A 72,089-nucleotide genomic window follows, 5' to 3' on the forward strand; every position below is an offset into this window, starting at 1 on the left:
ATTTAGATGTAACAAGATTGCTGAGAATAGTTCTAAAGATAGCAGGTTCGGATGAGAGAGTAATTAAATTAAAACTGCGATATGAATGAATCGATAATTTTTGTAATTATTGCAGACAGGTGGGACACGAGGTACGCAGCTGTCATGAGCAATTGAAGGATGTTGTGAATGGAGAAGTGAAGGAAGAGTTGCCGGGGGAGGATAGCTGCGAGCTAAACAGAGCGGAAGGAAGATAGGTATGGAGAAGCAAAGCACCAACTGCTATAACAGTAGGGAGGAGACAGAAGTAGTACCCCAAAACCAGAACCCTACACTAGTTAACCTGCTTAAAGGCCTATCATACTTATCTATGAGGGAAGAGGCTAATAGAGAGTGTAAGGAGAATAAGGAGATCCAAAGCCAGCTAAAGATACAAGGGGGGAGAGCAAAAATACAGGTGCCGAAGGAAATTGTTGTAAATGAGAATGTTTCAGATAACTTTCTATTGGAAAATGCGACAGAGGTGCAGGAGAATTAGATGTTATAGCAGCAAAATCAATTATATTTTTCTAGCAGAAAAAATAAAGAGAATGTTGGAACTGGAGGGTGGCAGAAATTGAAACAAATGGCGAGGAAAAATAAAAAACAAAGTTCCTTTGCCGATCTGAAAGAAGCATGGAGGATATGAAGGGGAGGAAAATAGTAGCTGAAAATAAAAAGTTCTATCAATCAGGAGAACAATCTATGGAGATGGAAGAGGGTGCCACCTGCTAAGAGACACCCACCAGTCTATGAAGATCATCATGTGGAATTGTTGGGGCTTGGAAAAATCCTTAACAATTCACATCATGAAAGGATTTTGTAAGACCCTTTCTCCCGAGGTGTTGTTTTTGAGTGAGACTAAAAATAACACCTTGAATGTGGAAAGGACTGTTTGAGGAGTTAGATTTACTAATCTATTATGTGTTGAACCAAGAGGACAGGCGAAAAGTTTGGTGGTGGCTTAGAAGGAGGAGTCGTGGTGCGGATTTGCTAACATGAGAACTTCTACATTCACTACAAATGGAAAGATCCTAAATTGTAGAAGGTGTGGGATGTGATTAGGGTATATTTGAGCATGGATGACAGGTTAAGAAGTGAGCAGTTTATCAGATTACTAGAGATGTTAGAATTGTGTGGTGATCTTAAGCTAGTAATTGGGGCTTTGAATGCAATAGTGGTACAACATGAGAAAGAAGGTGGAAGAGTTAAGCTAGTAACTTCAGTACAGAACTTCATAGACTTTATTAATGAAGGAAACCTATGTGATCTTGGATATGAGGGCCCAAAGTACACCCGGTCTAATAGACAGTTCGGTAGTGCACTGGTCAAGGAGAGACTAGATCGGGGATTAGTCTCTAATTAGTGGAGAAATTCCTATCTGAGGGCCTTAATATCACATCTAAGTGAAGTCGGATCAGACCATTATCCTTTGCTCCTAAATTATGAGGCAACACTAATTAAAACCAAGAGGATATTCAGGCTTCAAGAGCAATCGTGCGAGAAGGAAGAAGTGATTAGCTTAGTAAAGGCAGTCTGGGCAGTGAAAGTTGAAGGGTTTCTAATGTATTAGTTGTTCTAGAAATTAAAACAATGCAGGAATGCTATCATCAATTGGTAGAAGACGACGACCTCAAACTCACAAACTCATATTGCTCTATTATTGGATAAGCTAGAAGAGGAGAAAAGTAAGGGTATAGGGACAAATGGACTGGTTATACATCAATTGGAAAAGGAACTGGAGGAGGCCTACATGATGGAGGAAAGGTACTAGAAGAAAAAAATCCAAGAAAGGTGATGGATGAGGTCAGAAGTAGAAAGGCGAGTCTAGGATGTGAGAGAGGAGAGAGCAATGCCGTTTGGGGGTGAGGGTTTCTGGGTTAGAATTTTTTGAAATCTGAAACTATACTGTTTGTATTTTCTAATTATAAATTTATTTATTTATTAAAGGTGTGGATTTGCGGATCGGATCCACGAATATCAATGCAATATCCGCTATTCGATCCTATCATAGTGCAGATCGGATCTTATCCGATCCAGTAACTCTGCGGATTAGATAATATCCGCAAAATGCAAATCAGATGCAGATAATTATCACGGATATTATCCGATTCTTGTGTAGTCCTAGATGAAAGATCTCAAAATCTTATCAGTTTGGCTAGTTCCAAAACCACTGATGAACGGAAGTGGAGAGGATAAAGTCCTTCAAAAAACTAATTAGAAAGGGACAAATTGGGAGAAAAATACTAGAAGTTGAACAGAGAACAAATGACTATATGAAAGGTACCGAAACAAAGGAGATTTGTCAACTTGAGATAATTATTGCTAGACTGGGAGAGGGTACCACCCAAGAGGCATCCAAGGATCCATAAAGATGTTAATGTGGAACTGTCAAAGTTTGGAAAAACTCTTGATAGTTCACAGCATGCAAGGTCTTTGTAAAGCCTATTCCCATGAGCTAGTGTTTCTATGTGAAACCAAAAACACTATCCCGATGGTGAAGAATACAATGGAGGATGTTGGTTTTAAAAATAGCTACTGTGTTGAACCAAGAGGTTGAGCGGGAGGTTTGGTGGTTGCTTAGAAGGAAGGTATTGCGGTCCAAGTCGTGGGGCATGAGGATTTTATAATTCACTTTAAAGTGGAGGACTCTATGATGATGAGGACGTGGAAGGTGCTAGGAGTTTATCTAAGCACGGAAGAAGAAACGAGGGAGAATCAATTACGCTACATACTTGATATTATAGGTGATGGGAGGAGACATAAATTAGTGCTTAGAGACTTTAATATGATAAAAGCATATCACGAGAAGGACGGGGGGCGAATGAAATATGCAGTATCAATCCAAAGATTTAATAATTTTATATATGCTGGAGGCTTGATGGATTTGATTTATGAAGGACCAAAGTTTACTTAGTCAAACAGACAGTATGGCGAGAATCTTATAAAGGAGAGACTTCATAGAGTTCTGGGATTAGGTGATTGGAGGTCAAATTACACATAGATAGTAGTGGTTCATTTAGAGGATGTTGTCTCAGATCATTGCCCATTACTACTCGTGTCTGACACAGAGAGGACTAAGCCTAAAAGGAAATTTAGATTTTAGAGAGATGGGGTGATACGGAAGAGATAGTAAATATAGAGGAAGAAGTGTAGAAGACAGAAGTAGAAGGCCACCAATGTTCCAATTATTTCAAAAACTTAAGAGAGGCAGGCATGTGTTAGTTAACTGGCAGAAAACGCACAACACCAACCCACATGCCCAAATTTCTCATATGCACTCTTTGCTGGCTGAAGAAAAGAAAAAAAGGGAGGGAAGCTAGAGATGAGGTGATTCGGCAGATTGAAGAAGAATTGGATGAAGCATACACTATAGAAGAGAGATACTAGTTGAAAAAGTCCCGGATTTACTAGCTCAAGTGGGGAGACAACTATACAAGATTTTTTCATTCAAAATTTCAATCAAGAAATAGGAAAAATCATATCTCTAGCTTGAAAAGTAATGCAGACGAGATTAAAACAGATGCTACAAGTATTGCTGAAATTGTACAATCTTATTACGAAAATATATTTTGTTCTTCTAATCCTATGAACTCGACAGATTTGCTTGTGAAAGTTGATGAGGCTGTTAATAGAAGGCTGATTTGCCCGGTGATAGAATAGGAGGTGAAAGATGCAGTATTCTCCATTAACTTATTCTCGACTCTAGGTGAGGATGGCTTTACTGCAAAATTCTTTCATTTTTTAGGAGGTTATTAAAGGAGATGTATTTCGGACAGTGAAAATTTTTTTCACATGAGGATGCATGTTACGGGCATTTAATCATATGCACATATGCTTAATCCCCAAAGTGGATAACACTAGCTTAATAAAATAGATATGATCAATTAGCTTGAGTAGTATTTTCTATAAGATAGTTGCAAAAATATTGATTCATAGAGTACAGATGATTATGGATAAAGTTATCAGTGTGAATCACAGTGCCTTCATCAAAGAAAAACTAATAAGTGATAACGTCCTTATAGCTCATGAGCTTATGCATTTCTTGAAAAATAAGAGATTCGGGAAATAGGAGATGGCCCTCAAGTTACACATGAGTAAGATATACGACAGTGCGGAATGGAGTTTTGTATAGGTAATTATGAAGAAAATATATTTTTGCAAGAAATGGGTGGACTAGTTAATGGAGTGTGTGATGACGGTCTCACATTCTATTATTGAGAAAGGACAACCTTATGGCTATTTTAGACCATGTGAAGGGCTGGGACAAGGCAACCCTCTCTCTCTCTCTATCTTTTTTTTTTTTTTTTGCGTAGAGGTTTTTTCATCTACTACACAGAGGAGAATAGAGATAAAAAAATTGTTGGTTTAAGGTTGAATCATAGATATCTTACTATTAGTCACCTATTTTTTACAGATGATTTTATTCTATTTAGCAGGACTTCAAAAAAAGCATGTGGTAATTTGTTGAACATCCTACAGACATACTCCTTTTTAAGGGGACAAGTTATTAACTTAGACAAGTCATCAATGTTTTTCAGTCTTAACACTCTAACCGAGATTAGAAAATACCTAGCGGCTATCCTACAAGTGCCACATGTGGGGAGACAAGATAAATACCTGGGACTTCTTTCAGTCATTCAGAGGTCTAAAAAGTTTACCTTCACTTATATTAAAGACAAAGATTTTGCAAAACTTCAACAATGAAAATGACCTCTATTATCAATAAGTGGTAGAGAAGTGCTTATTAAATCGGTGGCTACTGCAGTTTCGTTATACATATTGAGTTATTTTAAGCTTTCAGAAATACTAACAGAGGAAATACACAAGATGATGATGCAATTTTGGTGGGGTCATAGAGATGAAAAAAGAAGAATGCATTGGGTAAATTGGAATGTAATGTGCAGACAAAAGTCTCAAGAAGGGATGAATTTTAGAGATATCAAAATATTCAACTTGGCTATATTAAAAAATCAAAGATGAAAATTGCTTACAAAATCCTCACTTCTCATTTTCAAAGTCTGTAAAAATAAATATTTTAGATATGCAAATTTTTTTATAGATAGAAACTAACAATAATCCCTCATGGACTGGAGAAGCTTACTAGAAGGCATAAAAATCTTAGAACAATGGGTTAAATGGAAGATTAGGAGAGGAAGCTCAGTAAGAATTTAGGAGGATTTTTGGATCAAAAATCAACTCTCCACTATCTACTCTAATGATACCTAGTGAAGGAGTTCAAATACAATGGGTAAACCAGCTTATGATGAAAAACAATCAATAGAACCAACAATTGATAATAATACTTTTTAGTATAGAGATATTTTGGGCTATCTTACAAATGAAGATTACAGCAGGTGAGGACTATATTACCTAATCAAGAGAAAGAAGGAGTTGCTATAAATTACATCTGGATACCAGCTAGCACATCAATTTTATCACCCTTCAACTTCTACTCCCCCAGTGTCAACAGAAAAGATTATGAAATTTACTATGGGACCTGAAATGCCAACCCATAGTTAAAAACTTCTTGTTGAAAGTTCTACATGATGAAATTCTAGTAAACAAAAATTTAAATGGAAGAATTTAAAGAATTTTCCTTTGTGCCGAAGATGTAAAGTGAAAGACTAGCAAGTACTACATTATTTGGTAACGTGTGAACAGTCTTGAAATGCATGGCAAAGCTCTGATATTTAAGTACTTAGACCAAATTCAAACACAAGAACATGAAAATGATGGCTAAAAGTGGACGAAAATTTCACAAGGAGAAGAAATGGAAAGCAAAAGTTGAAAGAAGCTGCTAACTTGTTTTGGAAAGTGTGAAAAGCTGGAAACAAGGTTATTTTTAAAGGAGAAAACTTAGAGCCGCTTCAAGTTTTAGCGTCAACAAAAAAGATTGGATGTGATTATGCTCTAACAATAGTGTCTGCAAGTTAGAGAAAGAAGACACCGAACCACTCGTCTCTTTTTTATTTCTTCTAGATGAATCTATTTTTTTTATATTTCTTATGGTTATTGATTACTTTTCTAGTCTTTTTGGTTTTGAATATCCCTTTTATGATATTGTTTGAGATTCAACGTGAACCCACTTTTTTTTGTTCAATAAGTGAAGCCTAACTTTGACACACACACAAAAAAAATTCAAAACCAAATTAATAATTAATCCAAATAAAGTATAAGTCACTGAGTAATTAGTTTAATTATAAAATAATTGATCGAATTATAATTAAATAATTATCTAAAATTATATTTTATCTTTTATAATAAATACTTTTATGTAATTAATTAATTTTAAAAGTAATAACCCTTTTAAAATGGAAAAATCTCCATTTCACTGCAAAAGTTTTATTAAAAAATTTAAGCCTCAAAATTATTCCTATTATGATTATATAAATGCATAATGGTTCACTCTATATCTATCTCCAAGTCCACATTCATGGTTTATATAGTTCTACACAAGAAAATTTTTTTTTACAGTTTCTTAAGTAGTTCAAAATATAGTTTCAAGAATTTAGACCACTGCAAGCCTTTTTCTCGAAGGGTGTGAGTCTGACATATGAATATTTGAAAAATAAGACTTTATTTTTAGCCGACTACAAGCTATTTCTTTCATAGTTACCATGAAAATCAGCTGGACAATGATATGGGAATATGATTCTACAAAATATAAGACACTCCTAGTGTTTAATATTTGATTCAAAGTGTAAAGATAAAATGGTAGAATAAATTTGATTCAACTTAATCAGTAGAAGAGTCATTGATAACTGAATAACTTTGTCCTAGAAAAATCAAACCCTCCTGGTCATAACACAAGTTTTGATAAAATATCTTATAAAAAAGAGACTCAATTCTTTGCACAGAAAAAATAGATCATGACAGCCCTAACAACAGCTACTTCTGAAGAAGATATTCAAACTTCTTTAAAAGCAATAAAATTAATTCCGTTAGGAGAAGATGAAAAAGTCCAGTCCAACTCAAAATTATACATACAAGACATTCAAGACCCATTTAAATTGTAAAATAAAAACAATGTCTAAATTAATGAGAGACATCTAACAATAAAAACATAGGTGTTAAAAGGCATGAAATAAAAATAAATGATTCCTAATATGACAAAAGAATTCACCCACAACAAAAGCCAACAAATTTATAAAATCAGGACAAGATTTTTGAATATAAACTACTAGATTTATAAAATTAGAATAGATTTTTTGAATACAAGTCACAAGGTTTATAAAAATCAGGAAAGAGCATCTGAATTCGCCCACAAAAAGAACAATCAGATTCATAGAAACTAGGAACATATTTATAAAAAAATGTTGTAACTAGAAAAGTAATTGCCATATAAAAAAAGAGGAGAGAGTTTAGAAAAAACATTCAAATTTTACACATAATATCTCATATTCTCTTCTGTTTTTAAGCTTTGTTTGCAATCCTTGTATTCTCAACAAGTTCAGTTAATTCAATACAAGTTCATATTACATTTAAATTCGTAAATATTATTACTCTAAAAGTTAACATTATTAATACTTTTTGGTGATTTAAAAGAAAATAAACAACAACTAAGAAAGAAAAAATAAACAAAAAACTGCTTAAGAAAGACAGTCCTGCTTAATACTACTCTCAAATTCCTTCCAAGGCAACGGAAGCTCCACTTGGGGAGAAAAGGGTCCTCATTGCAGTCTTTACTATGATGTCTGCTACTGTATTTGCATCTCTCAAGATCAACCGAAGATCAGCACGCCATTTCCAAGACATGATATCTCGGATTTTTAACACCAAATGATCAATAAACCCAGAGCAATCCTATAAATTATTGACAATAGTAAAAGCCTCCACACAGTCTGTCTCACATATAATGTCTCTTTGTCCCGAGTCCCATGCTAAAAGAAAGCCTCTCCAAATAGCAAACAACTCTCCTTGCAAAATGCTACGACTCTCAATTATTCCCAGACAGCCTCGTTGCCACCTTCCTTTCCAATCTCTGCTAACACAAGCAAAACCAACTCGAGCATCATTGCCAGGATAACTAGCATCACAATTAATCTTAAAGGTACCCACTGAGGAGGGAATCCAAGAGCCACTAATGGTGGAGGGGATAGACAGTCGTTGCAACTCAAAAATATTTCGGAGCTCCTTTTCCAAGGACAAATCCATACCAATTACCTTGTCTGTGGTCCAATGCTCGTGAAGATGAAAGATCTCGTTATTCCTCGAACGCCAAATCCACCAAAGATCAGAAAAGAATCTAAAGGGATGATGTTTGCTGTTATGTAAGAACCAATTCATCAAATCCATTGGTTGATCGGAGATCCCTAAAGCTTGCCAAACTAGTTGGGCTTTTGGACAATTTCAAATACAATGTAAAATCGATTTTTGACTTGAGAAACATCGTGGACAACTATCCGTGTGCGAAATACCCCTCATAAAACGAAATGCAGCAGTAGGAAGAGCCTCTCGAAGACCTAGCCAGGCCAAAAATTTGTGTTTTTCCAAAACATGTTGACGCTAAAGCCAAAGCCAATTACCCCTATCCTCCCAACTAAACATCTTCTTACTGAGCCACAAATAACCACTGCGAGTATCATAAACCTTTGAAGCCGCACCAGTCCAACACCAACTGACCTTTAAACCAGCTTGAACATCCAGGTTGTAAGAGTTAATGTTGCTTTGCAGAGACTGATTCAGAGAAGAATAGATATTCTCAAGGCTCCACTGTCCAGATGACCAAAGGTCCAAGATCCTAAGATCCAAATCAGAAATGTGAACATAATCCATCTCCTGACACAGTCGCCCCTCTGTTCTCCATTTAGAAAACCAAAAGTTCTGTTCCAAATCCCAAATGCACCAAATAAAACCTTCCTTCAGGATATCCCACTATCCCAGGTTCGACATATACTCTTCTAAACATAAGATCTCCTTCCTCGAGACTGACTGAAACAATCATCCTTAGAAGAATAGTATTTCTCCGTCAACAGTTGAACCCATAGCTTTTCTGGATGGTAAAAAAGTTCCCAAACCAGCTTTTCAAGAAGAGAAATATTAGCACAAAAAGGGTCTCTAATTCCCAGACCTCCAAACTTCTTAAGGGTGACCAACACTTTTCAGTTAACTAGATTCAGGCCTCTACCATCAGCTTGACCCTTCCATAAAAAGTTTCGCATAAAAGAAGGTACTATAATATATATTATTATTTTGTTATTAAATCTACGTTGAAAATATCAAAAGATTTTTAAGAATAATCCAAAAATTTTATTAAAGACTGTATAGTGGTGAGAATCATTTATATGTTGGTTTAATAACAAAATAATAATATATATTATAGTATTTTTTATCTATTTTAAAAGGTTCTTCTTTCATTATTACGCCTAAAATCTGAGAAGTTGTAGGTGAATAATTAGTTTCTGGGCTATATATAGGAGTTGCTAAGTTCAGTCTGATATTATTTATTCTTACTACTTCTTCGGCTATAACATAATTATTTACAGCATGTCTAGAAATAGTTATATTTTTGGCTTAATTTTATGGAAATGGACCCTATATGTGTGCTATTCTTCGATATGGAATCAAGGGGAACTAGACATATATGTGGGACAGATTTTTGGCAGCGTGTGGGAGAAGAACTCGAACCGTCCGAGTTCTTCGTTACTAAAGTTTTCTCCATCAAATCGCATGGTCCGATTTGGGAGGTGAGAGGAATTAAATTTGGGTTGCTATAAATCGGACCCTCCGTGTTGCTTGAGTTGGGTTTTAACGTTAAAAAATGGAACATCAACTCGCATGGTCTGAGTTGCATGTTGAGAGAGTGAATTCACGAAGACTGAAATCAGACCCTCTGGCAATCTTTTTTATGAACCGGAAAATGAAAACGCATGGTCCGATTTGGTTTTTTAATATTTTTTTGAATCAAGTTAACCTAGTCGAAGGGTCCAAGTTGAATATACAGGGCTATATAAAAGTATGTAGTGAGTTGGTGGTAGCTTACTCGCGTCTTCTTCCCCTTCTTCAACGGCTGCTTCCTCTGTTTCTTTTTTTAGGTTTCTTTCATACTTGTTTTGAACAAGAGAAGTTAGTAGCTAAGGTTATGCTCTTTTTTTGATGATTGAGAGAAATGAGTGACAGAGTGTTACTAAAAGTGTATTATTTTGGTCAGATTTTGTTACAAACGTCTGAAGGAGTAAAGTTTATTTGTGAAAATCCACTAGATGTTGTTATTCCTTTTATCATCTCATTTGAAGAGCTCAAAGGTGTGATCTGTGAAAAGATTGACTCTGAGAAGGCAAGAAAAATATCATGTATTATATACAGATATTCCATACCGGTGTTTGGTGGGTTCGTCTAATTTCAAACCAGATATGTAATGGACGAAGCGAGCATGCAAGAGATGTTTTTAATGTATATTGAAAACCGGGCTCAGATCTCGTTCATCGAGTTGTATATTGAGTTTGAACAATCTGAGGCCGACCGGAATATTCTACGGGAAGATTATAATAGTGACAGTAAAGAAAAGTTCAAAAGCAACTACGAATGTGTTGGTTCAGATGGAGATGAAGATCAAGGAGACGAAACTATAGATCCAGATGTGACAGAGGTGGCAAATACACTTGCAAACGATATGCCGTTTGGGGAGCCATCATTCATGCGAGTTTTGGACTTGGAAGCCATGCATGTTCCGGAGTTTCCGGAATACATGACTGCAGGTACGTAATTCGTCGTATTAGTTTTTTTTAGTTAGTTATTGAATTATTTATGAGTGAATTAGTATTTATTAACCATTATTTAATCATGCGTTGATGTCAGATATGTGTTAGAGGTTGAAGCGGTTGATCCGATCCTATGTAAATAAAAAATAAAAAATACTAAGAAGTTTAAAAAATAAAAGTCAAAATATATGTGTTTACTAACATTTGAAAAATATCAAGTTATTTTAAACTAATATGGAACATGAACAGTAAATATTTTATTATTTTTTTATGTTATACACTACAAGTATTTGTTAGAAAATAATAATAAAATTCTCTACATTATGAATATGAAAAAGTACATGAGTTTGTAAATATCATTTAGAGAACCAGACCGGTTAGTATTCGGTTCATCGGGGGTGACGATCGAACCGGCCAGTCCGGTCCGATTTTTTACATCTGATGTTCATGTCCTTATTTTGTTTAAAGTGACACAATAACATGATGTAAGGTTTGGATTTATATCATACTTGATGCAGTGAATATTGATTTACCTTTATTCTCGGTTTTGAAATATGTATGTATTAATTTAAATTTTTCCCATGCTGGTTGTCCCGACAGAAATTTCTAATGTCGCAGATGGTGAATTTGCCGTTGGGATGGAGTTCAGTTCCCGGGAAGCTGTTATTAAGGCGATAAAAGAGTATACCATACGACGAAGCGTAGACAACCGGGTGTATGAGTCTGAGCCGTTGACATTTTATGCCAAGTGTACACAGTATGGGTCAGGGTGTGATTGGCTTATCAGGGTTAGTCTAATCAGCAGGAAGTACTGTTGGATTATAAGGAGGTATAATGGTAGTCACACCTGTACCAAAGCCACCATTTCACAGGATCATTCGAAGCTGGATTCCATCACAATTGCAGAAGCAATAAAGCCATTGGTTGAGGCTGACCCCTCCTTAAAGGTAAAATCGATTATAGCAGAAGTACAATCGAAGTTCAACTACACCGTTAGTTATCAGAAAGCATGGTTGGATAAGCAAAGGGTAGTAGAAAAAATATTTGGAGGTTGGGAAGCATCGTATGAAGCGTTGCCTATATGGTTTGAGGCCATGTGTCATAAGGAGCCATCAGCTATTGTCCATTTTGAGACTATGCCTGCATATCAAGGCGGTGACTTGGTCGGTGATATTCAGGTACTGCATAGAGTATTTTGGAGTTATTACCAATGCATCAGGGCATTCAGACATTGTAAGCCAGTTGTCCAGGTGGATGGGACTCACTTGTACGGAAAGTATAAGGGTTGTCTACTAGTCGCAGTTTCACAGGATGGCAACAACAATATCGTCCCAATTGCGTTTTCTTTTGTCGAGGGAGAGACTTCTGATGCATGGCACTTTTTTCTTAGTAACCTGCATCAACATGTTGTCACTCGGGATGATGTGGGACTAATATCCGACCGACACGAATCCATCAATACAGCTGTGGAACGCAGTAACGGAGCTTTGTCACCTCCTAGAGCTTTTCATGTTTTGCATCAGGCATATAGAGTCAAATTTTCTGAGAAAGTTCAAGGCACCGTACCTCCAAAAATTGGTCGTCAACATTGGTAACCTTTTAGTAAATTTCAGTAAGTTATTAACAGAGTTACCTTCAAAAGTTATTTTGACCTATGTTTTTGTCCCACTTATATGTTGTTATCGTCCAGGATATTCGAGGACGGTGCGGGAGTACGAAGTGCGTTACCAGCGTTTACAGGAACGAGGAGAGGCATATATAAACTAGTTAAACCGAATTCCTCGCGAATAGTACGCATTGGCATTTGATGGTGGCTACCGATGGGGTCACATGACGACGAATCTAGTGGAATGCATCAATTTAGTATTGAAGGGTGCACGCAATCTCCCCATTACTGCTCTTGTGAAGGCAACATTCTACAGGCTTAATGAGTTGTTCACCCGAAAAAGAGCAGAGGCGGAAGCCCGGATTAATGCTAGCCATGTGTTTTCTGATGTCATGACGTCGAAGTTGCATGCAAACCAACTTGCATCAGGAAACATTCAGGTTAGTTGCTTTGACCGGCAGAATGAGGTCTTCGAGGTGCGTGAGATGCCAAGTGGATTGGAATTTGCAGTCGACCTACGAGGCCTTCGATGTGATTGTGGTGAGTTTCAGGTGGACTAGATTCCCTGTAGACATGTGTTCGCATGTTGTGCCAACCAGCGACTGGATTGACAAGTGTATGTGTATGATGTTTACAAGATAGACTAAGTTCGGCGGGTGTACCGAGCAAGGTTTAGGCCACTAGGTAATCCTACTACATGGCCTGCTTACAACGGACCTCGGTTCGTACCAAATCCGTACCTGAGACGCGTCACAAAAGGTCACCCCAGGATAACGCGCTTCAAGAATGAGATGGACACGCGAATGTTACGTCGTCCTAGGCGATGTAGGCTATGTGGGGCTGAGGGACACAGTCGTAGCAGATATCATCAGTCAACGGGTGCAAATGCCGACAGAGATGCTCAGTAGATTCACATTCTAAGATGATATTATATATGTAGCATCATATAGTATGAAAAGAGTTATTCCATTTGACTTAACAACGTATGATATATGTAACATTGTATAATATGACATGAATTCTTCCATTGAGTTAACATGACCTGATATATGTAGCATTATAAATTATGACGCTCTAGCATTATAAGATATCTGTAGCAGTATATAATATGACATCAATTGTCCACCTGTGTTAATTTGATATGATATTAGTAGCAATATATGAACTTCATTAATACGTAAATACTCTCAACATACAAAGTAACCTGACCATAGTCCAACTAAATAATACATAAGGACCAACACATACAAATATCTTTAAACATACTCCAGTTCATTAATACGTAAATAAGTTCATTACACCACAAGTATTTTCTCATTGACCACTTTACATCCTTCACAAAGTCCTTGCATTTTTTGGCGGCCTTTTTGAACACAGATGGAGTGTAGCAATTAGCGCTACGACGTGGAGGATCAATCCTCATATTGTAACCTTTGGCTTTGTCATCCGGAGTGGCTACCTTACCTGGATACAATTTTATAAACACAATTAAATATAGTCTATTATGTACTCAAGGCAACATAGATACCACATATCATTCAGGAAAAACCAAACAGAGACACCATTTATGACCACAAAATAAATAACTAATGTATCATGTAAAGCAAAATACACAATATAAATACCATCATTACGGGACTCTTCGCCCTCATCGAACTCCTCTATTTCATCCTCCTCATCATCGTCCTCGTCATCCGGGTTGTCCACTAGATACGCATCGGTCTCTTGCTCAAGTGTGTTAGCATTTTCTTCAATGAGTCCCTTGGAAACACGGTGCGGATTTTGACTATTAAGAACTCCGTGAAGAACGAAACTCTCACGCAATCAAGAATTTTCACAATAAATTCGCGTTGTAAGTATAGCTTCTAGACCGACAAGAATTCCTTTCTTACAAAAGTTTTGGTTGTCACAAGTAACAAACCCCTAAATAAATTGATAACCGAAGTATTTAAACCTCGGGTCGTCTTCTCAAGGAATTGCAGGGAGGTATTCTTATTATTGGTTATGAGTCTTGTAAATTGGGGGTTTTTAGAATACGGAACAGGTAATTTAAATGACACGAAAAATAAATTAATAATTAAAAAAACTCTTAGCAAGGAATGAGAATTAGAATTCCTATCCTAGTTATCCTTATCAGGTGTGATGAGAATTGGGTTTTAATCCCACTTGGTCAGCCTTTACTAAACAAAGGAAGGTCAAGTGGACTAATTAGCTTGATCCTCAAGTTCTAGTCAATCCCTGTGGGAAGACTAGTTTCAGAGCGATCCAATTCAATCAGTAATCTGCCAATTTCAACCACTGCTGAGTTTGACAACTCAAGTGTTACCAATTACTTAACCAGAGCCCAAAAGGAAGAAAATATCTAAATCAAATTAAAAACATCCATATAAATAAAACAAAGCAAAGTCAAATCTAAAATACCTCAAAATATATTAAATAGAAAATCAATCTAAACATAAAGAGTACATAAACAAAATTGAGAAAATAAATAAAAAGAACATTAAACCTGGAAATTGAGAAGAAATAATCCTAAATCCTTTAAGAGAAATCCTAATCCTAAATCCTAAGAGAGAGGAGAGAACCTTTCTCTCTAAAAACTACATCTAAATTATGAAAAGTGAATAATGGAAGCATGATCCGTCCTCTCCTTTGATTCCTCCATTCTCTGGCTTATATTCTGTGTTTCTGGATTCAGAATTGGGCCGAAAAAGGGTCCAAAATTCTCTGGAGGCGTTTTTGTAGATTCTGGTGCGTGGCGTCTGTCACGCGTTCACGTAGATCACGCGTTCGCGTCATCTGAGAGTTTTCCTTGTCACGCGTTCGCTTTGGTCATACGTACGCGTCATTTGCGTTCTGCTCAAGGCACGCGTCCGCGTCAGTCACGTGCTTGCATCGATGCCTTTTCGCGCTAGGCAAGCGACCGCATCATCCATGCGTTCGCGTCGCTGCCCCTTTTCTTCAAAACTCTATTTTTGTGCTTTCCTTCCATTTTTGTATGTTTCCTTTCTGTCCTCTAAGCCATTCGTGTCTTGTAATCTCTGAAAACACTTAACACACATATCAAGGCATCGAATGGTAATAAGAAAATATTAAACATATCAAAATTAAGACCAAAAAAGCATGTTTTCAATCATAGCACAAAATCAGGAAGGAAAACGTAAACTCATACAAATCATATGAATAAGTGTATGAAAGATTGATAAAATCCACTCAATTGAGCACAAGATAAACCATAAAATAGTGGTTTATCAACCTCCCCACACTTAAACATTAGCAAGTCCTCATACTAAGCTCAAGAGAAGCTATAAAGGGGTGAAGAGGAATGATAGAGAGTATGCAATGCAGCCTATCTATATGAATGCAACTACATGCTAAGATGTTTCTATCTACTTGGTTAAAAGTAAATAAGCTCTTCAAGACAAACATAAATCAGATTTTACTAATTCAAATTATACAATAAAAGACAAGTAAACTTGTAAGAAGATAGCTCATGAAAGCAGGGAACATAGAATTAAGCATTGAACCCTCACTGGAAGTGTATATCACTCTAATCTCTCAAGTGTATAAGGTAATTCACTCTACTCTTCTCTAGTCATGCTTTCTAAACTTTTTTCTTCACTTAACCAATCAACAATATTTAATGTACCAATGCAAACATCATGAGGTCTTTTCAAGGTTGTAATGGGGCTAAGGTAAGGGTGAGGATATATGTATGGCCAAGTGAGCTAAAATATGAATCTTTGACTAACCTAAGCTTTCACCTAACATACATATACTCTATATAATTCTAATTCATGCCTAGCTACCCAAAATTTCCACTTTTACATCACATACTCATGTATCAACTTTTCTTTAATTTTATTATATATGCATTGATTTTTCATTAATTTAACATTGGGGTACTTTTGTCCCCTTTTTATTATTTGCTCTTTTTTTTTTTGTTTTTCTCTCTCTTTTTTATTTATTTATTTATTTATTTATTTATTTATTTATTTTTCTCTTTTTTTTTTCAATGCATATGATTAAGGTATTGAATGCTTGAATCATGTCCTAAACATTTCTTTCACATTTTCAGAAAATTCTAATATACTCAATTCTCAAACCAAATGTTTCCAAATTCAACTTCCTCACACTTAATTCATGAGCACTGTCACTAGTCTAAGCTAACCAAGGATTCAAATTAAGGACATTATTGTTTTCTGCTTAGAGTTAATGATGTGCTAAAGTAAAGAATAAAAGGTGTAAAATAGGCTCAAATTGGTTTGCAAAGGATAATGAAAGGTTAAGGTCATATGGGTATGTAAGCTAAGTGAAACAAGGCCTCAATCATATAAGTGCATGCATACATCAAACAATGGAAATATAGAATTAAGCAAGACAAAGATCACAATTTTAGAGAGAAAAACACACACCAAAAAAATAAAATATTGGTTGATAAGATGCAACCAATTCAAATAAGCTCAAAAATCTCACAGGTTTTGTGTGTTCGAGCTCTAAACCATGTTCCAGTATAATATTTCTTCAAACAAGTTTTTCAAAAATTTTAATTCAAATTAGTGAAATGCTATAAAAATTTTCTTGAAAAAGAAAATATTACTTTAACCAGGTGGTGGTAAAATATGCACGAAATCAAACAAATATGCAATCAAATATGCAAATGGAACAAATGAACAAACAAAGAAAATTTAAATATTGATGTTGAGACAGGAAGGTACTAACCCACGGAGAGCGGTATCGACCTCCCCACACTTAAAGATTGCACCGTCCTTGGTGCGTGCTGAGATGTGCAAGTGGATGGGTGGCTCCAACTGATGCTTTTCTCTAAAGATTTTGCAGATGGACTTGTCTGACTCCCCATGTAAACGTCTTCCGGTTCCCTTTCGGGTGGCCATCTTGAAAGAAAAAGGGAAGAAAAGTAACCCAGAAATAAAGATAAGAAAATAAATGAAGTATGGGTGGGTTAATGCCAAATGATAAGGGTCTCAGTTACATGGTAGCTACAACATGCAAGTGAGAAAATAATAAAAGTACGTGGCATATCAATAGTGCAAACATTGCAACAAAGGGGAAGAGACAGCAGATAATGAAGGACAATATAAATGCATGTCAATACAAAAAGGAACACAGATATCATAAAAGATTGGCGTTGACAGATAAATATCATCCAACAGTGTAAAACAATTCACTAAGCACCAAATAATACCAGAAAAGATATAACATCTGAATAAGAACATTTAACACCAATGAAAAATAATAAATTTAGAAAAGAAAATAAAAATATGCGCAAAATTAAAATGCAATGAGTGAAAGTAGGCAAATAAATTAAATAAAATAGAATGGAAGTGAAGAAGGATGATGAGAAGTTGAAGAGATGAAGAAGAAGTAAGTAAGAAAGAAAGAAGAAAGAAGAAAAGATAGAAGAAATTAGGATTAGAAAAGAAAAGATAAGATAATTGGCGCTGATCTGGATAAGTTGTGCGTCGCAAGCGACGCGAGCACATGGGTTATGCGTTCGCGCGGATAGCGCTTCTATGAAGTGACGCGGATGCGTGGGTCACGCGTTCGCGTGGAATGATTTGTGCCATTAGCGCGAGGGTAGCCTCGCGGTCGCGCAACTCTCTGTTTTAAATGCATTTTGTCAAAAATCTGAGTGACGCGGTAGCGTGGTTGACGCGATTGCATGAATGGCCATACTTTGAAAAACGACGCGGACGCGTGGGGCACGTGTTCACATGGTGGGGGTTGTGCTTCTAGCGCGGTTCCAGCCCCACTCCATCACAACTTGCTGCCATACACCCGTTTTACGTCGATTTTTAGGGTCACGCGTTCGCGTGGGTGACGCGGACGCGTGGGCATGTTTGTGCCAAAGGCACGCCTCCAGCCACGCTCTCGCGTGACTCTGTTCAATTCTCTTTTCTTCAAAACGCACTGGTGACACGGACGCGTCAGCGACGCTATCGCGTCGTATGCGTGTTTTTTTTATGTAGAATGCAAAATGCAATGCTAATGTGGATGTTATGAAGAATTCCAGGTTCAATGAAATAAAATAAAACTTAAAAACAAACAAAACGAAATAAAATTAAAATTGAAAAAGGAACGATCATACCATGGTGGGTTGTCTCCCACCTAGCACTTTTAGTTAAAGTCCTTAAGTTGGATATTTGGGGAGTCCTTTGTTTTGGTGGCTTGTGCTTGTACTCATCCAGGAATCTCCACCAATATTTGCAATTCCAGTATCCTCCAGGATCCCAAACTAGGCGCAGAAAGCCTTCAAGCAAGTTAAAGCAAGTGACAAGGCCCCAACAGTGTTGATTTCTAGACTAAATTCCGGGGTCTCAAACCTTGCTTTTGCACCTGTCTTCTTGTTGATTATTAGTGTTCCAACCGCGTGGCAGGCAATCTAAATTCTCACTAAAGTGGCCAAACAACTTCCTAGACCCATTCAGTTGAGCTTTACACCAACCTTTGCATTTAAACTTTGAGCTTTCACCATATTAAATCTTGCATGACGACTCCTACCACTAACCATCTCTCTCTTACTCTTAAAGCGCACAAAGAGCTCTAAGCTGACCATTTGTTTCAAGCAAAGCATATTCAAGTGAGCTAATTAAGCTTAGAGATGAGAGATTTACCCACTTGAATGAAGGGATGGATGGTGATGGCTTTGGGGAAGAGGTCTCCAGCAACCTTGGCAAGGTGATTTCCAGCTCCATTCCCTTGGGCTCTTCTTTGACAACTTTCACCTCTTTGCAAGCTTCTTCAATTTCAACCTCTTCCTCCTGGTAGATTTCTTCCCATTCAGTCTCTTCTTCATTATTTACCAAGGGCATAGGAGGTTGTGCTTCTTCTTCTTGAATCTTCATCTCAAGTCCAATGGGAGAGGATTCAATTGTAGATAAGAATTCATTAATGATTGAATCCATCTCTTGATCATCCCCTTCAAAGTCTTCAACTATGATATGCTTTGGAGGTTGTACACCCTCCTCAACATCAATTTCAAACTCCTTAGAAGGGGGCTCTATGACTTGAGTTTCCCATGGAGGTTTCGCATCTCCCAAGTCTTCAACTACGTCTTCCTCTTCAACGATCACGGCTTCCTCTAACTGTTCCAATACAAAGTTGTGCTGCTCATTGTCCACTGAAGTTTCTAGTGTCTCCTTCATGCTACGTTCTTCAGTAGATTCTCCATATGAAATCGTGGGGGTTCCTTGAGTGTTCAGATGTTGGGAAGCTAATTGATTTACTACCTCGGTTAAAGCAGTCACTAATTCCAGTACATTCCTTTTCATCTTTGCTTGCCCTTGAAGAAGACCACGAAGGATGTCATCCATTGGAGATTGGGGTGGATATGAGGGTTCATTATTTTGGAGAAAGGGTTCATAATAGGAAGGTGGTTCTTCTTGATAAGGATATGGAGATGGTGAATATTGAGGTGGTGGTTCTGGGTGTGGTTCATATGGTGGTTGGTGTGGTGGATACAGGTTAGGGTCATATGGTGGTGTTTGGTGGTAAGGGGCTTGTGAGTATGGTGGTTCAAAGTTGTGTTGAGGAGATGGTTCATAAGCATATGGCGGGGCTTTTTGGTAACCACAAGGGGGTCCACCATAGTCATCATTTTGGTATGCATCATAGAATGGTTGTTGATAGTGCCTTGGAGGTGGTTGTTGCCAAGAGGGTTGATCAAATCCTTGTGCCTCCTCCCATCTTTGATTGTCCCATCTATGGCCTAAGCTTTCATTGTAATCTCCTCTTCCTGTAACATGATTGTAACCAAACTCATAGCCAAAGGTGTGAGAATTCATAATAGCTAATAAAAATTAAAAACGAAAATAAAAACAAATTTAAATTAAAAGGTTATTGAAATTTAAATTTTTGAATTTGAAAATTAAATTATGAATTTAGAATTTTAAATTTTGAAATTTAAAATTTGAAAAAGTCAACAATATAAGATAAAGATTTGAAAAAGATTTAAATTTTGAAATTTGAATTTGAAATAAGATAAGATAAGATTTTGAAAAAGATATGATTTTTGAAAAAAATATTTGAATTTTGAAATTTAAAACTAAGATAAGATAAGATAAAAAAAATTTTAAAATAAAAATCTGAAAATTTTTTTATAACTAAATAAAAACCAATAACCTCTTAATTTACGAAAAAGTAAAAATAAAAATAAAAATAAAAACAAATCAAAAAGCAAATATTTACAATAACCAATAATAAGGCACACGTTTGCAATTCTCCGGCAACGGCGCCATTTTGAAGAACGAAACTCTCACGCGATCTAGAATTTTCACAATAAATTCGCGTTGTAAGTATAGCTTCTAGACCGACAAGAATTTCTTTCTTACAAAAGTTTTGGTTGTCACAAGTAACAAACCCCTAAATAAATTGATAACCGAAGTATTTAAACCTCGGGTCGTCTTCTCAAGAAATTGCAGGGAGGTGTTCTAATTATTGGTTATGAGTCTTGTAAATTGGGGGTTTTTAGAATACGGAACAGGTAATTTAAATGACAGGAAAAATAAATTAATAATTAATAAAACTCTTAGCAAGGTATGAGAATTAGAATTCCTATCCTAGTTATCCTTATCAGGTGTGATGAGAATTGGGTTTTAATCCCACTTGGTCAGCCTTTACTAAACAAAGGAAGGTCAAGTGGACTAATTAGCTTGATCCTCAAGTTCTAGTCAATCCCTGTGGGAAGACTAGTTTCAGAGCGATCCAATTCAATCAGTAATCTGCCAATTTCAACCACTGCTGAGTTTGACAACTCAAGTGTTACCAATTACTTAACCAAAGCCAAAAGGAAGAAAATATCTAAATCAAATTAAAAACATCCATATAAATAAAACAAAGCAAAGTCAAATCTGAAATACCTCAAAATATATTAAATAGAAAATCAATCTAAACATAAAGAGTTCATACGCAAAATTGAGAAAATAAATAAAAAGAACATTAAACCTGGAAATTGAGAAGAAATAATTCTAAATCCTTTAAGAGGAATCCTAATCCTAAATCCTAAGAGAGAGGAGAGAACCTCTCTCTCTAAAAACTACATCTAAATTATGAAAAGTGAATAATGGAAGCATGATCCGTCCTTTCCTTTGATTCCTCCATTCTCTGGCTTATATTCTGTGTTTCTGGATTCTGAATTGGGCCGAAAAAGGGTCCAGAAATCGCTGGGGGCGTTTTCTATAGATTCTGGTGCGTGGCATCTGTCACGCATTCGCTTTGGTCATGCGTACGCGTCATTTGCGTTCAGCTCAAGGCACGCGTCCGCGTCAGTCACGCGTTCGCGTCGATGCCTTTTCGCGCTAGGCACGCGGCCGCGTCGTCCATGCGTTCGCGTCGCTGTCCCTTTTCTTCAAAACTCTATTTTTGTGCTTTCCTTCCATTTTTGTATGTTTTCTTTCTGTCCTCTAAGCCATTCCTGCCCTGTAATCTCTGAAAACACTTAACACACATATCAAGGCATCGAATGGTAATAAAAGAAGATTAAACATATCAAAATTAAGACAAAAAAAGCATGTTTTCAATCATAGCACAAAATCAGGAAGGAAAACGTAAACTCATGCAAATCATATGAATAAGTGTATGAAAAATTGATAAAATCCACTCAATTGAGCACAAGATAAACCATAAAATAGTGGTTTATCACTCTGCGTCCACCGTCACTCCTACTAGAGTCAACAGATAGGAACCCTCCAGAAGCCACCGATGAGGTATGGCCCGGATACCTCGCATCCAACGAATACCTACCTGGCATGAACTCAGTTTGTTGGCCATATTGTGACTGTCCTGCATCTCCAGCCATAAACGCAAGCAACTGGCTAAAAGAACCGCCTTCGCCTGGTTCAAACTGTGACATACTCCAATATTGTTGATGCTGTGGAAATGATGGGTTGAAATGTGTCTCAGGTACATACTGGCCTGAGAACTGGGGTTGTTCTTGTGGAAGCGGATTTGGAGGTGGTATCTGAGGCAAATGTGGCTCCTGTTCTTCATTGTCATCATCCATATCCTGACTACCCTCATCGATATCCTGATTACCCTCATCCAAATTCTGATTACCCTCATCATTCTCTTCACCCACAAGATTCGACAAGTTCAAGTGGTCCCCAAATTTTCCTCGGTACCAATGCATGTAAGTATCCAACGGATGCTGTGAAGGCATGGGAAGCTCAAAAAGAACGTGGTGATACCTGTTTGTCCAATGCATCACCCAACTGTAATGAGTCGGTGCCATGGCCCAGTTAAGACTCTTAGGACCAGTCAGGACTTCTCCATGCGCCTTGTCCAGATTCCGCTCCTCGTGAGGTACTCCCTGAACGAAACCGAACTGTCGCCTATACCTATCGGTAGCATGCCACTCGATACATTCAAATGACACCAAAGGCACTGTAGCGCTCCAGACAACCGAGTACATATAGATTTCAGCAGGAATTATGTTCGGATCCACGCGATCCACAGCATACGCAACCCACACAAACTGGAAAAAATAAAAGAACTCATGATTACAACCCACATAACAATGACATTAACAATGCTTCATAAGATTTACTCAGGCACTAAACCCGAAACTAATACTAATTTAATGAAAACTCACCTGGCCTTCCTGAAGTTCATCAAAGGCCTTCCTAAAGTCAGCTAGCTTCAGATATCTATATCGTCGGTCACCACGCTCCTAGTTTCGCCATCTAATATGATACATTTAATGTTGTCAACTGAGTTATAAATATCAAGATAGGGGTACATTTAATCATAATATTACCTGTTTGCTAGCAGAAAACTGCGGGGCTCCCTAAGAACCGGCGATAGATATGGCAGTCGGATCCAAGTCCAACCGAGCAGAAGTGTTAGTGGACCATCTATTTCCTTACAGTCAACTCGAGATGCATGACATAACGCCCTGTAGAGGTGTGCTAGGCATGCAGATCCCCAACTGTATTGTATAATACTACCAAAATCACGAAGCAAGGGTAGAAACTTCCAGTGCACACCTGCCCCTGATTTATCCCCAAACAAGATCGTTCCGATAAGCAACATAATGTGGCACTTGAAATACCTCTGTATACCAATTTCATCAGTCAACTATAAATTTTCTTTAAGATCCCGCAACCAAGTCAGTTTTATGCAGCTGCCTCTACAGTCCGACTTACGCGGTGCAACTCCGAATTGATGCAAACACTCCGCCTCCAAGGCTTCGAAACTACTCATGGTCATCCCTGTAACTGGAAGTCCGTCCATCAGAAGACCAAGAATTAGAGCCACATCTTCAAGAGTCACGACACATTCACCAATGGGAAGGTGAAACGTATGTGTGTCGGGGTGCCACCGCTCGATTAGAGCATTCACCAGTGCCTTTTGACATTGGACTACCCCAATCTGTGATGCATGATAAAAGCCGGTAAGTCATAAATGCTCCTCCACCCTATCGTTGTACCGATCCGGAGGAACTGGGTGGTCACATGCCAACATTCTTAACTTCTACAAAAAACATAATAAAATATTACTCAACTTCTTAACACTTACTAACTTACTACTAAAATAAAATAATTTTTTAACCACAACAACTAAAATAATAAACTCCTACCAAAATTAAATAAATATCATGGTTACAAAATTTGCACAAATAGCTCAACAAAAAATAAGTTACTACCATAAATTCATTTACTAAATCCTTATAAAATAGATAATTCTAACTTCTAAAGTTAATTATTAATCCTAATTATTCATAACTTACTACTAATAATAATAATAATAATAATAATAACTAATACATAAATATCTAATCAAAATTCTCTACAATAACATATTTATCTTGAATAATATCTAATATTAATTAGTCATATACTATTATTTAAGCATATTTTCCTCAATTATAAAAAATAATAATAATCACTCTATGCCTAAATTCTTTTTTTAACAACATTCATAACAACTAACCAACTTGCTAACAATGAAAATTACAATTAAAAAATTTAAATTATTCCCAAAGTAAGATTAACAGTTTCTCACAACAACAATAACATTTACCTTCATTCATAACAATTATAATTAATAATTTTAAAAAGATTTTAAAAAATTAACCCTATTTTCAATAATAATTATAATAAAAATTGAGCCGTTGGGGCTCTCTTTTTAATTTGGTTATATTTATATTAAATAATAATTATAATACAAAATATTAAAAAATTCCAAAAAAAAAATTTATGTCCTTTATTAAAAAATACCTAGCATTCTGTTTACATTTTAAAATGTAACAACTAACAAAATAATAATAATTAATTTACTAACAATAATATTTACAATTAAAAATTAGTTAAAAAAATTTAAAAAAATCATATAAATGCTGAAAAATACTAATAATCATTTTATTTATATTTTTAATTTGCACTTCTAATAATAACAATCATAAGAAATAAATCGTTAACAATAATAATTTTAAATAAAAAAATTTAAAAATATTCAAAAAAAACTTACATAATCAAGATGACTGAGATAATGCATAACATGAAATTCAAGTCGATCAATATCTCTAATTTTGTTCTTCTTTGGCATGCTTTTATTTCTTCAACCATGCACAACTGAGAGGAGAAAGAAGAAGAAGAATGGAGGCTTCAACTTGAAAATGAAATCTGAGAAAGTGATGTTTTCAGATGGTGAGAGGGGTGAATGCATGAGTAAGTGTTTGGTTTCAAGGCACCGTTTCGGGAGCTGCTGCAACGCGACGCGTGTCCATCCCCTTTGAAATCGGACCGTGCGTCTGCTGAGAGGGAAATCGGACGGTCCGTGTAGGGTGTTAGAACTCGGAGGGTCTGGGTTGTTACTAGGCTGACACCACAAGCTAGTTAAGCCCCTCCCTCCCCCATAATGGAGTCCAACACCACTCCCGGTCCAATATTAAAAATAAAAAGCGTATATTTTTAGTCTGGTAATTTAATATTCTTACATATTAAAATCTATTCATCTTTAACTTAATGTATGTATGTATAAATGTATGTATGTATTAATAGATATTCACGTCATAATTATTAATTTATTCTTTTATTTGTTAAATAAATATATATAAATAATAAAAGAAATTAGTTAAAATGATAACTGACTTATATATAACCTAAGAAGTCTTGAGTTTAAATAAAAAAACAACATATATTTTATGAATGATATATAATAAAAAATATTTAAAAAAAGAAAATTATACAACCATCAATGACTTTGTGATAAATGCAACATTGAAATGACAAAAACAATATTCCATGGCTACTCTAGCACAGAGAGTACACTTAATTTATATAGTGCATTTATCACAATAAAAACTAGGTGTTTGTTACGGTACAATAATAAATTTATACATACCGATATAATAAAAATGTGGACAAATAACAAAACGCCACGTGAATTATATTATCTCCGTCAGCATTTAATTTTTATTTTTTTAAATATATATCTTAACATTATTTTTACTAAAATACCCTCATAATTTAATAAAAATAAAAAATATTTTTTATATAAATATATGAAAAAACTTAAATGTCTTTTTTTATGTTAAATAAAAATTATCATTTTAAATTAATTAAATTTTAACATTCAACTAACTTTAATCTTATATTTTAAAATCTTAAATAATTTAAAAAAACAAAACAAAAACACATGAAAAGAAAACAAAAAAAAATAAAAAAAGTTGTTCATCTAGCTGCTTCGTGTTCTTCGTCTCCTCCCTCCTCTTCCTTCTCTAGTTCTCTCTGCTAAAGGAGAAGAAGAAGAAGCCCTCTAACTCTAAACCTTTTTTCTCGAGCTTCAATCAGTACTGTTTCTGTTGGATCCACAGAGACAGCGACGCCGGGGTCTTCTGCTTCCTCTCTTTTGTCAGAGCTGCTCACCATCTCCTCTAGTTGTGCGTGGTTCGAATCTGTTGCAGCTGCGAGAGACGAAGCCCGTCATGTACCACTGCTTACTGCTTGCCTGAAGCTTTTCTCTGCTCTGCTCTGCTCCGCTGCACTGAAGCGCAGCAAGTCCATCGCCGTACCAAGAAGATCCCGCTCTCTCCTCGACCCCGCTATCTCTTCTGACTCCGTGATTGCAAATTGGTGGCAGGGAAGTAAATTGGGGCTGGAATTTTGTTAAATATTAGCATGCTTTAGTCTTGCTCATGCCATTATTAATTGGAATTTCTTCGAACGGAACATGATTTTAATCACATGATTGTCTGAATTTTAATAACTTTTTTTTGTCTGAATTTTAATCACTTTTTTTTTCTATTTGATTCAATCTCTTTATTTTGTTTCTTTGTTCTTGTCAATATAATGTATCAATGCCTCTGTTATTGGGATTTCTCTGTTTTGCCAAAAATCTATAGTATGGTGAACTTTTTGGTTTCATGGATGCTTACCCTTTTTCATATTTTAATAAGTATTTATGTGCTTAGAAGAGCAATTGACTCTGGTTGCAAATTCGGATTGTTGGTGGAAGGAATGCAAATTGGGACTGGTTTTCTAGTTGTTGGTGGACTAGCCTAGCTTGCTGAATTGATTAATTCATTAATAGAAGGGAGTGGTGTCATAATCTGCATTGACTCTGAAACAAGAAGTGATGTCTCGGTTCCTTCAGTTTCTTGTATGGTTGGCGAACTAAGATGAAAATGACTCTCTTTAGAAGGCCATTTTATTGTTCCGTACTAGAGATTTCTGTGACTTATTTTGGGTTCATGGCTTGATGTTTTGAACTCATGAGAAAAAAAAATTATAGGAGGTTTGCTTCTAAATATCCTTCTTTTGTTCCATGATTTTAAAATGTTACGATAAATTTTTCAAGTGGTACAAGGCTTTTAAAATGTTATGATAAATGTTATGATAAACTCCCATCCTTTTCGATTATTGTTATTGTTAGTCCTACAACACAAAATTTCAATGCTGCAGTTATCATAAAAGGCTTTTTCTGTTTTGAATAAATGATTGGAAAAGTAGAGCTTTTATGTAAGTACTAATTTTTTATTAGGCATAATCTATCATAGTGCATATAAATGTTTGCTTGACATGTCTTAGTTTGTGAAGTTTTCATTAGAAGTGTGAATATCTCTTATACAAGTCTTTTTTTTTTCACTAAAATGCTTCCTAACTTATGTTTCTCTATTAAAATTTTTTATGCCTGTTAATGAAGAGTAATTTCTCTGATATATTTGTCATCTGTTTCTTTACAGATTTTGCAATAGGCACAGATGATATGTACAGAACTGCAGAAGCAATCAAACTTGCTGGAGCAAAGATAAAGAATGCAAATTCCTTTGATAGTTCACATTCATATAAAATTTTATCAGCCTTTGAAGTTTTAATATACTGATATCTTCTACTGTTGGATAGTACAGTGACATTGTGCAAGCTCTCAGAAGGGGGATCTTCGACATGCACTCCAAGATCAGGGCTCTTGGAGGCTGCTCCACACTTCTACCGGCTACAACAATCTAATCCTCTCCACTAAATTGCCTTGACCTTAATTATTGGAGATATCTGAGACAAAGGGAAATGTTTTGCTAAGATATCAAGTCTGGTTCAAGTAGGATAGGTTAACTAGTGAGTAAAGGTAGAAATCCCTTTGAATGTCATTTTAAGATTTATTGTTAATCCTTCAAGCTCCCCAGTCCTAATTAGCCAGGTTGCGATTTTAACCATTAACGCTCTATAGATTTTGTAAATTGTATTCAAGAATAACGAAAGGGAAGATTGGTTCCTGCTCATTTTTGAGAAAGTTCCATTTAAAGTGACATATAAAGATAATTAGATGAAGTTTCACTCTTCATCATACATTATTTTATATTTTTTCAACATTACAGTCTGATTGTATTTCGATCATTTTGCACATATACATTACACGTATATTCAAAAGAAAACACTGTCAAATCAAATTTTATAAACCACACTAGTAGTTAAATTTGATTTATATTATGAAAAGAAAGTTAAATTTGAATACGTTTAGTTTCATTTCATATTGGAATTATATATTTTGAGAACATTATACCAAATACGAGGCATATTTAATTTCATTTTAAGTAACTTTAATTATTCTCTGTGAAATGTGAAGAAGGGCAAAAGAAAGAAAATGATAAAGGAGTACTTACCCCCTATTTTGAGGAAATAACAAATTTAGTGAAAATTTTGAAGAGTAAACAAAATTTCTAAAATGATTTCGTCCCAAATAAGATTTCTCTTAAATTTTAAATAAAAGTCATGCATTTTCACGCTACAAAACCCTTTGTAGGAACCAAGACTTGTGGAGTGTCATCGCTACAAAACCCCTTGTAGGAACCAAGACTTGTGGAGTGTCATCGAATTTAAAATTTCATTACTAAGACTATAGCGCAACTATAGAATTACATGTAATGTAACCAAATTAAAAGTCTCAAATAAAATAAAACCATAACTATCGAAATTAAGATAGGTCAAATGAAATCTCCATGCAAGATTTCTTCTTATCTTTGATTTCCAGTTTCTTTGAATCCAAAGGCATGGTCTCCAATGTAACAAGTCCCTTCTATTTTTAATTCCGAGTTACCTTGGCCTCAACCAAGACTAGGAAACTATTCACTTTTTCTTAGCTTGTTAACATTGTTGGATTTCAAGCAGAAAACCATTAGGTTTAATTACTCTGTTGGTCCCTATAATTTCGCAAAATTTTCAATTAGGTCCCTATACTTTTTTTCCTTTTAATTGAGTCCTTGCACCAATTTTTTTTTAATTGGGTCCATACACTTTTTTTTCCTTTTATTTAGGTTCCTATACCAATTTTTTTTTTTAGTTAGGTCTCTATAAAATTCAGCCAATTACTACTAAGAAGAACTTAATTGAAAAAAAAATTTAGTGCAGGAACTCAATTATAAAGAAAAAAGTATAGGGACCTAATTGAAAATTTCACGAAACTATAGGGACCAACAGAGTAATTAAACCAAACCATTATAAATGCATACTCATCATAGCCATTGTTACTGCTTCACAGTTTCCTGCTAGAATCAAAGCTTCAAGCTAAGATCAAGGCCGTAGCGTCCTGCTTTGTGCCGCCCGTGATGTGATCCAGGTGCATCCCTCCCCCACTCTGGATCCTTAACTTCTAAGAAGTTATAGAAAGGCTTATTGTCTGATGCATTTGATCCTGAACGATGGTTTGAGTCATCAGTACTATCCTATAAAGTTTCAAAACCAAATGTATAGTTAGACACAAACTATAATTAAGAAAAATTGTCCTTCATTGTTCTAAACCTTTGGATAGATAGAAAATGTACAAATTTTATCTTATGAGAGGAGCATTTGTTTAATTATTTGCTTCATTCCTCAAAAATATTGATACAATTACTAAACGGAACCAAAGAGTTAAGAATATTGACCTTCTGAAATTTCTTGCAACTTACTTCCATGACTTGGTTGTAAGTTAGCATATTGCCCTTGGAAAGAACACCTTGAAACAAATGCATAGGTAGTGGTGGTGGATGAACATCATGATGAGTCGTAAATGATGAAAAATTTGCTTGGCCATGTACGCCAATGTCAGAATTGAATCTTTTGTTGTTGAGATCCAACAACAAAAATCAATAGCCAAGAACTGAATCAATAGCTTGGCAAAGAAATTTGCCCGGTAATTTCTTTTTGAAAAATCAATAGCTAAGAACTGAATTAATCATTGACCTTAATAGCATCAAGGCATCAACTATAACAAATCAAATGCCTATATGGAATTAAAGTAAAATATGCATTACAAAACCTACTCAACTAGAAGAAAAGATACATGTTCTGAAAGAAAAGTGATTCCACCATGGTTAACCATTTCATAGGTCTCTCCAAGGATTGGATTAAAAGGCTTCCATGTTCTTTGGTATGCATAGTGAACAGATACAGCCCATGATGTTGTGATGATTAATGAATTACAAAAGGTAAAGAAACAGTCGTAAAACACATGCAGAAGTCATATCAATAAAATGTTTAAGCTCAAATGATTTACATTGTTGATTGATCACATGTAAACACTAGTTAAAATGCTACATAGAGGTTCTTGATTTCATTCGCCTAAATCTTTAAATATTCCTCCACTATCTCCAAATAAAATAAAATTATTGTATAGAAGGATTAAAAGGAGAGAAAACACTCACATGCATACACAAGCCGCATGTATAGATCCTCACACTCATCTGCTTTATCAAGCAAGTGGGAGTACTCCATCAACTAGTCCAAACACTTTGAAGTTCAATGAAGCAGCAAAAAAGAAAAGAAAAAGAAGCAATTGAATGATGGTAAAAATTGAAGCTTTCACAAACTTCGGCCATTTTCTAAAGCATAGTCATAGGTTCAAATTAACTATGATAGCATCTAATTAACTCTTTTTTCTGTCCATACAGGAAGATTGGGTGTTGTGTAGGGTGTTCTACAAGAATAGAGAAGTTGGTGGCAAACCTAATAGCATGCGAAGCTGCTATGATGACACAGAGAAACTGAAGGAACCGAGACATCACTTCTTGTTTCAGAGTCAATGCAGATTATGACACCACTCCCTTCTATTAATGAATTAATCAATTCAGCAAGCTAGGCTAGTCCACCAACAACTAGAAAACCAGTCCCAATTTGCATTCCTTCCACCAACAATCCGAATTTGCAACCAGAGTCAATTGCTCTTCTAAGCACATAAATACTTATTAAAATATGAAAAAGGGTAAGCATCCATGAAACCAAAAAGTTCACCATACTATAGATTTTTGGCAAAACAGAGAAATCCCAATAACAGAGGCATTGATACATTATATTGACAAGAACAAAGAAACAAAATAAAGAGATTGAATCAAATAGAAAAAAAAAGTGATTAAAATTCAGACAAAAAAAAGTTAACAAAATTCAGACAATCATGTGATTAAAATCATGTTCCGTTCGAAGAAATTCCAATTAATAATGGCATGAGCAAGACTAAAGCATGCTAATATTTAACAAAATTCCAGCCCCAATTTACTTCCCTGCCACCAATTTGCAATCACGGAGTCAGAAGAGATAGCGGGGTCGAGGAGAGAGCGGGATCTTCTTGGTACGGCGATGGACTTGCTGCGCTTCAGTGCAGCGGAGCAGAGCAGAGCAGAGAAAAGCTTCAGGCAAGCAGTAAGCAGTGGTACATGACGGGCTTCGTCTCTCGCAGCTGCAACAGATTCGAACCACGCACAACTAGAGGAGATGGTGAGCAGCTCTGACAAAAGAGAGGAAGCAGAAGACCCCGGCGTCGCCGTCTCTGTGGATCCAACAGAAACAGTACTGATTGAAGCTCGAGAAAAAAGGTTTAGAGTTAGAGGGCTTCTTCTTCTTCTCCTTTAGCAGAGAGAACTAGAGAAGGAAGAGGAGGGAGGAGACGAAGAACACGAAGCAGCTAGATGAACAACTTTTTTTATTTTTTTTTGTTTTCTTTTCATGTGTTTTTGTTTTGTTTTTTTAAATTATTTAAGATTTTAAAATATAAGATTAAAGTTAGTTGAATGTTAAAATTTAATTAATTTAAAATGATAATTTTTATTTAACATAAAAAAAGACATTTAAGTTTTTTCATATATTTATATAAAAAATATTTTTTATTTTTATTAAATTATGAGGGTATTTTAGTAAAAATAATGTTAAGATATATATTTAAAAAAATAAAAATTAAATGCTGACGGAGGTAATATAATTCACGTGGCGTTTTGTTATTTGTCCACATTTTTATTATATCAGTACGTATAAATTTATCATTGTACCGTAACAAACACTTAAAAACTATTGGATAAATATAACAATTACTTAATTGTCTTTGATCTAAAATCTTAAACATCTCAACGTCAGCCTTTACAACACCACCTTTTTTTATTTCACTATCTCTTGCAAGTCCTTTAATCTAAAAAATATTCAAAATCCTTGCAAAATTATCCAACTTCATAACAAATTTTCACTTTAAATAGTAAAAGAAAAAGTATTTACACAAAAGTGGCGCATATAATACAGACTCATAGTTATTGCAGATCAGTTGTCTTACCTGGAGAATGCACTTGAGAATGCATTCTTTACAAAAGACATGGCCTTTGTGGCAACTAATCGACTCAATGAAGGACTAAAACAGAGAGACATCAAGCATCAAAAGAGCCGAATCAAACGAAAACTAATGAGGAAAATAAATTGTTCAGATATGTAAAATCTAATAAGAACTGAGAATAGAAAAAGAAGAGATGAATGGATTTAATTGTTTTTAGATTCAATTTAGAGCGGAAAATTTTTCGCTCAATTCTTTTTTCCACCATTTAAATTCAATTGTTCATATTTGTCTACTAGTGGTTCCTGTGATGATTTATGTTTGTTTCTTTGTATATATTGAGTAACACATTATACCTTTTTTAGCTTTTGCTTGTTTTATTGAAGTACCACTTGACAACCTTTGGATCTAAACACTTCTCAATCAAAGAAAACCCCACTTGTCAAACATAGAATATACACCGTTCTACTATATAATAGATTAATAGATCTGCAGCATGTCATGTAACTAAGGTATGGAATAGCAGAATTAAATTTTCTCTATTGTTACATATTATCGTACATGAAATTGGACATAACATACATAAGGATCCAAAATAGCTACAATAATTCTAAAAACTAAAAAGAAAAGGAAGGCAAATTTGGAGCTATACCTATACATCAGTATATGGCCCACCTCTAGAACTTGACATGTTGCATTCCTCGGAGCTATTTATTCATTCATTAATCAATCCATAATATATATACAAGCCTATTTATAGTTTTATACTATATTTACATCATGTTTGCAATCCTTGGCAAGTTTGCACTAATATTTCACATACATTAAAGAAATTTCATGAAAATACACACGTAACATAGTAATTATGAATTGTACCAAGTTTTGGATAAGAGTTGTCGTTCCGCCATTATCAACTGGTCTCTTCTCTTTTTAATCTTCAAGATTAATATATAGATTAAATGGACCATTGCATATATTTTGCTGGTTTAGATTAAACTACGACTATATATATATATATATATATATATATATATATATATATATATATATTAAACGAGAATAAATTAAATATTAAATATAATACTACGTCTTAATCTAAAATTTTATGATATTATCGCATCAACTTGTTTCTTTGAATGAAATTGATGGATTACTGCCAAACTAAATAGGGATGGTCAAATTCATATATACAAAAAGCCAAGTTTACACTTTGCTAGTAGTCCTAATCCTGATCTAATTATGTGATTGTCTATGTCTAGCATGGACCATTGAGCTGCACCTAACTGCCAGTTCACAACCACTTCTCATTTAATATTATTATTTCATTCCTCTAAAAATATTTTCCAAAAAAAAGGTCGTCGTTTTAGAAATCTTACTTTACAGTGAATAAATATTTGAATGGATGTCTAATCTGCGTCAGTTGAATAACCCTGTATTATTGGCATATGATTATAAATTATAGATTAAAAAATCTTTTAAGTGTATCCGAACACCGAGTGTTTCAATAATTTTTAATTGTTGAATTATAAAAAATATGTATAATATATATAATTAAAATTAACAATTAAAATTTATTGGAATATCGATATATTAATATATTTAAAAGCTTTTTTATAGATTATAAAATATAAATTCGAGATGACAATTTCAGTGATATTTTTGCCACATTATTGATTAATTTTATTAATAGTGCTTAAAATTTAACGTTAGAATGTTGAATAATTTTTAATGGACTTCCGTCTAACATATTGTCGGTGGTTGGTAATTCTGTTCTGTAGACACTCAGCATTTAGTCAAAAAACTTCTTATACTAACTTGAGTTGTTTGATTATTTCGTTACATTGTAGGTCACTTAGAAGTTGGCAATATTCCTTTTTCAAGTGCTCGTACATTAGTGTATTCATGTTCTTATATATATATAAAAGAATATTAATTATTATATCAATCGAAATGCATTAAATAGAAAGAAGTCTGATTATTGTCTGAGTATCCTACAATCCTACTAAGTTAATAAAGGATTTTGACTTTTGAATGTGCTGAATAAGAAGAACAAATGGTGAGCTACAGCTTTGGAAAATTTTATTTAATTTTATGAATGATATTTAATACATCAAAAAAGAAAATTAAATTATTCAGAGACAAAAGAAAAAGAAGGATATTCTTTGTACCCGAAGATAAGGGAATTAATTAGGGAGTGGACTCCCTCCTAAGTAGGCTTTGATAGTTCATAGTTAATACCTTTAGATATTTACAACAAAATAGGCACTGGGCTGCACCAAATTACTGAAGTGTTAAATATTAATATCCTTAAAGAGACTCGCAACCTTCACGGCTTCCACGTGCCCCCCTTTCTGCCTGTCTCTCCTCCTTTTTCTCTAGATTTTCAACTTACATAAATAAATAATCGGTATCAACAGCATATCTACCAACTTCTGCTAATTCTTATTTATAATTGTATTTTATAGAAGTGTGTTCGTGGATGTGTCTAATAAAAATATCTGTGTTTAATAGAAGTGTCTTTATAGATATATTTTCTAGATGTATCTCTTTATATATGTATTTAAAATATATTAATTATTAGACACATCCACGAACATACTTCCATAAAACATGATTATAAATAAGAGTTGGCAGGCAGATAATATGTTGGTACCATATATTTTTCCATAAATAATGAGTAATAATTTAGAATCTTAATTTATTTTTTTAATTCTTAAGTAATTTTTTTATATATATTATTTTAAAACTTTTAAAATTATGAAAATGACTATACTCACAGTAATTATGGGTGATAATATTATTTTTTAATTATTATTTGTTATTTATTTTGAAATCTTACTCTCGAATCTCGATTTCATCCACTTAACGCGCTTATATTGTTCTGTTCCGTCGGCACTCGTCAATTCCCCAAAAGGAAAATAAAAAAATAAAAATAAAGATTGCTACTCAATACTTTCTACTTATTAAAACCCGCATCTTCTTCCCTTCACATACTCCCAATCTCACAACACCACCTTCAACTATACACTTCTCTCACGCTGCACCACAATGGTGATGGAGTAATAATCCTCCCAGATCCACCCGTTTTCCAAGGTACTACTTCTTCTCCTCTACTCTTTCATGTTCACCTCTTCTAGCTCCATATTTCCATTCGAAATTTCGCCGCGGTGCCGTCTTATTTATACTACTTGTTCAGTTTTGCTCTATCATCACTTAGATTATAGATCCGTGTGATTGTTGTTGATTTTGAGCTGAAGTACGCGTCTGTTCTTGCTTTCGAATCGGTTAGAACCTGTACGATTCTATTTTTCGAAATCGTTGGCTATAGTAGTTCGCATGCTGCTTACTTGATTTGAATCTGTGCTGATATTGAAGTTTTGTTGATTATCCTTTGAAAATAGGAGACGGTTTTTATTTAACATTTTTAAGTGTGATAACGATCTGATCGGCAAGTTTCTATGATATATGATTTTGCTATCTCAGTTTTACCTGATGCATTTGCTCGATCCTTCATCGTTTGCTTGCTGAGTACACTTTAGATTCGTTTTGCTTTTTCGGAGTTTAAATTACTTATATCAGTGTTGGTTCAAGCGATCTGGTGCACCTTAGATTTGTAGTTTGTTTCATGCATTTGAAATGAAAATCATTTGCTCTGTATAGCCCAAAAAAAAAAAATACGAAAAGAAAAGAAGAAGAAAAGAAAAGAAGTTGAAAATAACATGCACCTCATTTTCACCGTCTGTTGGAGCCTTTTTTTTTCAATGCATGCTCTGGTTTCAGTATTTGCACACTTCACCTGTTGAATCTATCATACTCTAGGTGTTGCCAGTTTGGATCCAGTAATAGAAGTAGTGTTTAATTGTTGTTTGGTTTGTGACCAGGTCAAGGTGATCTGTGAAATATTGCACCCTTAAACAACATGGCTATAGGGAAATATACTAGAGTAGATGGTAGGAGATCATCATCGAGTTACTGTTCAACGGTGACTATTGTTGTGTTTGTGGCTCTGTGCTTGGCTGGGGTATGGATGATGACGTCATCCTCTGTTGTTCCAGAGCAAAATAAAGATGTGTCTCAAGAGGATAAGGTTGAGATGAAAGAACAGAATGAGGTAAAAGAGCAGGCTAGTGAAGTTGATAGTAGCAATACACGGCAATTCGAAGATAATCCAGGTGACTTACCTGAGGATGCAACCAAGGGGGATAGTACTGTCACATCAGAAGACAACTCAAACTCGAACTCTGAGGATGCTAAAACAGAAGACACAGACAAGAAAACAGAGGATGAAGATTCAAAGACAGAAAATACTGAATCAAACTCAGAAGCTACAGAAAGTAACAAAGAAAGTGATGAGACGTCCACTAAGGAAACTGATTCTGATGGGAGTGAGAAGAATTCTGGTTCAGATGAAAGTGAAAATAAATCTGATAACGAAACAACAGATGGTAAGATAGAGGAGAAGGTAGAACAAAGTGATAATAATGAATCTGACGAAAACTCTAGCAAGAATACAGATGATGATTCCAAAAATCAGAAATCAAATGAGGTATACCCGTCTGGGGCTCAGTCAGAACTTCTAAATGAAAATAAAGCAGAAACTGGATCTTGGTCAACTCAAGCAGCAGAATCAAAGAATGAAAAGGAGTCTCAAAAGTCCTCTAAGCAGTACAGTTGGAAACTTTGCAATACTACTGCTGGCCCCGACTTTATCCCATGCCTTGACAACTGGAAAGCAATTAGGAGTCTTCGGAGTACTAAACACTATGAACATCGAGAGAGGCACTGTCCTGAAGAACCTCCTACCTGCCTTGTCCCTCTTCCTGAAGGATATAAACGCTCAGTTGAATGGCCTAAAAGCCGAGAAAAGGTTGAAATGAACTCAGTTGTTGTCAATTATAATTCTCTGTTTCATAGTAAGCTCTCTCATAATTAAGTTATTCTTGTGCAGATATGGTATTACAATGTTCCACATACTAAGCTAGCCAAAGTTAAAGGGCATCAGAACTGGGTGAAAGTTACTGGCGAGTACCTTACTTTTCCCGGTGGTGGAACCCAGTTCAAGCATGGAGCACTTCATTACATTGACTTTATACAAGAGGTAAAGTGTATTTTTGTTGCTTTTAATGTTATCACAAATCTGGATGAATTTGCTGCATGTTCCATAAATTGATATTACATTACATATTCAGTTACAATTTACAAATGTAGTGCCCACCAACCCCTTTATGTTTCATCGTACAAAGCACAAATTTTCTTGATCTAAATTATTATATAGACAGCTCTTATGACTGAGATATCATGCTCTGATCAGAAACACATATTTTCATCCTAGAGTTGCTCAATATAATGTAGCCTGTTTACCTAAATTTGTTGAAATTTTACTTAATAGTGTTTTGGTCATACAGTCTGTACCTGACATTCTTTGGGGGAAACGCACACGAGTCATATTAGATGTTGGATGTGGTGTTGCCAGCTTTGGAGGCTTTCTCTTTGATAGAGATGTTCTTGCAATGTCATTTGCACCAAAAGATGAACATGAAGCTCAGGTGCAATTCGCACTTGAAAGGGGAATCCCTGCTATTTCTGCTGTGATGGGCACAAAGAGGCTTCCCTTCCCGGGGAAAGTATTTGATGTAGTCCATTGTGCACGATGCAGAGTTCCATGGCATATTGAAGGTATGCTGATATTGTAACTTTAGTATGGTGATCAGCTGAATTCCTAACATAAATATAGTTTGTAGCGATGTAAAATCCACGAAAAAGTTGAGGCTTATTCTATTATTATTTTGTGTACAACTGCAGGTGGTAAACTTCTTTTAGAGTTGAATAGGGTCTTGCGACCTGGTGGTTTCTTTGTATGGTCTGCTACTCCTGTTTATCAGAAGCTTGATGAAGATGTTGAAATATGGAATGGTTAGATGATAACAGTCTTATGTTTCCCTCTTGTATACATTTTAGTATAGCAATGTATCTAATCTCTGACACTTATGATTATTTGGCAGCCATGAAGAAACTAACAAAAGCAATGTGCTGGGAACTAGTGTCAATTAGCAAGGATCAAGTTAATGGAGTTGGTGTAGCTGTTTACAAGAAACCAACTTCTAACGAGTGTTATGAGGCACGTTCTAAGAATGATCCTCCAGTTTGTCAAGACTCTGATGATCCTAATGCAGCATGGTATTTTACTCAGCCTGACACATTTGTGTTTTTTTTTTTTTTAAATTTATTTAAAACTTTTTTTGGGGGGAAAAGTGTTAAACTGAATACCCCCCCCCCCCCCCCCACCCCCCCAAAAAAAAAAAAATCTTTCTCTTCATGCTACCTCCATACTGCAGAGCCTAATATCTTTGGTGCAACAGGAATGTTCCATTGCAAGCTTGCATGCACAAAGCACCAGTGAGTTCAACGGAACGTGGGTCGCAGTGGCCTGAGCAGTGGCCAACAAGACTGACCAACGTGCCTTACTGGTTGTCAAGTGACCAAGTTGGAGTTTATGGGAAGCCTGCTCCTGAAGATTTTTCTGCTGACTATAAACACTGGAAACGTGTGGTGTCGAAGTCCTATCTAAATGGGATGGGAATTCAGTGGTCAAACATACGGAATGTCATGGATATGAATGCCATCTATGGAGGGTGAGCAGAAGCCATGGTTTCCAACATGACTCTGAATTATACGTTAATAATTTGCTCTCTTATTCGTTAGTGCTTGACATATTCATTCTTGGTGGCTTCCAGATTTGCCGCAGCTTTGAAGGATAGGAGTATTTGGGTCATGAATGTGGTTTCAATAGACTCCGCAGATACTCTTCCCATTATATATGAACGAGGTCTATTTGGTATATATCATGATTGGTGTGAATCATTTAGTACCTATCCCAGGACCTATGATCTCCTCCATGCTGATCATCTATTTTCGAAGATAAAGAAAAGGTACCAATAGTAACTATTTGATCATATATTCATATTCATTATCATCAAAAAGCTTGGTTATACTATTAGTATATTACCATGCCATATGCTTTATTTTCTCAATGCCCATGCAGGTGCACTGTAGATGGTTTAATGGCCGAGGTTGATCGGATTCTCAGGCCGGAAGGAAAGCTTATTGTCCGCGACACTGTTGAGACCATTGAAGAGGTTGAGAACATGGCAAGGTCAATGAAGTGGAAGGTTCGTATGACTTACTCCAAGGAGAAAGAAGGCATGTTATGTGTCGAGAAGTCAACGTGGCGGCCCGAAGATTCGGAAACCCTTGAGTATGCTATTGTTTAAGCAGTGAAATGCAAAAAAACGTGGGTTTTGGCTGCTGAAAATTCTTGTGTAACAGTATTTCCACTATCAAGCATGTAACAAGTTAGTTAGGCATCTATTTATTTTATTGGTCTTATTTCCGTTTCGTATTAATTTTGATATCCCCTATAATATCCAGAGGTTGCTCTATTTTGCCGTAACATGTTGCGATATTGTCAAAGAAATTTCATCACATTCATGCAAATGTAAAGGCCATTGGTTAATATACTTTCAACAGTTTCAGAATAACTGACGTTCACAATACCAATATTGGTAGTATTTATGACATTAGATTCTCAGCCCTTTTATCCAACGGTTTCCAACCTGGTTTGGATGATTGCAAAAAAATGCATGGATCTTTCGACTCGTTTTGGCAACGAGATTTGGATTCTGTTCTCGTGCTGACATGTTCGTGGGTTTCATGGATTATTTGACAAAAAAGGTTGATCAAGTTGGATTAAGGGACGAGAGGAAATCCATCCTTGTTAACCTAGTGGCAAATAACGAGGTCTCTAATTACTAATAATAAAAATTTGGCAATATTAAATTAAGAATTTAATTTTGATGTTATTAGTCAAGATATTTACTTTCGAAGGTTAAGCTGATTTATTTTCGAAGGTTAAGCTGATTCAAAACATTAATGAAGTTTTGAAATGAAAGCAGAGATCAAAAGAAATGCACGTGCAGACATCCTGTGGAGAACTGTTGGCACAAATTCGACGGACATAATAAATCGAGTAAAGACATAATAAATCGAGCAATTACTCGAATGAAGAAGATCGAAGGCTTTTTCAAGTTAAGGATTTTTCAATAACACTTTTGGGCAAAAGAGCAGGAACAGTTACTCAAAGTTTCGCACACAAGGGGTATCATGTCATTAATGGTCGGTTATGGAAATGAGTTATAAATATTAGAAAATCTTAGGAAATCAAAGTTGGAACTTTTCTTTAGAAATACACTCAAACACACTCGTATCCCAGCAAATTCATGAGTCTGCATTCGAATTCGATTTCTGTAGGGTTCCTTCCATGTCTTTTATCTTTCTAATTTATGATTTTCAGCAAACTTTACTTTTTCTGTTCAATTTATCTTTTCAAGCAATTTTAAATTTCATTGTCAAATTTACATTTCAACACTTTTAATTTTCATGTCAAAAACCCCTTTGATTCAATCGAAGGCATTTTTATTGCTTTATTTAAATTCATCGCAAATTTTTTCGATTTCAGTCAATTTATCTTCCATTATTTTATTTCATACTCTTTAAACCTTTTTTAATGCTCGTCTGATTCGAAGACATTTGATGCACTTATAGAAAAACTGATACTTGCAAAAGAGTAAGTTTCATTCCCAAATTATTAGAATCGAACTACCATCGATTTGCTAAAAATCGACAAAATAGATGCATTATCAATGTAAAGTAGTTTTACACATACATCCAATCACGTATAAAACGCTTGATACTCTAAATACATCAAAATTAAAGACTTGTTTTTATAGGATCAAATTAAAGGCTTGTTTAGTTGTTTTTATAGGGTAACATTTACAGTGATTTTTAATTACGATTGAATCAAAGCCACATGATCAATATACTTTTTTTTTAACAGACGATAATTACCTAATAATTTGAACTACTAGACTTTTAATAACATCATATGATTGAATAATGCGCAAAAATATCATATTTTATAAAAGGACTTGAAATCAAAGCTAATTACAAACCGCAATCACCGGATTGTAATCCTCCATCGAAAGCATATGCGTAGTCCGTACAACTAATCACGTGGTCAAAATCATGTCTTCATAGCCTCTCTGATGTGCGGGTACCTATGAGCCCATCGAGAGAAACCTGCACAACGAGTAATAAAAATGCAATAACTAGTTTACCAAAAAGGCCTTCAGTACTCTAATAATTAGGAGAAGCATAATAAACATTTACCAGCAGAAATAATCTCAGAAAGATCCATATCCACATTTGTATCCTGTAGTTATTTGTATCAAACAACAAACCAACAATGAAATTAATACTTACGAAATCAAAATATAAATATCTAGTCGACCACCATATTTATCGTTCAGTAAAAATCTGGCCTGGGTAATTCAAAGAGCAATATCAAGGTTCTGTACTTCCGTTAGAATGGGAGGAGGTACATTGGAGAGGGGTATTGATAGCGTGTATGGATCCATGACAGCAGAAAACAGTGAAAATAAACATGAAAACACATGCAGAGATATCAACTGCACGTTTCTTTCGAGAAATGATTAGGTCATGCTATGTGCATGTGATGAATAAAACAAATAGTAGAGAAATAGAGATTTTCAAAGTTCAGTGATTCTTAGTCACAAGTCCCACACATGGGGTATAGCAAAGATGTTGGCGGTGTGCTGAAATTGTGATAAAACCACGGTGCAACTTATAAGCAACAAATATCACTTTAATTCAAATCGTATTCATAGGCAATAAATGGGAAGTAATACTTGTAATGCTAGGGAACCAACTTCTTTCGGCCAATATCAGCCAATTTTTTTTTAATTGTTTTTTTATTTGAAATTCTAGATCCTAAATCATAAACCATTAACCCTAAATTATAAACCTAAATCCTAAAGTTGGCTAATGTTGACTAACTAAAGTTGCTTCCCTATACTTTCTCAAGAAGAAATACAACATTTAGGTTCGAGTTTAAACAAATACTGCGTAAATATTATCTTCTGAATTAAGCTGTTTGACTAACTTTATTTAAACAAGAAAGAAAGGGAATTCACAATTCAGTAATTCACCTGTTTTGATGAAGCCAGACATCTTGTGATGAGTTCATAAAGACTGCCAAGAATGGTATTATTGAAATCAGAACAGCTTAAAAGGGCCTCTTCTGATGTATAATCAAATATCAGTGCACAAATGGTTGCTGCCATCATCATACTTGACATGTCATCGGTATTTCCTACGAACCATGATTCAGCAACAAAAATCAAGATAGATTCTCTACTCCGTTCTTTTCATTCAAACCTAAACTAATACAGGGTTTCTCTGGTATCCTTGTCTTTTCAAGAGTAGTATTGAACACAGTACCTACCCATTTTATGTTTTGAAGCGAAGTACATGAACAAGCAAGGAATCAAATCATAACAAAGCATAAAATGGGAAGTTAGAGGCTGCCACCAAATGCGATACCTGACCAATAAGCCAATGCCCTCAGAAGACTAACAAAGGACGATTCATCTACCGTCAACTGAATTTTGTCATTCTATAGTAGAAAAGGTGCAACTTATATCAACAGTTTATATAACCAATATTGTTTATCATAAGGCTTCTTTTTAAATAATTAAAAAAAAAAAGGATGAGAACATCACCTTTAGTAGAAGGTTCATTATTGTATCACATGCCAAAAAGATGCAACCATTGTCCTCAACCATATAACCATCTGGCCCAACTAATTTACTGAAGCAATCTATAACCTGCAAATAAAATCCATTATATTTAGCCACAAAACATAAAGCTTTGCTAGTGATGTTAAACAGGAAGCACCATCCTTGCAACAAATGTAAAAGGCAATCATAATGATCATTCAAAGAGAATAGTTTACACTTTTGAGTCCTCCGCATGAAGCCATAGCTTTGCATCCTTCAATCTCCATAGTAATTTGACACAACAGGGGTAGCAGAAAGCACACAGCATAAAAGGGGCTGAAATATACAACAATAACTCTAAGAATGTAAAATATTTTCTACTCAACCAAATAACCAAAAACAGATTGCCAGATAAAAGGTTTATGATTTACCAATAATTATCTTTATAAAGATACCTTTGTTCATCTTCTCCTTCAACAGAAAGCATATAGCCTAAAAGATTTTGAACCTTCTCCTTGCATGCAAGAGGCACTTCAGCAAGATAGCTGAAAAATGTAAGGAAAAATAAAATTGAAGACTTACAAAATTTTAGTGAAAATAACCTCAGCGAAATTCACACAATCATACTGCATTCTTTGCATCAGATACAGAAAATAGCAGCAGATAGTGCACTGGTAGCAACAATGTAGGACTATACCTCCCAATAATCCTAACAGACGCAAGTAAATCGTCCCCTTTCTTTTGCCCATGTTCCTGTGCAATTTCACCATTATACTTTGCTAAAACCTATTAATTACTAAAATTATGTAGAGTGACTGAGTTATACAACATACCTTTGCATCTTCTAAATACTCTAGTACAACCATAATTGTCTCATTAAGTTGGTGAATCAGCTTTGTCAAGGTGCCTTCATCAAGCAGGTTTCCTACAAAAGAACATCAGTTGATCGTTACTTAAAAGTCTTGTAATCCCACCCACGTGTTCTGCCCAACCTAAAGCCAGAAGCAATGATATGATAATAACCATGCAAACATGTGAAAGAATACACATGATCTGCTCACAATAGAAAGGTAAGTGGGATAAATTTGAGAAGAGCTTCTATAGGATTCCAAACAGTGAATTGAATTACCATCATTTCCACCAATCTTTGAAATTAACTTTATTATCTTCTCAACCAAAGAGTAGGCAACAGCGACATTTCGCCGCTTTAGCACAATTGCCTCAGCAGTAGCTGATGTATCCTGCGGTGCTTCATACTTTAGATAGGCCAACTCATTCAGCAGAACAGCAATTTCAACCCTTGACTGCTCCAAGACAAGCAATAAACACCTAAAAAAACATAGCAGTGAGAAATGAAGCTATGAGTGCACAATGCAGACAACTTAAAAAGTTGTCATTTAATTATCAGACTTACATTTCAGCTGGAGATTGTACAGCACTTGCGGTTACTTGGTTAATCAACCAATCTTCTCCATATATGGAAACCATAGACTCAGCTAAGAAGAGAGCCTGAAGCCTTTCAGCAGGAGCTGCATATGAATTACAAATCAAGATAGATAGAAACAAGCAATTCGTCTAGTTAGTCAAACCGAAACACAGTAGCTAGAAATAAGAACATTCTTTAGCTTTGTAAAAGTCCATATGATCTGTGTAAAATCTCAAGATCACCTCATCTAGAAGTCCCAAACTCTTCCTCCAATACAATAATCCCTGTCCGCTTATGGAACGTTAAAATATACCTTTATAGCATCAAACACCTTTCTCTAAGTAAACAGTATATCGTTTTCTTTTTTCCTTTTAATTTTGTGAAGTTTTCTTAGGCCTTCTTACAATAATCCCAACCTCCTCTTTTAGCCACAATCACAATCTTCTTGTTTTTTATAACAAAGCTTGCAGACTTACTAAACCTTTTAGTTTGTAAGATCACAAAGTAGTATATACCTTCATCAGCTGAGACGCTAGTACAGTTACAACTATAATGAACCTAGTGGGGAAACAAATAAAGAGGAACTAAGAAAACAAGGTAAAATAGCATAGTAAATATATCTCAGAAAATGGTCTCAACATACCAACACGATTCTGCAAAACAGCAACAATACCAATGCGAATATTGTCTGAAATATTATCTTTGGAAAGTGTTCGAAGTGCAGCAAGAAATTGTGCCTGAAAGAGCCAAGAAATTGAAGTCAAATGCACAGAATTTGCAAGGCAAATGAATAAAAACGTATGCACATAAAAAAATATGTTATAAGAAATTAAGTACTTAACACAGTATTTAACCGATGAAGATCACTAAAAAAATCCAAAAACAACAGTTCAATTTATGGAACTTTGTTGTTATCCATGCATAGACTAAAAGAATTGACCTGACCAAGAAGATGAAACTTCAAACCAATTAGGAAATATTCATATGAAATATCCTAAATTAAGTGAACCATACTTTATCAAAAGTGTTCCCTAAACCTGCATTGCAAAAGAGACGACATGGAGAACATGAACCCAATCCTAACCCAAACTGCAGCTAGGTAAATATTATAGCAATTTTCAGTCACTTAGCTTATGTAAGACGACCTTTTTTTTTCCTTTTAATATTTATCCTACATTTTAGGATTTTGTTACCTGAAAGCAACAGAATAAGGCACGAAAGCCTACCGTGTCTTTTGGAGAAAGAATGCCATTAAGCAGGTGGAGAGAATCAAATTTTAAGGATGTGTGTAAGACTGCAAACTGCCTTGCTATTGCTGTTAACTGTGGAAAGACACACCGAGAACATAGCTTTATATATCACAGGGGAAGATTACAGAACCAAAATCAAAATGAAACAAATTAACTCTAATGCAAAATACTCAAAAGGTACACTCACAATAACCAAGAGCTCAGGTAAGTAATCATTGTAGATTATATCCAAGGATATCCTACTCAAAATCAATTGCAAGAGTTTTATAGATATTTCCATTAGATGTGAACCTGCATAAAGTTTGACAATTGTGAATCGTGGACAATGAAAATAAGAATCAGCAGATCATAAAATCCCGTGTTTTGAGTTGTGCATACTACAGGAAGATGACTACTATAAAAAGAATGAAATTTTTAATTTTATTAAATGTGTATTTTTAAAAATTCAAAACGAAATCTTCCCATCCTTTCCAAATAACTCCTGCAGCTTGTTCACTCACTTGGACATAGTATACAAAGAGTGAGTTCAACTTCCCAACCAAATCTTTCTTATGTGGCACATAAATGAAGAGATCAAAGGACCTTTGGTAGATTATGTCAACCGAGAATTGACCCAATATTATAAAGGAATATTAATATTAATGGTTCATAGGAGAGGTTTGAGAACAAAAAATCTCTTTTCATTACAATTTCAGCTTGTCCTATATTGACCAGTCACCAGTCTGAAGCAGGAAGCTATCCCAGCAGTCAACAAGAACTTACCATCCTGCAGAGAAGATATTTGAGAAGCTAGTATCTTGATGCCTCCAGATTCATAAAGCTTCATAATTCCATCACTAGATGCAGCCGATACCAAGTATAAAAACTCATAGCATTCTTCAAGAACTGACGAACCAGATCTAAACAAGAAACTTAATAAATAATAAGACATGATCACTTGGTCAAAAGTACTTAAAGAGCAAGCTATTGCGTACATGTAATAGCATATTTCAAACTCCCTTGCTATTTCGTACTTTTTTCACGAAATACGACTTATAAGACTCCACGTTACAACATCCAATTTGTTCATCCACCATTTGCAAACAAAAGAAATAACTGAATTTGGTCCCATTTTTTTCTGAAAATTGTCCAAATATGCAAGTAATTTGTCGCATTTAGTTGTCGCCGAAATAAAAATACAAAGACAATAGACACAGAAACTCAGTTTGGTTATGGGGTCAAGGACAAACACACAAGCTATTCGTCTCTGTCTCTCTATCTTTGTATTTCAGTCTAAGAAATAGAATCTAAACACAGTCTATATAACCCTTAAACGAAGAATCCATGGAATAGTGAAGTATATGAAATAACTGCACATCCAATGTGCTATCATAAACCGAAGCACTGAACCACAGTGTGCTGCTATTTCATCTATCATCAATCTATCCGTATGTATGGTAGTAGCACATTGCTTCCAATACAAGAATAGTATGTTATCAATAATTTAAAATTCAAAACTATATAAAATTAAAAAAGCAAGCGAGAGGAGAGAGAGAGTGAGTACGGGGTGGAGATGACTTCCAAAATGAGAGGGATTTTTGAAAGCATGTCTTGAGAAGAAGCAATATCAGGAACGCGACACAAAGCAGCAAGAACAGTAACGGCAAGGCGCAAATATGCAACTCGATTATCGTTATTAACAGATTCGGGTTTAGGCATGCCGGTTCTGAGAAGGCGATGGAGGAAGGAGGTGCCGACGGCGTGGTAGACCTTACGGAGGGAGGAGTGATCCTCTGCTTTGCAGAACTTGGTTACCAGAAGGAGTCCAGCTAGGCGCTGCTCGTCTCGATCTCCTTTCAGAAGCTTCAAGCATTCCTCCATGTTCGGACATTGTTCGTGTTCTTCTTGCTGTGTTTGTGACTGTGTAAGCATAATTGAATTCAATATGCAGCAGCATCAGAATATAACATAACATATCAAGAGAGAGAGAGAGCTCACCATTGACGTGGAGGTGGAGCACTCTCCAGCATGGGAGACCTTATCACCTTCCATGGAACTGAACCTAAGTACCTGACGTCTGCTACGCTTTTCACTTCCACTTCCGCAATTGAAATGAGAATGCGAGCCTTCTCGAAGATGAAGGCGATGAACTGGAAAGTGGAAACAGCGTCGTATACGGGCTCGCTCATTTTTTTTTGGGGGTCAGGGTTTAGGCCCACGACCGGCCCAAACCGCCGAAAAGACGGAACTCCAACTAGAGATGGCAATATCACCTACCCGCTCGGTTAATGTTCTTAGGGGTGTCCATGGATCGGATCGTATCCGCAGATCCGCGGTAAATATTCGCATTCGATTCAAAAATTGCGAATACGATCCGATCCGCAAATTGATCGGATCCGATCCGATCCGATCCGTTTGCAGATCGGATCCGATCCGATTCGTTTGCGGATCGGATCGCTGATATCTGCTCTATATCTGCGTATCCGATTCGCGAATCCGCAGATCCGCACAATAATAATTAAAAAATATATATATATATATATATGTGTGTGTATGTGTTTGGTATTATATTTACTTGTTTGTATGTTTTAGTTAGTAATTATTATTCATATATTGTATTATTTTATTTTTGTTATTTAGAAAGAGTTTGATTAAAAATATTTTAGGAATAAATAAGTTTAAAAGTATGAAAAAAATATTTTTATTGAATTTTTTTACATAAAAATATGATTAAAAAGAGAAGGTTTAATCATGCGGATATATCCGATATCCGATCCGATCCAATCCGCACATTTGCGGATCAGATCGGATCGGATCCGGCACTAAAAAGCGCGGATATCATATCCGATCCAATCCGATGGAAATTGTGCGGATCGGATCGAATTTTCGGCCATATCCGATCCAATCCGATCCGCAGACACCCCTAAATGTTCTACTGATTAACGGGCTAATTATTTTTATTATTTATACTGGGCCATTTATAACTACCAACTCATGGCCCAATATCTCTGTGTTTAACTAGTGGACTACTAGGACTACGGTTCATAATTTTTAAAAGTTTGTAACTTACCCAGTCCAAAAACAAAAGGTTTGTAACTTAAGTCTAGAAAAATACAAGACAAAAAAAATGCTCTGGAAAAATAAAAATAAAAAATATGTTAAAACTAAAAGGTTTTTGGGGAAAAAAAGGAGTATAATATTTTTTAAATTCTAAACTCTAAATTATATACTCAAAATTTTAAACTCTAATTTCTAAATTTTAAACCATATGCCTTACATTTTAAATTTTAAACTCTAAATCTAAGTTATTGATATAAAATATAATAAATAAAAAGTTAAAATTTGTTTAATTGACAAGAAATGTAACATCTTATTTAATAAGCATTAGAACGTAAGGATAAGCCTGAGATTAGTAATGAAAATTTATTTATAAAAAATATAAAATTTAAATTTTTAATATATTTATTATATATTTACTAAATAGTGAAAATTCATTTGTTCCTTTAAAAATAAATTATTTTCATTTTCATTTAAATCCATGAGAGAAAAATCTATAGAAAAGTTGTCAATGAAAATGAAATATGCTAAAGGCGTAGTCTTACATGTTATATATCTGTTAGATTAGATATAAGAATATCTTTGTCTTTGTTGCTGATTTTTAACACACACTTATCTTTCAATGGCCTTATATAATTCATTACAATCATTTTTACAAGTCTGAATATTATCCCTTAAAAACTTTAATTTATTGAAAGGTGAAATTTGATGAGATTAGAAATTAATGGTTGGTGCTCGACTGATGAATATCGGAGAGCTAGTTTATGCCTAAAGACTAATTAATTACAATCTTTATAAAAATTTTATTTGTTTTGATTAAAAAAATTCAGTTGTATTAAATGACTATTAAAGTTAGCCACTAAAATTAATTATAAAAGTAGAATACACAATAAAAATAAATTAAATTGCGCATATATTTAATTTATATGCAAATGCACAATGTCTAATTTTAGTATGCAAATAATATTTTTTATAAAAAAATAAGAAGGAACATTAAAGTATAATTAACTTAAAAGAAAATTACAAAAATATCGTGCGTTTCCACCTATATGACTATATCTATATTATCCAGACTATTTGTAGAACAATTTTGCTGGATAATCAATAAGAATTTAGTTAACAATAAGTTAATAAGTATTTTTGAACTATACTTTAGACTAATTAATTAGTAATTATTTAAATTTTATTTTTTAAAAATATAAAATTAATAATTATTAATTATAATTATTTAAAGTTGACTAATCAAAAATTATTTACCTATATTTTTTTTTGCCGAAAAAGGATAATAACGTGTGTGTGCGCTTTTTTTTTTTTTTTTGTTTCCTTTTCTTCTTTTCTTCTTTGGGATGGAGGAGGATTTTAATGGAACAAATAAATCATGTAGAACGATAAGAGATAAGAATTCAGGTGGAATTTATTCGAGTTGCTGAAAGCCTAACTTTGCCAAAAATATCTAATACGTAACATTATTGCCAACTCTTACTGCATAACTACATTTAAAACAATGGAAGCAAGATGCATGCATGGAAACAAAGATATTTAGTTTAGAACCGTCATTTTGGTCACAAGCAAGGTTCTGAAAATCGGACCGGTCATTAAACCGTTCTAGTCATTGATTTATTGATTTATTGGTCTAATCGGTCTAACTGGTGGTTCAACCGAAAAAACCGTTTTAGAATAAAATAATAAATAAATAAATAAACATCCTAAAATATCTTCCAAATTTAAAACACTACACAAAAAAATATCAACCAAATTCATATGATCTTATCAAAATACAAACTCAAAAGTTAAATAGTGAAAAAAATACTCAAAGGATTATCAATTTCAAAAGAATGTTGAGCTAGTTCAGTTAGAAAATGTTGATCATTCTGTGGTATTATGCTAACTGAACATGAACCTGAATCTTGCAAGATGACCTTTTCGGTTTAATCTTAGGCAGCGTTGCGTTCATCTGTTGTAAGAGAGCTCCCTTAGCAACAGATTCTTCTTGCTGAGCAAGCCATAAACAGGATCTAGTATTGTTTCCAAGTTGAGGTATCAACATAACAATTAACAAATAGTCATTGAATAAGAAAGCATAACATATCACCAACTACCTATACACTTTGACTCTCCTTCCACTACCATCATCATCATCATCATTCATCAGTTTATTTATATATGGCATTGGCAGGCAGCTAGGCTACTCATTCAGCAACAACCAGCATTTGATTTGATTTCCATTTTTAGCATTCAGCAACAACTATTACAAAACAGCAGCATAACAACAACAACAGCTTAACAAGTTATTAATTCCAAATTCAAAACACTGATTAGTGATCACACAATCGCAGTGCGATAACAAAACGGCAGCATAACAACAACAGCAACACAATAAGGGGAAAAGAACAATGAAAGTCACAAAAGAAATTAGCAATCCTATTTCTGTTTCGTGCATTTAATTACTCATAAACAAAACTCAACACAGAACAACACAAAGAACAAAAACAGGAGTAAAATGAATCAACTAATCAGTAATCATTCAATCCAAAACAGAGCTAATCATTCCATGATTCAAGTTTCAATTAGTAGCACTAACAGAATCCCCCTAAAAAAATCAATATTCTGATCAGAACCAAGAACAGAGAAGGAATATTCATTAAGGTGTCCAAATCCTCATATCAAGTCTTCAGCCACTAGCAAACCCAGAACACAAAAACACAATAAACAAAACTTTTGATTCTAAAACTAATAAATCTCTAAAAAAATCTAGACCGATTTAAATACTCACTATTTTCAACAAAAACTAAGGCATATCAACCCTCAAATTCACATGAAGTTCACCATTTTAGAAACAAGTTCACATTTTGGTACCTATTGGAACAGGTGACAGCAAACTAAGTCCAACCAACTTCATCTCCTTCCCACTTTAGAATCCGGCCATCGGCAACGTTGGTATATGGCCCTCTGCCGTGACAATCGAACACGAGACTCTCAGGGCCAAGGGCTCCGGTGACGTGGAGGAGGCGCGCGGCGTGGAGGAGTGAGCAGTTTGGGCAGAGTGTGAGGAAGATCTGTTGAGTGCGACGGACAATGGCGATCAGGCGACGGACACGACGACAGAAGTGCGGCTGAGAAGACGAAAACCAGACGCGAATGTCGATCTCAACGAAGAAGCTGCAATTGGCAAGACTGTGAGAATGAACAGGGGTTGGAGACCTGGAGCACGACGACAGTGCGATGGACGGCGATAGTGCCTCACTCCCTGCGCCGGTGGTGGAGGTTAGATGGCTAGGGTTTGTTTGAGGGCAAAACCAAAAAGCTCTGAAGAGAAAACGTGTGAGGAGGGTGTGTTGGACTGTTGGGGGAAGGGGGTGAGTGAGTGAAGGGGCTGAACGTGGGTTTTTTCTTTTTTTTTTTTTTTTTAATAAAAACGGTGCGTTTATTAAGAACCGGCCGGTTACCGGTCCGACCGACCGGTTCTCGGCCGATTCAGCGGTTTCCGAACGGTTTGCAGATGGACAGTTATTAGTGGCGGACCGGACCGTTTTCATTACCGGTTCCCGATTCGACCGGTTCAACCGGCCGGTCCGGTCCGATTTTCAGAACATTGGTCACAAGTTCACAACCTATTATATTTCCCATACTAAATAGTAGCAAATAGTAGCAAATAGCTCTCATTGACCATTTCAAATCTTAAATATAAACTTGATAAAATTATATTTTCTATCAATTATGAAAGTGAAAAAATGTAAAGAGATATTTATAATTAAATTAATTCACTAATAAACAGCAAAAGAGTAAGAAAAAATGGAAAGATATTTAGAAGAAAAAGAAAAAGAATGAAGCTGGAATATATAATAAATAATCTAGATAGAACCCAAACACGAAATGATCCAGCCACTACTAATAAGGACAAACTTTATGCATCCACATAAAATAAGTTATGTATTATCTGATCTGCCAATAATGATAAAAAAAGATGCTGCATTTTGAGAAAGAAGCAAAAAGAAAAGCTACTATGAAAAGATAAAGTATAAGGATCTGGCCCGTAACTGTCCACTAACATGCGCCACTGCCGCCACATAAGACCTAATCCTAATAACATGCCAAAGAACCTAATAACTTATACTAAGCAATAACCTCACCAATCTGTCACAATAGCGAAAACAACAGTCAAATAGAAACTCTACACCTTGTAACATAATCACAGCAAGACTCTTTTCTCATGCCACGTGTCATGTTATCATAGGTCCTAATGCGTGCGTCACAATATATAGTTTATCTACGTAAAGGTATAACCTATAATTAGGGATATAGAACTTGAACTCGAAAGTTTCTTTAGTAAAAAGTGGGGTATATCGTTAATTTCCATGGCCGAAGATGCATCAAAGATTGAAGAAGCATGTGCACTTGACAGCGTAGAAGGTTGTGAATGCGATAATGAAGACACAAGCACAGTCACTTATTATTGTGACTGGTTCCATGGACATGGACTACTGTGCTCTACGTTGAAGGAACTGAAGAAGGAGTTGAAGGGACTCAAAAGGGGTATAGTTCTGAGAGGGCAAAAATGGAAGACACATTTTGTGCCATGGTTGAGGACATGCTGCTGCAGCTTCGGGGAAATGATGAGCAAGAAGAAGAAGAAGAAGAGGAGGAGGAGAATGCAGTTCCAGTACGATCCAAAGAGTTATGCTCTTAATTTTGATGATGGAATGATAGAGAATGAGGATGATGGTGCTTATCTTGATTTTTCGGCTCGATATGCATGTCCATTGGGAATAAACAAGGAGTTTCTGGGCTTGGAAGCTAGCTTAAATCATGATGATGAAAAACATTCTGGGTTCATTATTCACATGTTCTAGTTATTTTTCTTTTTATTTCTTTTTCCTTCTCGTGTTATTTTGTTCAGCTAAAGTGTATATATATACGTGCATATAGAGAGGTAGATGCATTTTCACTTAAATCGTTTTATATGTTGACCAAATTTTAGTGTAGTATTCGGTTATTAAATTTTATGATATTTTTTAAAATTTTAAGATAAAATAATACATTTTTCTGTGTATTGTATATTTAATATTAAAGTATACAATATATTTTTGTGTATTACATATTTAAATATTAAAGGGACAATAAATTTCTTGCGAATTGTCTGCCTTCATAATTAAAAAAAAATATATTATAAAATTTAATAATTAAATATTACACCAAAATTTGGTCAATATTTAAAAAACTTAACTGCATTTTTATGTAAGTGTTATATATGTTTAAAATTGTCTATATCTCAATATTTACAATTGTAATATAAACTGATGAAGGACTGTATATCTTTATCTTTGAATTGTTAATTAAAATAATTTAGTTTAGCCTATGTTATTATATTGTATTATATGTTAGTTTTATATTGTTTAAATTATGAAAGTTTTTTTTTTCCTCCTAATATACAAATATGGAAAAAAAACTAGAGGGTTAGCATAATTTATTATTTTTGATCAACAGTTAGTCAACAATATTTAAAAGTATGGGTTAAAAGTATATTATTAAATTATTACTAGACTAAAAGAATTGATATGATAGCTAAAAATGCGTGCGGGCTAAAAATAATAATTTTTGCTCACGCTTGAGCTTTTCTCATAAATATGTATATGTACCCACTTTTACTTATCAAGTTGAGTTAAGTGAGTTATATTTAAATAAGTTGTGTGTTTACTTTCTTCTTAAGAGTAAAAGGTACATTCTTAACTTGGTCAATATGGTTTTTTGGCTATTTTTACTATAGTGGAGTTATATTCTCGCCAAAATTAGTGATCCAAACGGTATTCTGGCATCAATTTGGTATCAGTATGATAAACCTTAATTTTGTGGTTTATCTTGTGTTAAATTTAGGAAATTTTAACAACTTATCTCACATTTATTTAATGAAATATCATGTTTTGTGAAATTCTCCTAATTTGTGTTTAATGATTAAAAACAAGCTTTTTGGGCCTTTAATTTGCTAAATTTAATTCACTTTGATTCCACTCGATTCCTTGATATGTTTGTTGAGTGATTTCAGATTTAAGAGGCAAGGATTGGATCAAAGAAGTGAAAAAAAAGCATGCAAAGTGGAGAATTCATGAAGAAATGAAGTTTTGGAAATCTGTCATGCGAGGTGTGCGCATGACCCACACGTACGCGTGACAAGTGTCACATGACCTCAAGGACGGATTTAAGGGGGGACAAGTAGTGGCCTTGGGCCCCCAACAAATTTTAAAAGCTCATATACTATTATAATAGATGTATTGTATAGAGTAAAATTTAATAGTGTAGTGATAGTAAAAAGAGTTACTATTCTTTATGTATTAGGGTTTAAATTTTTTTACATATATTTATATTATTTGTATTTTTTATTTAATTTAGAGTTTTTTTTTTACATTTTTTTAAGATTAATTTTAACATTTATAATCATATAAAAAAATACTTTAATATTATTTATGATAATATTATTTTTTTTCTAATTTTATTTAGTTGTTTCTTTTTTATTATTTTTAATTAATTTTTATCCCTATTATTATATAAAATACTTTAATATATTTTAAATTCACATAACAAAATTGTTAGTGCAATTAACTTATATTATTTTATGTTATATTTTTTAATGATATAAAATATAAAAATATAACTTACTATCACATAAATACTTAATAAAGTAAATTACTTAACAAAATATTTAAAATATATATAATTTTATATTTTATTAGATTTAAAACTATAAAAAATTATAAAAAAAATTATAAAAACTGAGATAATTTTTTTATTTGATAAGTATTTAGTAATTTTTTTTAATTAAAAAATTAATTATAATTATATCTATTATTAAATATATAGCATTATATTTGATTATACAAGATTTTAATTTTCGGCCCCTCCACTCTTAGATTTTTGGATCTGTCCCTGCAGTGACCTCATTAAAGTGAATACGATGGGGGCGATTTCTGAACCATTCAGGCCCAAGTCCAACTCATTTCTGATGCTATTAGAGGCCAAAATCAAGAAGGAGAAAGGGAGAGTAATTAGTGTAGGGTAGAATCATGTCTTAGGGTAGTTTTCTAGATAGAGAAGCTCCCTCTATCTTCTCTCTAGAATTAGGGTTCTTAGGTTAATTTTCTCTTTAATTTCAGATTTTATTTATTGTTTTACTGTAGTTCTCTTTATATTTTCATGCTCTAGTAGTTTAATTCTCTTGTTTTCTCTTGTTAATTTTTTTTTTGAGCTACTTTTTATTTTTGAACCCTCTTGTCACTTTTAATTTCATTTAGTGCAATTTGATGTTTTATGTTCTTTAATTTCTTGCTTGCTTGAGTTATTATTGTTATCTTCTTGCATTTGGTAGTAGTAGATTTTATTATTCTTATTGTAATTTTACCATGCTTTTCTTTTATGCCTTCCAAGTGTTTGACAAAATGCTTAGTTAGACTTTAAAGTAGTTTTTGAGCATTATTGGTTTGGAAAGAGAAGTTAGGTAATCTTGAGTCATTAATATCCAATTTAGATTGGTGATCTAGAGTTGTTAGTTAATCTTGTTTCCATTGACACTAATCTCTTGCTAATTCAATTAGTAAGTTGATTAGGACTTATGGATTAGGATTAACTAGGCTTATTTGACTTTCTCCCGATGTTGAAGATAACGAAATAGGATTAGCTCTTGATAACTATTGCCTTATAATTGATGACTAGGATAGAAAATCTTAATTCTCAATCCTTGCCATGAATGCCTATTTATTATTGTTATCTTTAGTTATTTGGTTAACTTTCTTGTCATTTAATTTCTCGCTTCTTTATCAACCCACCCCGTGAAACTCATAACCAATAATTGAGCACTCGATTGTAATTCCTAGGGAGAACGACCCAAACTCATAACTAATAATTGAGCACTCGATTGTAATTCCTAGGGAGAACAACCCGGGAGCAATACTCTCGATTATTTTTATTGGGTTGAACTTGTGACAACCAAACTAAACTTTGTTATGAGGATCGACTGTCGGTTTGGGCTATGCTCACAACGAAACGCTTTGTAAATTACGAACCGGTATAAATCTTCACAAGTACAAACCCCAATAAAAATTAACCGAGAGTATTTAAACCTCAGGTCGTCTCTCAAAGAATTACAATGAAGTGCTCAATTATTGGCTGTAGAGATCAAGTGGGGTTTTGGTTGAAATAATCAAGAAATATAAATTGCAAGAAGTTAAACAAGCATGCAATAAGTTAAATGAAAGGCAATTAAAGTAACAAAAATAGAAATTAAATGGGAAAAAGAACTCTTGGCAAGGGTATAGGAATTGAGATCACCATCCTTGTCTAACAACCATATATTGACAATTATGAGGGACCAACCCATCAAGTCTACTTCTATGCTTGAAGTATGTCAAATAGGCTTGATCAACATCAACCATAAATCCCAACCTAGCCACTAATTAGCTTAATAGTAGGTTAGTGTCAATGGATATCAAATTGATCAACGAGGGACCGAAATCACCAACCCAATTAGACCCAATGACTCAAGGTCACTCAATTTCCTTAGCCTAGGCCAAGAGTGTAGAGAACTACTCCATAACTAGTGAAAATATTTTATCAAACACCTAGAGTGCAATAAAAGTAAATATCATAAATTGCAAGAATTAATGAAAACCATGTGTAACACAAACAAGAAATCAACCATAGCAACTAAGATAAACATAAAAAGATATGGAAACATAAAATTACATTAAAAGAGAATTGAAATTGACAAGAGAGTTCATAAATCAAGTTGGCAAAATAAAGAAATTCACAAGAGAAGTATATAAACTAAGATACTAGAACAAATAAAAGTAAAGGAAAGCTAAATTGAAGCAAGAATAAAATATAGATCTAAGGAGAAATCGAAATAAGAACCCTAAAACCTAGAGAGAGGAGAGAGCTTCTCTCTCTAGAATTCTAACCTAAAACATGGTAAAAACTAAACTATAACTACTTGGTTCATTACCCCAATCTTCTTTCACAGTACAAGGTCAATCAATGCCTTGTTCCAGTAAACATTTATTTGGTACGCGAGTACTGGTCTTAGTGCGACACTCTCATCGCTGTTGGTATGAGTTGTCATCAGTGTGAGTTGTCTACTACAGAATTTTAATAATATCGTTCTTTTTCCTTTCTTCTTTTGGTTTATTTTCTTTGGAGGTTATCTTGGATCATCATCATCATCATCATTATCATCATTGGTGCATTCCAATCCTCATTGTGCATAATCATAGTCGTCATTAGTGCATGATCATCATAACATCAACGTCAAAGCATTATCATCATTGCATAGTACTCAACATCATTATAGTAAGAGATGACTTCCAAACATAGAACTATTCAAGAAATTGAAATGGATGAATTGCGTCATCAAGTTAAGGTCTTAAGGAGTTGCACAAATAACTTGCAAGATATGAATCCGATTAAAATAATCATGGCAAGTGGAGTGATGACAAACTTTCTAGTAAAGAGGATAATGCAAATCCATTTCATTATTCTTCTTCATCTGAGGATTTTTCCACACAAAGAACATGACACAACAACATGACTCATAAAGTTAAAGACTTTATTATTAGGAATCAAAATTGATATTCCTGAGTTTGAAGGATGACTCCAACCAAATGATTTCATCGATTGTCTTTACACAGTAGAGAGAGTGTTCAAGTTAAAAGATATTTTTGATAACAAACATGTGAAGCTCATAGCAATTAAGCTAAAGAAGCATGCATCAGTCTGGTGGGAGAATCTCAAACGTTAGCGAGAAAGAAAAAAAACAGAAGAAATATCAAGACGTGAAATAAAATGCATCGTGAATTCAAGCGCAAATTCCTTTCTAAATATTACAAACAAGATACCTTCATCAAATTTCACATTAGAAGCAAAGTTATTGTCTGTAGAAGAATATACAATAGACTTCAAAGTATTACTTATGAAGTGTGAGATTCATAAGCTTGAAGAACAAACCATTGCTCATTATCTTATTCAGTGGCAACAATATTGGACCTTGGATGATGTCATTAGACTCACATCAAAGATTGAAAAGCAAAGAACACAAATGGGTAACACTTAGACACCGAAAGACAAAGAAGTCATCCTCGATGGTTAACAAAAAATGAAGACAGAAATCTTTTAAACTTCACAAAGCAACAAAGATCATAGATCATCAAGTAAGAAGTGCTTCAAATGTCAAGATTTTAGGTATATTGTTACTGATTCTCCAAACATAAAGGGTTATCAGTCTTGTCGAAAAAAATGTTAATGAAGCATCAATCAAGGAGCAAGAGGAAGAAGGTGAGGTTAACTATAACATTAAGGAAGTTTCAACCAATTGTTGAGAAGCCTTAGTAGTTTGTCATAGCTTGAACATTATATTATAAGGCTAACAGAAGACGAAAATTGGCGACACCACAACATCTTTCACATAAGATGCACTGTTGAACAGAAGATTTGCAAAGTTATCATAGATTTGCAAGATTTTTTTCTTTTTCATTAGTTAGAATGGGCAATCCAAGCCACCAACATGCTTACTTTTGAATTTGGATCCTCTAAATTTTGAATTTTCATTTTAGAGGGTAGTAAAGTGTGATCTCTCACCCTTGAATGGTTTCTCTCTCATATTTTCTCTTGGTTCCACCTATGAAATAAATAGTGAGAGATCACACTTTTTCCTCTAATAAAGTAAAATTTAAAATTTAGAAAATCCAAATCCCTTACTTTTATTTAGCCTTTAGAAGTATTGTAGAAATAGCTTTTGGAGATTCATTAGTGCTGACTTTGTCTTTTTCCAATTTCTCTTACACTATAGTTTATTCAAGCAAATAAAAACAAAAAATAAGGAGCTTGACTTTAGCGAGAAATTCATTGTGGCTTGGAGTAATGTTTCTGTATATACTTTGATATTTTTGAACATTTCTAATTATCAATTCTTCTAAAAATAAAATAGTTTGTCTCAACTTGTAAGTATATTTTTAATATGTTCAACCTTGTTTCTCACACATAAATATAGCTATATTAGTACTTAATACACTGCTTACTACTTTATGCAAGTTATTTAGTTTTTATATTTCACTCAAACTTTTCTACATAGATTAGATTCTAAGAGCTAACTAGAATATATTTTGAAAATTCTTCTTCTCTTGAAAAATTATTAAGAAACTTGAGCTATTTATGAAAGAAAAAAAAAGTGTTGGAATAGTTTTTTTTTTCTTTAATTTGCATGGGTGGTTCAAGCATAAATATGTGCATGAGATATAAGGATTTGATTTCTATTTTAAAAATAGTTGTTCTTATCATGTTTGAAAATTTATATACAAACCTAAGTTTTATTTTGAATTGTATATTGGTATTCAGGAAGTAATGGGTCAGGAATTTTCTTAAGAAGAGATTAATAGTGAGCATATATCATATGACCAATATAAGTAGGATGAAGAGAAACAGGAGGAAGTAACGGGGAGTATATGGATGAGAATGACACAAATGCTGAACCAATGTTTGATGATCACGGCTTCAATGAAGGGTATAATATTGATTCACTCGAAAACATTGGGATGATTGAATTTTGGAACATCAGGGACAAAGACATATGTCACTTTCACTTTTCTGATGTCGACATTACATTTGTGTTCACAATAGATATGCAAGGACAAGAGGTTTTAGTGCTCGGAAGAGCAGGATTAGGAAGAGTCATGCGAGCATACTTAAGTTGATAAACTTTAATTTGTATGTCATCGTGAAGGATTTAGACCACAAAATAATTATGACATTAAAAACTGTAAGAAAAAACCCATGCTAGAGACAAGGTGTGGCTGCAATGCAATGATGGAGATTCGTCTAGATGCACCTGGTGGTCATTGGTTTATTTCTTATTTTTCTGATGAGCACAATCATCCGCTTCTGGATCCTCGGTTGACTGGATTACTTCGTGGCCATAGATTTATGTTCGAGGCTGATATTGGACACATGATTAACATGAAAAAGGGGTGAAATTAGTGTTGGGCAGATATATCAGGCATTAGCAATTCAGGCAGGTGGCTATGAGTATCTCTCTTTCACGCAAATGAACATGTATAATAAAATAATAAAGCAGAGGCGCCAGTTACCTGGTGATGCATATGCAGCTTTGAAGTATCTCGAAGATCAAACAACAAATGACTCTTCTCTATATTTTAATCATCACATGGATGCCGATGGTACTTTGCGTAATTTATTCTGGTGCGATGGTCTTAACAAGGTAGATTACTCATTATTTGGCGATGTGCTGGCTTTTGATGCTACCTATAAGAAGAATAAATATATGTGTCCATTGGTGGTATTTTCTGGTGTCAATCATCACAACCAAATAATTATGTTTGCTGGTGCTTTAATTTGCAATGAAGAAAAAGACACATCTAGGTGGTTATTATTACAATAATTAAAGGTGGCAATGAATGGAAAAATACCTATTTCGGTTATCACGAATGGTGATCTATCAATGAAGTTCACCATTGAGAAAGAGTTTTCTATTGCACATCATAGATTATGTGCATGGCATATGATTCACAATTTAACAAGTAATATTGGCAAGCCTCAGTTCACTTCCATGTTTAAAAAGTGTATACTAGACAACTATGAAATTGATATATTTCGTCAAAAATGGTTTGAAATAGTTGAGAAATTTGGTATAAAAAACAAGAATTGGATCCTACATATGTATAAGAAGAGACATTTGTGGGCAACTGTACAGATAAGAGGAAAAATTTTTGCTGGTTTTCGGACCATTTCTCGGTGCAAAGGATTGAACTCGATCATTGCAAAGTATATCAATTCAAGATATAATCTAGTTGAGTTTATTCAACACTTTAATTGAGGTGTTGACCATATTCGGTGGAAAGAGGTCCAAGCTGACCTCGCATTTGTGAATGGAAAACCCAGTATGCAAACGTGTTTTGAACATTTTAAAAGGAGTGCTGCCAATGTTTACACCCTATCTATATTTCATCTATTTCAACCAATCCTTGTATGACCTGCATTATTGAAGGTAATAAATATGAGGCAAATTGGCTCTTATCTGATTTACTCTGTCGGTTTAGACCGAATTCCAAATGAAATATGGCGTGTATTCTTTTATGACATTGAGATGGAGTTCAGTTGTTCATGCATGAGAATGGAGTCATTTGGCATACCTTGTGAGCATATAGTTTGTGTGTTGGTGCATGAAGATATAAATGAGTTGCCAAGGTCACTAGTTTTGTCTAGGTGGACCAAGACTGCCAAAGTAGGTTTACAAAATGCGGCTGGATTTAGCTGAGATTCTTTTATGCTAAGTCAATATGGTTATTTGATGGACTAGTTTAGACAACTAGTTAACATTGCTTGCCAAGATAACGAGAGATTTATCTTTATATGGGAAATGGCTATGAATTTGTTGAAATAATTTAAAGAGGAAGATGTTACATGATAAACCACTATTTTATGATTTACATTGTGTTTAATTGAATGGTTTCATCAAGTCTTCATCCACTTATTCATACTAATTGTATGATTTTATAATTCCTTCCTAGTATCGTTTTACGGTTGAAAACTTGCTTCCTAGAGATCTTTAATTAGTATATTTTAATTCTCCTTTATACCATTCAATGCCGTGATCCGTGTGTTAAGTGTTTCAGGCTTCATAGGGCAGGAATGGCTTAGAGAATGAAGAGGAAGCTTGCAAAAATGGAAGGAACACAAGAAACTAAGGAGATGACTAGCGAACACCGACGCGCGCGCATGACTCACGCGAGCGCGTGGAATGGAGAAAATCGCAGCGACGCGAGCGCGTGTCTGACGCGTACGCGTGGATTGGAGTCTGCACGAATGATGCGAACGCGTGGATGACGCGTACGCGTGACAAGAAAAATCGCTGAATGACGCGAACGCGTAGACAACGCGTACGCGTGACCTGCGCGATCTGCAGAAATAACAGAAAATACTGGTGGCAATTTCGGGCCGCGTTTTGACCCAGTTTTTGGCCCAGAAACACAGAATAAAGCCAGGGAACATATAGAGACTCAACACACACATCTTAGACATAATAGACATACAATTTTAGATACATTAGGATAGTTTTTAGGTTTCTAGATCTGAATTTAGAGAGAATTACTTTCCCTCTAGGTTCACTTTACATTCATTGTTTCATGCTTTTGGATACTGAAGAGTCATTACCTCCGTTAAAGACATTATTCTAGTTTGTTTACTTTGTCCCTTATTCTTCCATATCCTTATTTATTTTATTTAGAGTTCTAATTGGATTATTTTCATGGATTGTTGATAAAGAGGATTACTTTTACTTTTAATTAATTTTCAGTCTCTATTTTATTTGAATTAATTTATTATGTCTTCTTATATTTTTCTGAGTATTATATTCATGTCAATGGAGTAGATTTCCCAAACTTGACATGGGGGTTGATTATGAGGAGACACTTGAGTTGGAAGGCTTAAGTGTTGGTTAAATTGAAAGTTGTTGGCTAGTTCTGTATTTACTAACACTAGACCTTTTCAAGGGAGAGGACTAGGATTTGCGAATAAGGATTAGCTCAATCATTTGACTTTCCTTTATTTAGTAAGGGTTAACTAAGTGAAAACAACAACCTTTTTGATACTACACTTAAGAGATCCCAACAAGGATAGAACTTCCAATTAATCATTTCTCCAAGTCAAGGCTTTTTATTAGAATATTAATAATCATTCTTAGTTTTATTGCTTTAATTTATAATTATTTAATTACTCATTATTCAAACTCAAACTCTCTTGAAAAATCCTGATTAATAAGTTAGCACCCTTTCCTGCAACTCGTTGGGAGACGACCTGGGACTCATACTCCCAGTATTTTTATTTCTAAATTTTGTGACAACTTTTCTAAATTGACAAGGCGGATCTCAGCTAGTTAAGAACTATACTCTCAACGCATTCTCTATATTGATTTCTTAATTAGCTGACTTCTGCCTGCACGTCAATTTTTGGCGCCGTTGCCGGAGAATTGCAAATGTGTCTTATTATTGGTTATTGTAAATATTTGCTTTTTCGTTTCTTTATTAGTGTTTCTAGTTTTAGGAGTTTATTTTAATTCATTTTTATTAATTTTTGTCTTTAATTGCTACTGTGAATTCTCACCCCTCTGGTTTCAAGTTTGGTTCCAATGTTGTTGTAAGAAATGGAAACTATAATGAAAATAGGCATCAAGGTTGGAAGAATCAAAGATGGGAGGAGCCAAAAGGATTTGATCAACCCTCTTGGCAACAACCCCCTCCAATGCGCTATAACCAACAACCATTCTGTGATGCATACCAAGACAATAGTTATGGTACTATTTTATGGTTTGTATTTTGTTTAATTGTATGGTTTTATCATGATCTTTACCCACTTATTCATTAAATAAGCATGCATTTATAATTCCTTCCTAAAGTTATTGCATGATTGAAAACTTTCTTCCTAGAGACTTTTAATTATTTATTTTATTTCTCTTTTATTCCATTCGATGCCGTGATCTGTGTGTTAAGTGTTTCAGGCTTTATAGGGCATGAATGAGTTAGAGATTGGAAAGGGAGCTTACAAAAATGGAAGAAACACAAGAAATTGAGGAGATGACCAGTGAGAAGCGATGCGGCCGCATGGATCACGCGACCGCGCGAAAGAAAGGAAATCGCAGTGACGCGGCCGCATGGATGACGCGACCGCGCGGCATGGAATAGCACGAGTGACGCGGCCGCATGGATGACGCGACCGCGTGGCAAAGCAGAAAGCCGAATAACGCGGCCGCATGGATGACGCGTCCGCGTGACATGCGCGATCTGCAGAATCGATGGGGGCGATTTCGAGCCTTATTTTGACCCAGTTTTCGGCCCAGAAAAGCAGACTAGAGCCAGAGAACATGCAGAAACCAACAACAACATTCATTCCATATGATTTTAGTTTTTCAGATCTAGTTTTCCTCTCCTCTAGGTTTTCTCTCTACACATTCATAGTTTTTAGGATTTGTTATTTTCATTGTTTTTGCATTGGGATATTGAGAAGAGTTATTGCCTCATCAAGACTTCGACATTCTAGTTCGTTCTCTTTACTTGTCTCTTACTCTTCCATGTTCCTTAATTTACTTAATTTTACTATTGGGTTATTTTAGCATTTATTAATACAAGAATCACTTTATTTTTAATTAATCTTTTGATTATTATTTATCATGTCTTTCTTTAATTCTCTTTCTTATGTTATGAATTCTTCATTTACAATGAGCGAGTAGTTCCCTAACTTGATGGGGAGTTGATTAAAAGGAACCCTTGAGTTGGGATGCTCAAGAGAAAGATTGTAATTGGGTTTATTGTTGGATTGCTCTCTAGTCACTAACACCAATCCTCCCAAGAGTGGATTGGAACTCGTGGATAGAAACAGCACTCCAACTTGTTTGACTTTTCCTTACTTGATGAGGGACAACTAAACATAATAACCCTCAATTGTCAATTAATCTTAAGAGTACTCCAACAAGAATAAGGCTTCCACCTAATCAACTCCCATTCAAGGCTTTTATTTAAATTTATATAAACTCTCTAATTTAATTTTCTGCCATTCAACTCAAACCTTTTTGAAAATATCTGATTAATAAAATAGCACACTTTTCTGCAACTTGTTGGGAGACCACCTGGGATTCATACTCCTAGTATTTTAATTTTAATTTCTGTGACACTCTTCTAAATTGATAAGCGGATTTCTGGTTGGTTGAGAACTATACTTGCAATGCATATTTTATGATCATTCTTAATTTGCCAATTTCTGCTGCCATCAATTTTTGGCGCCGTTGTCGAGGAGTTGCAATAGAGTGCTAAAGTTATTAATTGGAATTTATTTATTTGCATTTTATTTTGTTTTGCTACTATGAGCTGCTTGTTTCTTTCGTTAGATGACACGTTCACTTCCTGACCCAAGCTTGCTAGTATTCGATCCTGAGATTGAAAGAACTATTTCACGAATAAGGCAAGCTCGGCGTCAGTTAGTCCTCTCTGAGGGCGGATCTGAAATGTCACTTGAGAAAGAAACCAGCCCCCGTTCTACTGATTTGGTTGTTTCACGTGCAGGTAACATGGCAGCAGCCAGGAGAGTTACTATCCAGGAGGCTGGAGCCCTTGATTTTACAATGCAACCATTTCAAGCGCATCACCCAGCGGTAGCTACAGACTTTGAAATAAAGACTACACTGCTCAATTTGATGCCCAAGTTTTATGGCTTACCCGCTCAAGAGCCTATCAAGCACCTGAGAGATTTTCAGGCAGCCTGTTCTACTGTCAGGCGTGATAGTGCAGATGAAACTTCAATTTTGCTGAAAGCTTTCCCGTTTTCTCTTGAGGAAAAGGCAAGAGAGTGGTACTACACTCAACCAGCAGCAATTGTATCCAACTGGGATACACTGAGAAGAGAATTCTTGGAAAAGTTCTTTTCAGCTGAAGTTACTGATAAACTGAGGAAAGACATTTCCATGATTGTTCAGGATGACTCTGAAACTCTTTATGAGTACTGGGAGCGCTTCAATAATCTTCTGGAAGCATGCCCCCACCATATGATTGACAAGATAGTGTTACTCGGTTATCTCACACAGGGCATAATGCCCCAAGATAAGACCACATTGGAAAGTGCTAGCAATGGGTCTATAAAAAAGTACAAAACCACTGATGAGGCATGGCAATTGATCAGCGACTTAGCTGAATCTACTAGGAATCACAGGCAGAAACAAGGCCGTTCAAAAGCCGTTGCAGAAGTATCCTCTAGCAGAGAGACTGCTGCTCTAACTCAGAGTATCTGTGAAATGACCAACTTGCTGAAGCAAATGCAATTGAATCAACAACAAGTTCAGCAAGCTCAACCTTCTCCAGCACAGCAAAACTAACAGTTAGTCCCACAAAGAGTTTGAGGAATCTGGGCTGATTACAGCCATTATATTGACGAATGTCTGCAGCTCCAGCAGGAAGACAACACCGTGGCAGCCACTCATAACTTCTATGACTGCCCCAACCAAGGGTACAATCAAAGTGGCAATTACAACCATGGATGGCAAGACAATTCTAACCAGAATTGGAGGGACAACAACAACAGATGAGGCATAGATAATTAGGAAAATCAGAGGTGGAATAATAACAACAACATGCAGCAGAATCAGAATCAGCCTTACAGAGCACCTCACCTAAGGCAGTCCCAAGGACCACAGAATACCCTACAGCAAACCTCTCAAATTACCCATCCTTCTGCATCTGCCAATGATGACTTACTATAATCTATTGATTGGAGACAACAGACCATGGAAAATAACATTAATGCCACTCTAAATGGTCTGACCGCTACTTTGCAGGCTCTTTCTCCCAGATAGGATCAATGAATAACTCCAATAACCAACCTTTGAGCTCTAGTGGAATCTCCTCTCAACCATTACCCAATCCAAAGGGTGGCATCAATGTCATCACCCTGAGGTCCGGAACCACACTGCAGGAGAGGAACCAGGAGGAGCCAAGCTCACCAGAACACGCCTCAGCTGAAGAGGTAGTGGAAATAGAAGATGTTGAAGAAGAAGAGGACATACAAGACGTGGCTGAAGAATAAGAAGTGCAACCACAGGAGGAAGCACTAAAAGGCACAGACACTGCAGAAAACGCCACTCCCATTCCATTTCCACAACTTGCAAGGAAGCCCAGGAAGCAGCTGGAACCTGATCCCAAAATGGTAGAGATATTCAAAAAGGTTGAGGTAACTGTTCCCCTTTTTGATGTTATTCAACAGGTACCTAAATATGCAAAGTTTCTAAAATATTTATGTATCCATAAAGACAAAATTAATGAATTAGAAACTATCCCTTTAGAAAGTTCCATATCTGCTTTAATGGGAGGTTTACCTGAAAAGTGTAGTGACCCAGGTCCTTGTATGGTTAATTGTACTATAGGTGGTGTAGTATTTTCTGATTGCATGTGTGATTTAGGAGCATGTGTAAGTATAATGCCTTTGTCTATATATGATATTTTGAGGCTACCTCCCTTAAAAAGGTCGGCAGCTCGTTTTGTGTTAGCAGATAAAAGCATTATCACAGTGGCTGGAGTTGCTGAAGATGTATTAGTGGGCATTAAAGGGCTCACATTTTTCATTGATTTTTATATCCTGGAAATGCCCCAAAATGACTCAGACAAGCCATCATCAATCCTACTCGGAAGACCATTCTTGAAGACCTCAAAGTTTAAATTAGATGCTTTTTCAGAAACATACTCTTTTGAAATAGATGGCAGAGTAGTAATCTTCAATCTGAATGGAGTTATGAAGCATCCTCCGGAGGATCATTCTATCCTCCAGTGTGACATTATAGATGAAACCGTGGCTGAAGTTCACCAGGAGGAATTTGAAGAGAAGCACACAGGACAAGGTCCAAGTGTGGGAACATTCTCAGAGGACAATGACAGTGCCTTACCACTATTACCAACTCCAAACAACCCAGAGCCTGAACATGATCAGAAGCTAGAATTAAAACCCCTTCCCCCACACCTCAAATATGCTTACCTTGAAGACGGGCAGAAGTTTCTGGTTATCATTGCAAGGGAACTCACTTCTCAACAGGAAGAGCAGCTACTTGGTGTGCTGAGGAGGCACAAGAAGGCAATTGGTTGGAGTTTGGCAGATATAGTAGGCATCAATCCTCAAGTCTGTGAGCATAGAATATTTTTAGAAGAGGGAGAAAGACCTGTCCATCAACCCCAGAGAAGATTGAACCCCACTATCCTAGAGGTTGTCAAAAAGGAAGTGACCAGACTACTAGAGGCAGATATCATCTATCCCATCTCAGACAGTGAATGGGTAAGCCCAGTACAAGTGGTGCCAAAGAAGTCTGGAGTCACTGCAGTGAAGAATGAGCATGGAGAGCTCCTGACAACTAGAGTTCAGAACGCCTGGAGGGTCTGCATTGACTACAGATGCCTCAACCAAGCAACCTGTAAGGATCACTATCCTCTTCCATTCATTGATCAAATGCTGGATCGCCTGTCAGGTAAATCGCATTATTATTTTTTAGATGGTTACACAGGTTATTTCCAGATTCATATAGCTCCTGATGATCAGGAAAAGACCACTTTTACATGTCCTTTTGGGACTTATGCTTACAAGAGAATACCCTTTGGCTTGTGCAATGCACCAGCTACTTTCCAAAGGTGCATGATGAGTCTTTTCTCTGATCTTATTGAGGACTGTATGGAGGTTTTTATGGATGATTTTAGTGTTTATGGCGATTCCTTTAGCCTTTGCTTAGATGGATTATCTAGAGTGTTAGATAGATGTGTCAGTACAAACCTGGTATTAAATTTTGAAAAATGTCGCTTTATGGTTAAACAAGGGATTGTACTAGGACATGTTGTGTCTAACACTGGCATTTCTGTAGATCTAGCAAAGGTGGATGTTATTTCTAGTTTACCTTACCCCTCTTCTGTGAGGGAGGTCCGTTCTTTCCTTGGCCATGCAGGTTTTTACAGGAGGTTCATTAAGGACTTTAGTAAGGTAGCACTTCCCTTATCGAGACTACTGCAGAAAGATATTGAGTTCGAGTTCAGTGAAAATTGCAAACAAGCGTTTGATAAGCTGAAGACCGCACTGACTCAAACTCCAATTGTGAGAGGACCAGACTGGAGCCAACCATTTGAAATAATGTGTGATGCTTCCAACCATGCCGTAGGAGCAGCACTGGCTCAGCGTGAAGGTAAGGATCCTTTTTTTATTGCTTACGCGTCTAAAACTTTAGATGCCGCTCAGTCGAATTATACTACTACTGAGAAAGAGCTTCTTGCTATTGTTTTTGCTTTGGATAAATTCCGATCCTATTTACTTGGTACTAAAGTAGTAGTGTATTCAGACCACGCAGCTCTAAAGTATTTATTAGCTAAAAAGGAGTCCAAACCAAGGCTTATACGTTGGATACTGCTATTACAAGAATTTGATTTAGAAATTAAGGATAGGAGTGGTAATCAAAATTTAGTGGCAGACCACTTGAGTCGCCTTGAGCACATTACAGATGACTCCACTCGTATAGCTGATAATTTCCCATTTGATAACCTACAAGCAGTATCTGAGATAGTCCTTTGGTATGCACCTATAGCTAATTATCTAGTTAGCCGCACTTTTTCTCCAAACTTTTCTAAGCATCAAAGAGACAAGCTGAAAAGCGAGTCTAAATATTATATATGGGATGACCCATATTTATGGAGATGTGGCGCTGACCAGGTAATTAGATGGTGTGTGCCTCAATCAGAATTCCAGTCCATCTTAGAGGCCTGTCACTCATCTGAGAGTGGAGGATATTTTGGCCCTCAAAGAACTGCTAGAAAAATCTTAGACTGTGGATTCTGGTGGCCCACTCTTTTTAGGGACGCTGCTAAATTTTGTAGATCTTGTTTCCCATGCCAGAAATTTGGTAATATATCCAGGAGGGATGAGATGCCTCAACAGATTATGCTTTTTTGTGAAATTTTTGATGTTTGGGGCATTGACTTCATGGGCCCATTTCCAAATTCTAATGGTTATTTCTATATATTGTTAGCTGTGGATTACGTTTCCAAATGGGTGGAAGCAATTCATACCCGCAATGATGATGCTAACACTGTTGTTTCCTTTGTGACAAACCATATTATTTGTCGCTTTGGATCACCACGAGCAATCGTGAGCGATCAAGGCACCCATTTTTGTAACAGGACTAATGAAGAAGCATGGGATAATTCATAAAGTTGCAACAGCCTACCATCCTCAGACTAATGGGTAAGCTGAGGTGTCAAATAGAGAGATAAAGCGTATCTTGCAGAAGATAGTCAAACCTCATAGAAGAGACTGGAGCACCAGGCTACAAGATGCACTCTGGGCATACAGGACAGCATACAAAACACCCATTGGGATGAGTCCTTTCCGCTTAGTTTATGGAAAAGCTTGTCATCTCCTTGTTGAAGTAGAGCATAAAGCCTTTTGGGCAGTAAAGGAATGCAACATGGGAATTGAAAAAGCCGGAGCTAAAAGGAAGTTGCAACTGCAGGAACTGGAAAGCCTTCACCTAGAAGCTTATGAGAACTCAAGACTATACAAGGAGAAGATGAAGGCTGTACATGATCAGCACATCAAGAGGAGAGAGTTCCAACCTGGGGACTTAGTCCTCCTCTATAAATCTGGACTGAGGTTCATGCCAGGCAAGTTGAGATCAAGATGGGAAGGTCCATACAAAGTAGAGAAGGCCGAACCGTACGGAGTCTATCACCTAAGTCATCCTTCAAGCTCTGAACTTATCAAAGTTAATGGACATCGTTTAAAAATGTACCATGGCGAGAAGCTGAAGAAAAACAAGGAGCTTGAGATCTTCCTCTTGGAAGATCCCCACATAGCCGAAGATTGAGCTAGTGGAGCATCCAACTTACGGACGTTAAAGCAAAGTGCTAGGTGGGAGACAACCCACCATGGTATGATCATTCTTTTCCCTATTTTTAATTTTCTTATTCAATAACTCTTCTCTTCATTAGTACATTTCGTGCATCTGCATTTTCATACTTTTATTTAAAAAAAATCCAAAAATACTCAATAAATAAATAAGGGGACAAAATTACCCCAATGCTGAGTCAAGCATTCAAAGATCAATGCATGTATGATAAAATTAAAACAAAAGGTTGAAACATGAGTATGGATGTGAAAGAGATTTCTGGGTAGCTAGGTATGAATTCTAAAGTTACATAGAATATATATATAGGTTATGTTAAAGCTTGGGTTAATTAAAGATTCAATTTATAAGCTTACTTAGCCATATATGTATCATTACCCTTACCTTGGCCCCATTACAACCTTGAAAATACCTCATGATGTTTGCATTGGTATATTAAATGTTGTTTATTAGTTAGGAAAAGAACAAAAATTAGAGAGCATGATTAGAGAAGGATAGAGTGATGACCCTATACACTAGAGAGACTAGAGTGTACATACATCATCAGTGAGGGTTTCATGCTTGAATTTCTATGTTCCCTGCTTTCATGAGCTATCTTCTTGCATTTTTATCTGTTCTAACTGTATAAGAATTGAGTTAGTGGAATTTGATTTGTGATTGTTTTGAAGAGCTTACTTACTTTTGATCAAGTGGACAAAAATCATATAGTTGCATTCATATATATAGGTTGCATTGCATTTCATAGGTTTTACATGTTCGTACTCATTCATTTTATCTCCTTCAACTAAGCATGAGGACATGCTAATATTTAAGTGTGGGGAGGTCGATAAACCACTATTTTATGGTTTGTATTATGTTTAATTGTGTGGTTTTATCATGATCTTTACCCACTTATTCATTAAATAAGCATGCATTTATAATTCCTTCCTAAAGTTATTGCA

The 72,089-nt window shown here is 35.2% G+C and overlaps 2 protein-coding genes and 1 long non-coding RNA gene across 4 annotated transcripts; 2 read left to right on the plus strand and 1 right to left on the minus strand.

The window, feature by feature from the left end:
- Positions 1-25,961: 25,961 nt before the first annotated feature.
- Positions 25,962-28,060, plus strand: LOC148581518 (uncharacterized). Its single transcript, XR_015886064.1, has 2 exons — positions 25,962-27,078; positions 27,527-28,060. It is a non-coding gene; the product is annotated as an uncharacterized LOC148581518 (long non-coding RNA).
- Positions 28,061-35,193: 7,133 nt separating this feature from the next.
- On the plus strand, positions 35,194-39,881 carry LOC107622721 (putative methyltransferase PMT26). Its single transcript, XM_088509911.1, has 9 exons — positions 35,194-35,436; positions 36,225-37,210; positions 37,292-37,441; positions 37,749-38,019; positions 38,146-38,256; positions 38,346-38,520; positions 38,703-38,975; positions 39,078-39,272; positions 39,386-39,881. Exons 2-9 carry the CDS (start codon positions 36,263-36,265, stop codon positions 39,612-39,614), a joined length of 2,352 nt encoding a protein of 783 aa, XP_088366037.1. The 5' UTR covers positions 35,194-35,436; positions 36,225-36,262; the 3' UTR covers positions 39,615-39,881.
- Positions 39,882-41,106: 1,225 nt separating this feature from the next.
- LOC107623103 (neurochondrin family protein) lies at positions 41,107-47,887 on the minus strand. Of its 2 annotated transcripts, none has more exons than XM_088509915.1 (17): positions 47,631-47,887; positions 47,197-47,552; positions 46,416-46,552; positions 45,841-45,944; positions 45,630-45,725; positions 45,047-45,140; positions 44,392-44,506; positions 44,107-44,306; positions 43,811-43,902; positions 43,675-43,730; positions 43,433-43,522; positions 43,214-43,313; positions 42,981-43,085; positions 42,802-42,874; positions 42,408-42,571; positions 41,569-41,611; positions 41,107-41,478 (listed from the first exon to the last, which is right to left on the minus strand). In XM_088509915.1, exons 1-17 carry the CDS (start codon positions 47,682-47,684, stop codon positions 41,423-41,425), a joined length of 1,935 nt encoding a protein of 644 aa, XP_088366041.1. In that variant the 5' UTR covers positions 47,685-47,887; the 3' UTR covers positions 41,107-41,422. The 2 variants fall into 2 exon arrangements, with proteins under 2 accessions (XP_088366041.1, XP_088366046.1); XM_088509920.1 differs by having other exon boundaries at positions 47,197-47,540; positions 47,631-47,784.
- Between the last annotated feature and the right edge of the window lie 24,202 nt (positions 47,888-72,089).

The sequence above is a fragment of the Arachis ipaensis genome, chromosome B10, assembly GCF_059453495.1.
Source record: "Arachis ipaensis isolate K30076 ecotype BB chromosome B10, ASM5945349v1, whole genome shotgun sequence".
Taxonomy (NCBI): Eukaryota; Viridiplantae; Streptophyta; class Magnoliopsida; order Fabales; family Fabaceae; genus Arachis; species Arachis ipaensis.

Coding starts and splice junctions, on each gene's coding strand:
- LOC107623103 (XM_088509915.1), bottom strand. CDS start 47,684: ATGGAAGGTGATAAGGTCTCCCATGCTGGAGAGTGCTCCACCTCCACG. Junction 46,553..47,196: donor TTGGAAGTCATCTCCACCCC/GTACTCACTCTC, acceptor TTTCTTGTTTAG/ATCTGGTTCGTCAGTTCTTG. Junction 43,314..43,432: donor GAAGGAGAAGATGAACAAAG/GTATCTTTATAA, acceptor TGTATATTTCAG/CCCCTTTTATGCTGTGTGCT.
- LOC107622721 (XM_088509911.1), top strand. CDS start 36,263: ATGGCTATAGGGAAATATACTAGAGTAGATGGTAGGAGATCATCATCG. Junction 38,020..38,145: donor AGTTCCATGGCATATTGAAG/GTATGCTGATAT, acceptor GTACAACTGCAG/GTGGTAAACTTCTTTTAGAG. Junction 38,521..38,702: donor GATGATCCTAATGCAGCATG/GTATTTTACTCA, acceptor TTGGTGCAACAG/GAATGTTCCATTGCAAGCTT.